Raw genomic sequence first — 72089 nt, 5'->3', positions numbered from 1 at the left:
AGTTCGCTGACTCAGTCCAGTTCAACTGAACTTTGGGGGGCGATGGCCCTTAAAAGTTCCCAGCCAAGGACTTTGAAGTTTCTTTCTCTCGCCTAAAAAGATGTTAATCTCTTGAGAGAAGACAGTGTTTTCTCCCTGCTTCCTGAAGTTTACAGGGAGTCTGTATTAGGCGGCAGTCTCCCTAAAGTTGAAACTGATTTCCAACAAATCACGTAGAATGGTTGAACTCGGAACCTAAGGGGATTTGCCTTTTTAGTCGCCCTGGTGCTCTGCATGGCCAATATGAGGGATGGCTGAATTTCACTTATGGCTTTGGTGGAATGTCTCATTACCGTATTCCGTAATCGGGACTCGTCCATCATCAACGTCCTAGGACTAGTTACTGAAAGTTAGGTGCTGGGTGAAGTGACGCTAATGCGAATGCCCGATATTTATTTTCCTTAGGGCAAAGCCAAACTGTTAAAAAAAAAAAAAAGCAGAAGCTGGGGAGGGGGAGGCCTGGTGCTTGTCCAAGCGGGTGGACAAGTTTACGGCCAGGTATTTAGAACTATTGGCACCGTTGGGGAGACACGTTTTGAAAGCACAGCGCCACAGACCGTAGAGGTAATTTTTAAAAGAAGAAAAAAATTGGCCTCAGAAAAGGGGAGAGAGAACTAGCGTAAAGAAGAAACAGAGAACGGTTTCAGAAAAGGAAGGTTCAAAGAGAAAAGACGAAAATAAAATCGAAGCGAAGAAAGCAACCCAAAAAAACTCCTTTTAAGTGCGAAAGAAAAAAAAATCGCATTAAAGGAAAAGGAGGAATTCTTGCATCCCAAGTCTTCGTTGAGGTCGATTTAACGCTGTCCCTTGGCGAACGCTTCCCTGATCTCAGCAGTGCCAAGCAACTGCTTTCAAAGATTCCGGCGTGTACATAGTTAAGTGCCAATAAAAGAAAGCAGGCTGTGAGAATCCTACTCCTTTCAGCTTGCACTAGACATTAAACTTTGGGAGGACAATTAAGCAGAGTTAACTGTTGCCTATTCTCCCCGAGGTAGCTTCCTTTTTGATCCTGCCGAGGCTGGCGCCTTCCAAAACATAACTTGTCTGCCTTATTAAATGCTTTGACTTATGGTGAAGGATTGCCTGGTGCTTTTCAATTGGGGCCGCAGCAACCTGAAAGGACCGAGACGAGCTCCGCAGCGGAGAGACTGGGGCCCGTGGTAATAAATTAGCAATTACTTTTGATAAGGAAAATAGGAGACTTCGAGGCGCGGCAAAGGTTCAAGGGGAAAAAAAACCGAAGACGAAAAATCGCCCTCAGCCTTAAGATGCGTGATGGTTCGTAATGAATTAAAATAAAGTAAAAGTCCCGGGTGTAGTCAGTGGGGGCCGAAGCTCGGGTTCCCTCAGCAGCCGTGGCTGCTGAGACTCTCAGACCAAATATCCCTTAGCCTTCTTGGGTCCTATTGGGAGAAACAAAAGTGAGAGCTGGGGAAGATCAAAGCCCAAAAGGCCGCTAATTTGTTTGAATACTGAAAGCTTAATATTCTAGAGTGTAGGGGCCCCAGCCCCCGAGCCCAAAAACAGCCCCTCCCCCGTATGCTTTTAATAAGGGTCCCAGGACCAGGGGAGCATCGGCGGTGGCGGCGGCGGCGGCAGCCCTACTGCTTAATTGAGTAGGGTTTGCTCCGCCGCTCCGCGTTCCCCGAAAGATCCCAAGCCCCCACCCATGCCCCCGCCCCCTCCCTACTGTCCGCTTCCACCCGGCCCGAAACTCCTCCAGCCAAGGAGCGGGGGCCGCAGCCAATGGAGGTCGGATCCCTCGCGTCACGGGCTGCAGGGGGGTCCCCGATTGGAGGGCGGCGGCATGAAAGGGCTCACGCCGCCTTTTTATAAGAGGCTTGAGGGCGGGGGGCCGCCCGCAGCCGCCGGAGCCCCGCGAGCCCGCTACAGAGGGAGCCCTTCTCTCCCCTCCCCCCTTTCCCCTCCCCCTGCCCCCGCCCCCGCCCCAGACCCACCCCTCCGTGAGCCCGCTGGAGCCCGGAGCGTGACAGGAGCCCCATGCGCGCGGGCTGAGGCAGCGCCCCTTCTCCGGGCCCCGGCCCTGGCTGCGGGGTGTATGGCCCCCCTCGTCCCTGACCATGAATTCTGGTGGCCAGAGGGGACCCGTCCCGGCGGCCGAAAGCAGCCGAAGCGGCGGCCCTGGCACGGAGGAAGTGGGCCCAGGGGCCGAGCCCTCGCTTTCGCTCTCGCAGTCACCGCGGGGCACTGGGCAGCGTCCAGGTCCCGGTCCGCTGCCCTTCAGCGTGGAATCGCTGCTGGTGCTGGAGCGCAGACCTGCCCGGGTGGCCCGAGCCGCCGAGGTGCGCGCCGGTCCTGGCCACGGCCACAGCCACAGCCACAGCCAGGGCCAGACTAGGGGCGGCCGCTACGCGCTCGATGCAGGACAGGAGCCGGCAGCAGCTGGGGCTGCTGCGGAGCCCGGCGTGGAGGCGGCGGCTGCAGCTTCTGGGGAGAGCCCCCGGGGGGACGCGGAACCCGGCGCCTGGTTTCCCTCCGCCACCTACTCGTCTCCTCCTCGTAAGTCCGCTGCTACGTCCAGACCTCGGCCACAGCCTCTGGTCTCCGCTTCTCCTCCCAACCTCGCTCTGGGCCTGCAGGGCAGGCGGGCGGCGGGGCAGGCAGTCTGCGTTCCGCTTGGCTCGGGATAGCTGCCTTGGTCCTCGCGTCCCTCGGGCCGACCCCAGCTCCAAGGAGGGCAGGTGGAGAGGCCGAACATCCCATAGTTCGTGTCTTGACCGCTCTTACATACATATCGTGGGTCACTCAGCTAGCAGTCCCAAAAAGGCCAAGTGGAAACTGGGATTCAAAGTGCCTCGGTTCCCGACACTTCCCCTCCTGGACCTCAGTTTTCTCCTTTGTAACATGAAGAGGTTGAGCCAAATGGTCCCTAAGAGTCTTTCCAGTTATGCCATTCTGTAAGTCCCTCTACAGAAGGGCTTTTCCACCACTCGCCTTCCCCAACCGTTTCCCCAGGAAAAAAGCCTACTCGCCAATATCCATTCACTTTGAGGAGATGGGGAGGCTGGTGGTGAGGTTTGGCTGTGTGGAGCGACTTCCCTGAAAAAAAAAAAGATCCTTAGCCTTTAAAAGGAGGAATCAGGCTGAGAGTAGTGAGTCCTTTCTGTTGAAAATTTTTCCTACATGGTGCGCCTAAATAACACCCTTTTTGGAGAAAAACAACTTCTCCCCCAAAAGGAGTAGAGCTCGAAGTGATACTTATAACTATTTATATCATCTACCAGGTTATCAGTATGGGCTCAGGCTTTAGGATCTAGAAACACAAGAATCCAAACTGGTTTTCTCCCCTATCCCACCCCCATTGTCTGTTATTTTATAAACTGCAACCACTAAGTTGAAGCCTATTTGATGTGAATATTTTGACTTTCAGAAGTTGCTCACTCCTACACTTACCATCTTGCATTTGCTAGGAATGTTTACAGAGTGAGTGAGGGTGGGGAGAGAAAAAAATGGGATCTTTGGTGTACTGAACCCTTTCAACTTAAGAGACAGGGTATGGTGGGTCTGCAGAGCAGGAGAAATTAATTTAATTTATTTGTTACTGAGATCTTGAAGGAACATGTTCCCTGATAACCTAGGACACCTCTCTAGAGATGTGGACTTAGAGGAACACCATTTCCCATGAAGAGAGAAAATGATGCTCATAGGACATCCAGGCCAGACTAGAGAATTGGGATCCTCTGCACTTGAGCAGTTTCTTGCGCCCCAACTGAAGTCTTTTGGTCTGTCTGTCTCTGTCTCTATCTCTCCCTCTCTCCTTTTTCTCTTCTCCTCTCTTCTTTTCTCTCTCTCTCTCTCTCTCTCTCTCTCTCTCTCTCCTCTCTCTCTCTCTCTCTCTCTCTTTTTCTCTCTCTCTCCCCACTCCTCTCCCTCTCCCTCCCTCCCTCTTGCCAGCTGGGTTACCTCTACATCAGTTTTTTTCCCCTAATTGTATTTTGTTCCAGACAACTCTTCCAAGGACAGGTACAGCTAAGTTAGTCATTACAGTGAAACTTGAGGACAAAATTGTCAGTTGAACCACGCCACCCAGAATCTGCAGGGCCTGGAGCCTCAGTCATTGGACTCCAAGTAGAGTCTTTGTGTTTGTCTCTCTCCCACAGGGCCCCCCAGTCCCCCACCGTGCACCCTCCGAAAACACAAGAACAATCGAAAGCCTCGGACACCCTTTACAACGGCACAGCTGCTGGCCTTAGAACGGAAATTCCGGCAGAAACAGTACCTGTCCATTGCGGAGCGAGCAGAGTTCTCCAGCTCTCTGAGCCTCACGGAGACACAGGTCAAGATTTGGTTTCAGAATCGAAGGGCGAAAGCCAAGAGACTGCAGGAAGCTGAGTTAGAGAAACTGAAGCTAGCGGCCAAGCCCCTTTTGCCTTCTTTTGCCCTGCCCTTCCCGTTGGGGGCCCACCTGCAGGGTTCACCTACTCTGTACGGGGCCTCAAGCACCTTTCCCCGGGGCACCCTACAGCCAGTGCCGGGGCTTTTTACAACCCCAGTCACCTATGGCATGTACTATCTGTCCTAGGGGGCACTAGTCTGCTTATATAACCCCAAAGACTCTGCCAGCCTGGAGTCCTTCAGACAAGCCTTAGGCCTAAACCTGAAATATGGATGCCCTGAAGGGGCTAGAGATGTGGGCTTGATCTGTGTGTCTTGATCTGTGACTGGGAGAAATAACCCCGTAGTGGGTAAAAGTTGTTTGTATGAATTGCTTGAGATTGAAACCATGGCTGGTCTCAGTCTACTGAATAGAGTCCTATCTGGGTATGTGTGGCCTTCATTCTCTCCAGAGACTGGGGAAAGGGGTGGGGGAAAGTTCTAAATCCAAGATTTTAGGTTCCCAGAAGAAGAGTCCTGCCCTGGACTTACTCAGAGAAGTTTATGGAGATATCCTTGGATTTTTTTTTTTACCCCAGCTTCTGAAGCAATCTAAAAATAGAACCAAGGTACAAGTTGGTTAGTAATCTGGAGTGAACACAGTTAAAATCAAGCAGTTAAGGGCCTCTTCCTGATAAAGGAAGGCAGGCCCCTAGCAGCAGCCTATGGAAGTCATAGGTTTGCTCTTCGATGTAAATCTGTGAAAGTAAGATGTCTTAGGATTGTAAATTCAGATCTCTGCCCATCTCCACAGCAAAGTGCCCAGAGCAGCAGGCTTTTGTAACAATCAAGTCTGTCGATTTTCTTTTTCTTGTTTGATTAATATGAGTTGCATTTGAGGTCAGAAATCTGCTTGGCAGTGCCTCTTACAGATATTTAAAAGATGTATTTTTAAAAATCGTGTGCATATCAGAATTAAGGAAACTGTTTACGGAAAGACAATGTACATAGTTTTTGTACAGTGGCCTTGGATGGACTGGAATAAAATTTCCTATTTTGTACAAAGCAGTCAATAAAAATATTCTAAGTTTAATCAATTGGCTTGCTTCTGGCTCATTCCTGCAGAACTTCCCTCTGATCCGGAGAGTCTCAAGGAAGGAATTTCTTCTGTCGCTGATTTGTGCAGCAGGACAAATACCTAAGTTCCTTACAAAAAAATAATAATAATAATTAAAAGGAAACATTTTTGAACCTTATGTAGTAGAGAATTTCTTTTTTCCTAGAGGGTTTTGTAAAAGGTTTTAATTCCTTCGTGTTAATTTTCAAGGTTTCTTAAAGCAGGATTAAGTGAAAGTTTCTCTAAGCCCAACTCCATTTTTTTGGCTCCTCTTTCCTCCACTTCGTTCCTTCAAAAAATGAAATTTGCTAAATAACAGCAGGGCTTTGGGGAGCCCAGATGCCTCCCATGTAGAGATCTAAGCGTGATAAACGTGGGCGTAGGGGCTGAGTCCCGGTCCCCTTCCGGAGCTGAATCCGGTTCTATTTGGGGATGCTCGGCTGTGGAATTTCGATGCCATTGGGCACCATCTGAGGCTCCCGACTCGAGGGATGGAAGGAGTCAGAGCAGCACCCCGGGGCAGAGCTCAGATGGCCCACGCTTTTGCTCAGACCTCTACCTTCACCCGCCCCCATCCTTTCCCCACCCCCCAGTTCTTTTCAGCGCTTTGTCGGTTGCCCCGGAGCCATCCCAGCGCTGCAGAGGCGGTTCCCGCAGCTGCAGATCTGCCTTGAGGAATCGGGGCTGCATGCAAGTCCTGAGGACGAGACGCCCAAGGGAAGCTCACCTGAGGGCAGGGTTAGGGCTGAAGCGCATGGAAAAGGCTTGCTGCCAGCTGAGGATCTCAACCAGGTGAGCTCTCAGCCTATGCACAGACCTGAGCTTCGGTCAGTGGCTGCAGCTCCACGCCATCGGAACCTCTCTTAGCAAACTACGCCATCTACCGGCCCAAAGGCGTTTGGCTGGAGCTGGGGCGTAAAAAGTGATGCTGCGATGCTTATCCTCTGGTCCTGGGTACCACAAGAAGGAATGTCTCAGCTAAGGCTCTCCAGCGTCACTTGGAACGATCAGGTAATGTCTTCAGCTATGTACTCTACACTCACAAAACGCTGGGAGAAGGTGGGGGCGGGGAGGAAGGAGAAGGGAACTGGCCCTGTGGTTCAGTAGATGTCTACTTTCTTTTTCAGTCACTCTAGCAGAGGTGAGGAACCTGCGGCCTCGAGGCCACCTATGGCCCTCTAGGTCCTCAAGTGTGGCCCTTTGAATCTAAAATTTAGTCTGGATTCGATCAAAGGGCCCCACTTGAGGACCTAGAGAGCCCCAGGTGGCTTCCAGACAGTGAGACACTTAACCAGTTCATTCCAAATCATTTTTATTTAGTAATTGCAAAATATCTGGGCAGCTGCAAAGTGTATGTAGTAAATAGAGAGCTGGGCTCAGAATCGGTAAGACCTGGGTTCAAGCTCTGCGTCTGAAACATAACTTTGTAACGCTGGACGAGTCTCCTAACCTCTCCATGGCCTGAGAAACCTTCTAAGACCATATCTTGCAGGATGTGTGCCCATATGCATTGGTAGAGGCAGCTTCCTTGTTAGGAGTTTCCAGTTCCAAGGAAATCACATGTATGGTACCAAAAAAATTGCAAATTAAACAAGAACCTTTTTATTCTTCATCTCCAGTACTTAGCACTTAGTTCCTTTTGATAAGCTTTTGGATAACACTAATTGGAAGTTCTACAGGCTCCCATCACCTTACACCTTGACAAATGCAATAGTCCGCTAGTTGGTCTCCCCGTCTCAGGTTATCTCCCCACTCCAGTGCATCCTCCTCTCAACTGTCAAAGTGATTTTTCCCAAAGTGCAGGTCTGACCATATCACATATACCACCCCTCTGCTCAACAAACTTCAGTGGCTTCCTATCACTTCCAGGATCAAATATATAAAATCTTGTTTGACATTTAAAGCCTTTCACAACGTGGCTTTCATCTGCCTTTCCAGTCTTCTCATATCTTGCTCCCCCTAGTCTCCACACAGGTTACTATCTATCACTGTTATCCAAACAAGACTGTTGACTTCCATGTATTTTCACTAGCTTTCCCTCATGCCTGAAATTCTCTCCCTCCTCACCTTACACTCCTTGGCTTCTCTTTTTTTAAGTTTTTATTTTTTACTTTTTTATTTTTAACATTCTTTTCTTTTTAAATTTTGAATCCCAGATTCTCCCTTTCCCTCCCTCCACCCCTCCTTCACCTACTGTGAAAGCAAACAAAATTATATAAATTAGTTATACATATGAAATCATGCAAAATATTTCCATATTAGCCATATTGCAAAAAATAATAATAAGGCAAGAAAATTATACTTCAATTTGCACTCTGAGTTCATCAGTTCTCTCTCTGGAGGTAGATAGCATTATTATTATATTATTATTATTATTATTATTATTATTATATTATTATTATTATGAGTTATTTGCAATTGTCATGGTTCATTGTATTGATCAGAGTAGTTAAGTCTTTCACAGTTGATCATTATTACAACATTGCAGTTACTGTGCACAATGATCTCCAGGTTCTTATCACTTCACTTTGCATCAATTCATATAGATCTTGCCATGTGTTTTCTGAAACCACCCCCTCCTTACTTCTTATAGCATAATAGTACTGCATCACAATTATATGCCACAACTTGTTCAGCCATTCCCCAAATGATCAGCATCCCTTCAATTTCTGATTCTTTACCAATACAAAAAGAGCTACTATAAGTATCTTCGTACATATAGGTCCTTTTCTTTTTCCTTTGATCTCTTTGGATTACAGACTTAGTAGTGGTATTGCTGGGTCAAATGGTACGCACAGTTTTATAGACCCTTGGGCATAGTTCTAAATGGTTCTCCAGAATGTTTGGACTAGTTCACAACTCCACCAATTATTTATTAGTATACCTGTTTTTCCTCACCCCCTCCAGTGTTTGCCATTTCTGATACGTGTGAGATGGTACCGCAGAATTGTTTTAATTTGCATTTTTCTAATAAATAGTGATTTAGAGCATCTTTTCATATGACTACACATAGCTTTGATTTCTTTTTCTGAAATTTCTGTTCATATCTTTTGACCATTTATCAATTGGGGAATGGCTCTTATTTTTATAAATTCGACTCAGATTCCTACATATTTGAGAAATCATACCTTTATCAGAGAAACTTTTGGTACAATTTTTTTCTATTACTCCATTGTCTAAGTTATCTTTTAGCAAAATAAAATTTCCCTGATTATCTCTTTTAATTAGGTCTACTTTTGTTTTTGCTTTGTGTGAGATCATGATTGCTTTCCTTGCCTTTTTCACTTAAGCTGAAGTATAATAGATCTTGCTCCAGCCCTTTATTTTAACTGTGTGTGGTTTTCTGTTTCAAGTATGTCTCTTTTAAACGAGATAATGTTAGATTCTGATTTCAGATCCATCCTGCTATCTGCTTTTGTTTTATGGGTGAGTTCATCACATTCATATTCACCGTTAATGATTAAGAACTATGTATTTCCTTTCATTCTGTTTTCTTCTGTTTATCCTTCTCTTTCTCTCTCTCTCTTTCTCTCTCTCTCTCTTTTTATCCTGTCCCTCCTCAAAAGTCTGTTTTCCTTCTGACCACTCCCTCCCTTAATTCACCCTCCCTTTTAACATCCCACCCCCCCATATCTCTTATCCTCTTCCCCTCTTATTTCCCTATTCAGTAAAGATAGATTTCTCTACTTGAGTGTGTGTGTACACATATGTATATATACACATATGTATTGTGTATGTATATATACACATATATGCACACATATATGTGTGTGTGCATGTGTGTGCGTGTGCATGTGTGTGTGTGTGTGTGTGGATGTGTGGATGTGTGGAGGTGTTCTTCCTTCTTTGAATTAATTTTGATGAGTGTGAGGTTTTAGGATTGCCTGCCACTATCACCCCATTTCCACCTCCACTATACCAGTGCAGACCTTGCACAACCTCTTTCATGTGAGAAAATTTTCTCCATTCTACCTCTCCCTTCCCCCTTCTCCTAGTGCATCCCTCTTTCTCACCCCTTCATTTTTTTTTGAGATCATCCCAACATAAATGACTCGTACTCATGCCCTCTGTCTATGTAGACTCCTTCTAATTGCTCTAATAATGATAAAGTTACAAGTCTCATTTTCCCATATAGGAATATAAGCAGTTTAACTTTATTAAGTCTCTTATGATTGTCCTTTCATATGTACCTTTTTTTTTTTTGGTGAGGGCATTTGGGGTTAAGTGACTTGCCCAGGGTCACACAGCTAGTAAGTGTCAAGTGTCTGAGGCTGGATTTCAACTCAGGGCCCCCTGACTCCAGGCCAGTACTCTATCCACTGTGCCACCTAGCTGCCCCACATGTACCTTTTTCTTGAGTCTGGTGTTTGAAATGTCAGATTTTTTATTCTGCTCTAGTCTTTTCATCAGGAATGCTTGAAAATCTTCTATTTCATTAAATATCCATTTTTTCTCTTGAAGGATTATACTCAGTTTTGATGAGAAGTTATTTTTTACTGCAATTCTAGCTCCTTTGCTTTCCAGAACATCATATTCCAATTCTCCACTCCTTTAACATGGAAAACTCTATATCTTATGTGATCTTTACTATGCCTCCATGATATTTAAATTGTTTCTTTCTGGCTGAGTGCAATATTTTCTCCTTGATCTGTGAGCTCTGGAATTTGGCTATAATATTCCTGGAAGTTTTCATTTTGTGATCTCTTTCAGGAGATAATCAGTGGATTCTTTTAATTTCTATTTTACCCTTTGGATCTAAGATATGGGGCAATTTTCCTTTTTAATTTCCTGAAATACGATGTCTAGTTTATTTTTTTTTCATGGTTTTCAGGTTGTCCAATAATTCTTAAATTATCTCTTGATCTTTCCCTTTTGTTCTGATTCTTCTTTCATAACACAACTGATGTGGAAATATGTTTAATATGATTATACATGTATAGCCTATATCAGATTGCTTGCCATCTTGGGGAAGGGGAAGGGGAGGGAGGGAAAAAATTGAAACTTAAAATTTTATAAAAATGAATTCTGAAAACTATCTTTACATATAATTGGAAAAAATAAAATACTATTAAGTGGGGGGAGATTGTCTCTCAATCTGTTTTCTAGGTCAGTTGTTTTTCCAATGAGATATTTCACATCGTCTCCTATTTTTTCATTGTTTTGACTTTGTTTTATTATTTCTTGATTTCTTGATGTCTCATGGAGTCATTAGTTTCCAGTTGCCCAATTTTAATTAAGGAAATATTTGCTTTAGTGAGCTTTTGTACCTCTTTCACCAAACTGCTAATTCTCTTGCATTGTTCATTTCTTTTTTCCAATTTTTCCTCCACCACTCATTTCTTTGTTTAACTCTTCTAGGAATTCTTGTTGGGCTTGAAGCCAATTAGCATTTTCCTTTGAGGCTTTGTTTATAGCTATTTTCACATTGTTGCCTTCTTCTGAATTTATATCTTGGTCTTCCCTACCACTGTAGTACCTGCTTATGGTAAAGTTCCTTTTTTGCTGTTTGCTCATTTTTCCAGCCCTTTTCTTGACTTTGAACATATGTTAAGTTTAGGTTCTGCTCACTTGAGGGTGGGAAGGCACTGTCCCAAACTTCAGGCTTTTTCATGTTGCTGTTTTCAGAGCTAGTTCTGAAGATCTGAAAGTTTTTGGTGCTTCCAAAGTGGTCTGATCTGGAGAGAGGTGTGTTCATTGCTCTCTGGTCTTCACTCTGGTTTAGCCAGGAAGGACCCCTGCTCCGCTGCAGCTGTAAGCTCTAGCACTCCTTTTGGCCTTGGAACGTGACCAGGTGGTCCCTGCTGTCCCACCACCACAAATGCTGTTGCTCTTTTTTGCCATGGAACTGTGGGCCCCTGTTCCCTTGTGACCAACCATAAGTGTTTCTCTGCCCTGGAACTGCAAACCAGAACTGCTTATGGGCAATAGAGTGGTCAATCAATGCCAGCTGCACCCACTGCCAGCAGAGGACCCCCTGCAATCTCTTTCTCACCAGTTGTCTGACCCCCTCACTCTCTGGGCTGAAGAACTCCCAAAGCTGCTGCTGCTGCTGCTGCTGCTGTAGCCACCACTATCGTAATATCTCCAGGATCTATTACACCTACCTTGCCACCTAGGTCTCACAGAACTCTCCTGCTAGCCTCCTAAGTTGTCTTAGGCTAGAGAAATATCTCACTCCAACTTTCTGGCTCTGCCACTCCAAAACTTGATTTGAGGAGTTATTTTTATTGTTTGAAGGGGAATGCTGGGAGCATTCAGCTGGCCTGTTGCCTGTTCTTTGTCATCATGGCTCTGCTTCCTCCACCCTTGACTTCTTTCAATTGCTTCAGGAAGATTTTTCTAGTCTTGACCCCCAGATTACATTCCATTTACTCTGTATCTATCTTGCGCGTACATAGTTATTTGCATGTTGTTTCTCCCACTTGAGCAGGAGCTCCTGAAGAGGAGAGACAGGTGTGGTTGGCTGGTTCTGGGTTGGGGTTTACTATTGTTTTTGCTTGGTTTTACCTTTCTTTACATCTCAAGTGTGGGCTAAGTACAGTGCGTAGCACATAGTAAATGTTTATAAATGCTTGTTGACTGATTGACAGTGTTTGGCATACAGTAGGTGCTTAACAAATGAAAATAGAATAGAATTCATTTACAAAAAGATTGAACAAAGGAAAAATAAACTGCCTCTAACACATTTCAAGGTAGCCTAGCCTGCTCAGGAAAGTGTTCTATGATTAGCCTCAGTAAGTCATAACTGTGTTCCTTGAGCCCTCTCCAAAGAACTAAGAGAATTCCCAAGGACCGTATAATTTTGGCTTGAGGCTATTACCCCTTGCAGATAAAGCACTAGACATTGAGAAGGTCCAGTTTCTACCTCACTGGAAAGTGCACGAAGCTGCTTTTATTCTCCACAAACCCCTGCCGGTGAGCTCCATCTGAGAAATGGGCACACTCCAGCTAACCATGGAACCAACCATGAGCTTTGAGCCTTCCATACTCTGCCAACTTATCTTATCCCCTCAAGGGGCATTTAAGTTAGTTAATACAGGGCAGCTAGGTGGCACAGTGGATACAGCACCCATCCTGGATTCAGGAGGACCCGAGTTCAAATCCAGCCTCAGACACATAACACTTAATAGCTGTGTGACCCTGGGCAAGTCATTTAACCCCATTGCCTAGCTAAAAAAAAAAAAGTTAGTTAATACAATAAATATAATACTATCAAAAGAATAAATTCTTGAATTAATTCTTTTTTTATTCTATTGATAACATTTTTTACAACATTATCTTCATTTCCAATTTTCCTTCCCCTTTCTAAGCTATCCCTTATAACAATTTTTTTTAAAAAGGGAAAAAAGCACTTTAGAAAACTAACCAATATGAAGTTTTACAGCATACACAGTCTTCCACACCCATGACCCCCCCACACCTGTGAAAATAAGGAAGCAGGGTATATTTTCTCAACTCTTTCCTGGAGCCAAGTTTAGACCTTGTAATTACAGTCTTAAATTTCAATTGTTTTTTGTTCTTTCTACTTACATTATTGTAACATTTTTGAATTCTGTTTTCTCGGTTATGTGTCTTTTTTGTCTGTCCATTTACTGAAATTGGAAGTCATATCAATGCCTCTCTGAATTCTTCATATTGAATTAATTCAAGCATAATCAATGCAGTTAATACATTACATCATAGGTGCTGCTAGTACTGAAAAAACAGGAGAATAAAGAACTGTATCAGTGAAGAAATGTGGGGTTTTCTAGAGCAATCACTCCCATCTACTGAGTAGTTTGAGGGCTATAAAGCACATACTTGTCTTCCAATAACCTTATGAGATAGGTAGGTAGCACACTTATCATCTCCATCTTACAGATGAGGAAAAGTGAGAGGCTTCAGAGATGTTTAATGCTTTGCCAGGGCACACAAACAGCAGGTGTTAGGAGACACTTAGCTTTGAATCATGCCTCTAAGTCAAATTTTCTTTCTCCATACTCCAAAAGAAATTCCCACATTGAGACATGCAAATAAAGCATGATAATCTTGGATTAAAATTTTTCATGAGGCATCTCAATTCAATGATAACACTAAAACTATGTTGGTGTAAAATATGTTTTTTCCTCTATTTTCCATCCTGGCTTCAACACTTTAAGGATCCATGATTTTTATCTTTGAGGGGTCTCCAGAGACTCCACCCCTACAGGGTGGGAGACCTCTCCACCTTAATGGACAGTCTTCACAACTTGCCCTGGGCAGGAAAGCAAAACAAAAAACAAAATAGAGCAATTCATCACCTGGTGGCCACCCCTCTGCTTATTTATCTCTCCAAATGTGAGCCTGGCTGCCAAGCCCTTGAACTTGAATTCTTTCCAATTGGGTAGGACCTGCCAGATATTGTACTCTGCTGACATCACACTTCAGAGTCCAGGGTCACTGCCATACCAACGCAGGAGGATTTTCAGTGGAACAAGAGGAATCTTCCCTGGTGAAAATAAATAAATCCATAGATGAACAAACAACTTCTGGTTTCAGAAGAGGAAAGGAATGTATGCGTAAGGAAAAAAGTACTTAGGCTATAGACTAGGTGATTGATCAAGTTCCGTGTCTTTTCTGAATTGCTACTTGTAAGTTTTGGCACTAGAATATAAAATACACTCTGCTTCAGAAAATCATGTGCCCTGGAACTACAAACCAATCATCTGATTGACACAAGTAAATAAATGGTTCAGAATTGGTATTTCCCCCCATTTTTTATCTTAAAAGCCAGCTGAAGTCTATCTACAATATGTTAACATCTGAATATAATTGCACAAGATAATCAATACAGAAAACATTGATTTAAAAGTTTACTTATTTGCCTACTTTTAATTTAGTCCAATTCAACATGTATTCATTTTTTTTTAAGTTTTGTTTTGTTTTGTTTTCCATGGCTGGGCCTTTGACATCATTGATATAGGATCTGTCAATGAAGAAATTGTTGCAACTAGTGCAGAGGCCACTCAGGCATTAAGTGACTTGGTCAAAACCACCCAAGTAATTAAGAATCAGAGGTGAGATTTGAACCCAGGCCCTCTTTCTCCAGAGTATTCTTTCCAGCTCCCTCATTTCATTTCACGTTTTCCTAACTCATATTTTACTTAAGCCTTTTTACATGTTGGAATATGTTCCCAATATATCTCCATTGAATCCTCCCTTGTAAAACAAAGGAAGATTTTAACAAAATTGAATAAAACGACAACCTCTGAAAATACATCTATCATTCTGTATCCATCAGCATACATACCAGTGCCTTGCACATGCTGGACACTTAAGATAAGCTGGCCAATGACTCAACATTCCACATACATAATCCACTGTATATATCCCAGAGGTCTTTGACAAAAAGAACGGTCTCATATGCAACAAAACGGTCATATTCACCCTCTCTGTGGTAGCCAAAAGCTGGAAATGAGATATATACCCATTTTGGGGGATAGTAACTGAATGAAGTACATGTCCATAATGGAGTATTAGTGCACCATAAGAAACATGAATAGGTAGATGCTGGAGGATCATGGGAAGACTTACATGACCCAAAGCCGAGTGAAAAGAATACTACCAAGGTAAACATGTTGCACAACAGCTATAATACTATAATGAGAAATACATTCATTTTATGGAAGAAAGGGAGGCAAGAATGTGATAGGACTTGTAAATGCTAGTAAATGTTCTGTTTACTAGACCATATCCCCTCATTTTTTTATAGGCCCTGGACACAGAGGAGCATAAGACATAACCCTATCCAGAAGGAAAAGATTGATCATTCAGCCTGGAAGACTAAATTAGCAATTGGCCTCTAATTCCATGTAAGAGCTAAAAATGTGTGCAATGAAAAGAATTCAGGAAAGAAGAGGATGTGTGTGGGCTAGAAGAGCTGGAAAAGATGGGATCTGAGCTGGTCCTGAAGGATGAAGTTTCACAAAGAAAAGTGAAGCAGATGGAAACAAGACAAGCCTGTACCAGAAACTGTGAAGAGACCGTCTGACTACAGCAGAGTTTATTTAGGGATATGGGAAACAAGGTTCCATGGGAAAAGCGAGGTCATTTTATAAATACTGTTGGACTCAATGCAATGATGGCTTTATGCCAGGTGTCTCAGTTTCGATACCTGCTTCTTTCATGACATGACTAATATAGGAATATGATTTGCATGACTGCACATGTATAACCTATAAAAATTGCTTCCCGTCTCAGGGAGGAGGGAAGGGAAGGGAGGGAGAGAATTTGGAACTTGAAATTTTAAATAATCAGTGTTAACAATTGTTCTTTCATGTAATTGGAAAAAAAATAAAATATTATTTTAAAAAATCTTGATACTTGGCCCAATCCAGTGCATTAAAATTATCAGGTATCTGTAAAGGGTATTTTGAGCTCATTAGAGAAAGGGGAATTAGTGGGGAGTCAGAATTTGTCTCATTTTGTTACCTTTCATAGCACTAGAAACATGAAAGCTCTGCAACATCCACATTCTTATTTACTCTTTATTATTATTATTGAATACTTTTAATAATAATAAATAATTAAAATGAATAATAATAATTTAAATAACACTCGCTTATTATTATTATTTAATACTCTTCATATTCTAGTGATATGAAGAATAACTTCTCTGTGTCCTGTAGAACAGAGTTGGGGGCCTACCTCCCTAGCTTACATTGTAATGAACTCATCTGTCTACATATTTTGTTCCCCAATGCAAGGTAAGATCCTAGAGGGGAGGGCCACCTTGTGTCTTTGCCCTGTGCCCACTGGTGTCTGGACCATGTCGTTCAGTTGTTTTTAGTCATGTCCAACTCTTCGTGACCTCATTTGGGGTTTCTTGAAGGAAATACTGGACTAGTCTGCCATTTCCTTCTCCAGCTCATTTTACAGATAAGGAAACTGAGGCAAACAAGGTTAAGTGACTTGCCCTGGGTCACACAGCTAGTGTCTGGGGCCAGATTTGAACTCAGAAAGATGAGTCTTCCTGACTCCAGCTCTGGCATTCTATCCATTGCACCACCCAACTGCCACGCCTAGCTACATGTATCTGACACACAGTAGGGGCTTAGTAATTGTTGTGTTGAACTGAACTACGAGTCATGTATCCAAGGGAGGCTATTAGTGGCTAATGATAAGGCTTAAATCCTCTGACAATGAGAACCACCTCCCACTTTGGATATCCTTTCAATTTTCAGGGCTGAATGCAAGCCTGCTACCAACAGGCGCCTACTTTCACCAAACTAGCGTGCCCCATTGAGAGGGCAGAAGAGATGGGGCACCCTGGTTGTCGCTCCAAGATCATGAAATGCTTCCTTGGTTAACTGCTGAATTCCTAGGTGCTGTAGACTAACAGAGCTGAAAGGGCCAGCCACAAGCAGAATGTGCAATCCATTCTTGTCACAGCTGTTGTCCAGAGAAGCTATCCACTAAACTGGGATGACTTCTCCATGTTCTCTTTATTTCTTGGAAATATCAGGGTGCCACTCATGGTGCCTGACTATTGCCTTTTTGTATATTAAAAAAAAAAGAAGAAAATGATTCAGCAAAACCATTCATACAATGACCACATCTGACAAAAATTTAAGCAGTCAGTCAAGAAGCCTTTATTAAGTACTCACTACAGGCACCCGGATGGAACAGTGGATAGAGTGCAGATCCTGGAGTCAGGAAGATCTGAGTTCAAATCCAGCCTCGGGCACTTCCTAGCTGTGATCCTGGGCAAGTCACTAACCCCCATCTGCCTCAGTTGCCTCATTTGTAAAATGGGGATAATTATAGCACCTACTCTGCTAGATTGTTGAGGACCAAATGAGATCATTATTTGCAAAAGTGCCTAGCACACAGTAGGTACAATATAAATGCTTATTTGTTTCCCTTCAAATGAGAAATCTGTAAGACCTTTGCAAATTCTAAAGCACTATACAAATGCTAGTTGTTATTATTACTTACTATGGGATAGATATTGTGCTAAGTACCAAAGAAAGACAAAAAACAGTCTGGGCCCTCAAGGAATTCCCATAGTACTGGAGGAGACAATACCCAACCATGGACCAACAAGAAATGTGCAGGGTGGATGGAAGGTCATCTCAGACAACAGGCACCAGCCGTGGAGATCAGGAAAAGCCTCCTGCCAAAGGTGAGATTGACGGGTAGCTAGGTGGCGGAGTGGATAGAGCACCAGCCTTGGAGTCAGGAAAGCCTGAGTTCAAATCCAGCCTCAGACACTTGACATCTAACTAGCTGTGTGACCCTGAACAAGTCACTTAACCCCATTGCCTAGCCAAAAAAAAAACCACCACAAAATTGAGATTGAAAATAAATCTTTGGGACAGCTAGGTGGTACAGTAGATAGAGCACCGGCCCTGGATTCAGGAGGATCTGAGTTCAAATACAGCCTCAGACACATGACACTTACTAGCCATGTGACCCTGGGCAAGTCACTTAATCCCAATTGCCTCACTAAAAAAAAGCAAAAAAAAGAAAGAAAGAAAGAAAGAAAGAAAATAAATCTTTAAATAAACCAGGGAGCAGAGGTGAGGAGGGAGGACATTTAAGGCCTGGGGGACACAGCATCATGTGTGAGGGACAGCAAGAAGTCCAGTGTCCCTGGACTATAGAGTACATGAAAGGGAGGAAACTAAGTGAAGACAGAAACAGGCAGAGTTATGATGGGTTATAAATATCAAACAAAACATTTACTATTTGGGGCGGCTAGGTGGTGCACTGGATAGAGCACCAGTCCTGAAGTCAGGAGGACCTGAGTTCAGATACGGCCTCAGACCAAACACTTGACACTTCCTAGCTGTGTGACCCTGGGCAAGTCACTTAACCCCAATTGCCTTAATAAAAATTTTTTAAAAAATTAAAAAACACTTAATATTTGATCCTGGGGTTAATAGGGAGCCCCTGGAGTTTACAGGAGGCACCCCACCTTCCCGCTCTCCAGAGAGAGCTACGTTTCATTATCTGTTCTCTAGGACCATTACTGGCTTCCTCTTTAGCGATATTTTCATTTACGATGCTGTACTCATTGGGTATAGTACCCTTTTTGGTTCTGCTTATTTCAGTTCATTCAAAATCTCATGTTCCTTTGAATTTCTCATATTTGTCATTTTAAAATAATATTCGCTAACATTAATATAGCACCTGCTATGTGCCAAGCACTTTTACAAATATCATTTGATCCTCACAACAACTCTGGGCAGTAAGTACCATTATTATCCCCATTTTACAGTTAAGGAAACTGAGGCAAATAAAAGTGAAATGACTTGCCCAGGGTCACACAGCTACTAAGAATCTATCATATTTGAACTCAGGTCTTCCTGAGCATTCTTTCCACTGTATTACTCAATTGTCTTCTTAGTACACAATAATAATATATTCAGTTACATTAATATGCCACATGTTTTCCAATGATTCCAAATTGAAGGCATCCATTTTGTCTTCAGTTCTTTACTGGAGAGAAAGAGAGAGGGAGAGAGAGAGAGAGGAGAGAGAGAGAGAGAGAGAGAGAGAGAGAGAGAGAGAGAGAGACTCGTCTGGTATATGTCATTGTTCAGTCGCTTTTCAGTCATGTCCACTCATTGGGAGTTTTCTTGGCAAAGATACTGGAGTGGTTGGCCATTTCCTTCTCCAGCTCATTTTATAGATGAAGAAACTGAGGTAAACCATGTAAAAAGACTTGCCTAAGGTCACACAGCTAGGAAATGTCTCGGGCTGGATTTGAACTCAAGAAGGTGAGTCTTCCTGACTCCAAGGTCAGTACTCTATGCACTACAGCGCCCCCTAGCCACCCCTTTTGGTATATATCGGACTTCCTTTGGGCTCCTGGGGGTCTCTGCTCTGTAGTAATGTCAATAGATCAAACTGTATGAGCTGCTCAGCCACTTTTCTTGCAATAGTGCTGAGGTGTTTTACAGTCCTCAGGTCCAACACAACTCGTATGTTATCATCTGCAAAAAGGAGTGTCTGGATATATAACTACCAACCAGGAATCCTTCTTTCTTTCACTTCGATGTTTGCAGGCTGGCTACCAGGACGCTGGCGAGATATGAAAAAGAAACCTCTGCTTCATGAGCAAGAACGATGAGTGACAACATTGAAAGCAACGCATGGCTTTTTGTGGGAAAGTGTTTTGCAGTCCAGGGCCTGCATACCGTGCTTCTCATTCTCCATGTCATACGGTAGCTTTAGTAGCTGAGAACTGCACCAAGACTTTTGGGACACACTGTCTGCATTATCATGAGAAACACAGCAAAATGTGTGCACACATAAAAACATAGCCCAGAGTATTTGGCTTGCTGGGTATTTCTTTAAGAGAATTTTTCATTTTTAGTGTTTAAGTGAAGGCTAAAAAACCTTACAGTTCTGGAGAAAACATTTAGGTAATTCTTTCCTTAGTTTATCCAATAACAGAGGACAGGATGTACCTAGGAATCACCCTAGGAATACATGTGACTAATGAAAGATCCTAAGTGGGAGAAAGTTCCCCAGGCAAAGTAATTATAGAAGCTGTTTCATTAGGAAGCTGAGATTCTTGCTGGCCTGGTAAGATGGAAAATTGATTTGAATGTGTCCAACAGGATATCACATAGGCCTGTTTATATCACCTTGATCTTCTGCTGTCCCATCATTTATGAGAAGGCAGTCCACAGACTGCATTTTTATGGGGGAAAAATGTTTTTAAAGTTTTCAGGGAGGAAGTGACCTTGTTACCCACCCGTCTTTCCAAAAACTTTTTGCTTCAGAATGCAAAAGAAAAAAATATCAGAAGGGCCAGACTTTTACATTAACACAAGTATACATCAACAATTGCACATATGGCCTTAAAGTAGGACACACAGAAACAGCAAAGAATCAACTGAGACTGTGGATGTGAAAGCGTTTTTTAAATTGAAAAGCCCTGTGCAATGTAAGAATCTTCAAAGTATGGGAGGGTAAGCTTGACTTGTATTGCTGGAAAAATTCTAGAATGTTGTTTCGGGTTGTTTTTTTTTGGGGGGGGAGGCATGAGGCAATTGGGGTTAAGTGACTTGCCCAGAGTCACACAGCTAGTGAGTGTTATGTGTCTGAGGCTGGATTTGAACTTAGGTCCTCCTGACTCGGGTGCTCTATCCACTGAGCCACCTAGATGCCCTGCTAGAATGTTAATTCTAGTTCTTAAACTAATTCTAATTCTTAAAGGAATGGTTTGGAGGTATTTGGAGAGTCCTGAATAATAACAATTGTCATTATTGTGATGATGGAACAAACCAATAGAAACCATATTGAAACATGCTTTAGACTTAAATCATTTTGAGCTTTTTTTGGTTTGACTGACATGTTTAAAACCACCCACGGTATTTTTGCAAATTATTTGCTAAATCTCTTCTTTAACATAAGCTTTGGTTGAGCATTTTTTTCTCAAATACTTTTCAGAGAAACATAAATCACTCATCACACACACACACACACACACACATGTATATCCAATCAGCCGTGAGTTTTGTCCCTTCTACCTCTACAACAGAGCTGCTAGGGGGCGCCATAGTGCATACAGTGCTGGGCCTGAGTCAGGAAGACTCATCTTCCTGAGTTCAAATCTGCCCTCAGACACTTACTAGCTGTGTGACCTCACTTCAACCTGTTTGCCTCAGTTTCTTCATCTATAAAATGAGCAGGAGAAGGAGATGGCGCATCACTCCAATATCTTTGCCGAGAGAACCCTAAATAGGGTCACAAAGAGTCCGATTTGACTAAAAATGACTGAACGACAATCTCTACAACAGTTCTCACATCAATTCCCCACTCATAGTCACTGCTCCATATCTTCATCCTTTCTCACCAAGGATTATTACATCAGACTCCTAATTAATATCCTTACTTCCAGTCATTACCCTCTCCAAACATCCTCCAAGAAGCTGCCAAACTGATATTCCCAAAACAGGGGCCCGATCATGCCCCCCCCTACTCAAAGCCCTTCAGTAGCTCCTTTCTGCCTCAAGATAAATTACAAAAACCTCAGTCCAGCACTCAAAGTTCTCCACAGCATGGATCCTTTTATATCTATAATATCTACATATCTACATATTATATCTACAATATCTACATATCTACAATATGGATCCCACCTGCTTTTCCAGCCAGCTTTCAGATTATTCTCCTTCCCACCTTCCCATGTCCTCCATTTCAGACAAACTATGTATTCTACGAGCTGTTTCCTGAATTCAACAACCTCACCTTGGTGGCTTTGAACAAGTGGTAATCTATGTGTAGAATACATTCCCTCCTCACCTCCACCACTCAAAATCCCTGATTTTCTCTCATTATCAGCTCATGTGTTATTTCCTCCATGAGGCCTTTCTCTGTTCCCCCTAGATGTCAGGAAGTCTCTTCCTCTTTAAATGAATGGGTACATATAAAGGGGGTTCACAGAAAAGATGCCATCTAAGCTGGGCCTTGTAAGAAAAGAGAGACCCCAGAATATGGAGAAGAGGGAGAATGTATGCATTTTAACAATGAAGAACCCCACGAGTAAAAGGCCGAGAGATAGAAGGGCAGAAGAAAAGCCCAGTTTGAGTAGAACTTGGAGTACATGAAGAGGAGGCAGTAGGAAAGAAAGTAAGATGGAGCCATGCTGCAGATAGCCAAATGGAAGATCCGGATTAGAAGCTCATTTTTAAAAAGGTAGGCACTGGGGAGCCTCCAAAGGTAATTTGAGTAGAAGAGTGATAGGAACAGAGAGGTACATCAGGAAAATGACTCGAGCTTCAGTGTGAAGGGTGAAGACAGGAGAGAATGACAGCAAAATGGCCAGCGAGGCTGGACAAGAATCCCACAGGAGAAGGCATGGATGAGCTCCAATTTGCCCCCCAGGAGGGAGGTTCTGCATTAACAGGATCACAGATCCATTGTTGTATTGAAGAATGGTGCCTTTCTTGGTTTTCATTCTAGAAGGTAAGCTCTTTAACTTTGAGAGCTATTATTTTGTTTTCAATTGATTCTGTATTGTGCCTTACACATCCATATAGAGTGCCTTACACACAGTAAATGAAAGTTAGCATGAGTTAAAAAGACTACTGGATTTGCAATTAGGAAACCTGAGTCCCACAAGCAGAAAGAGTGACTCTTTCCTCAATTCTGCCCGCCAGAGGAGAAAGTGAGGCTGGCGACTCTGCACAACCCTCCCTCACTCGAATCCAATTCACTTGCACGTCATGCATCACCTCCCTAATGTAATGGTCCTCTTCAAGAACACAGGACTGATAACAAAATGGCATCTCTTACAGGAAGTCCTCTTGACTCTAATGCTTTCTCTGTCAATTATGTCCTATTTATCCTGTATATATCTTGTTTGCATATATTTGTTTGCTTACTGTCTCCCCAGTTAGAGTGTGAGCTTATTGGGGGCAGAGACTGTCTTTTGTCTCTTTTTGTATCCCCAAGTCTTTAGCACAGTTCTTGGCACACCGTAGGCACTGAATGTTTAATGATTGATTGATGAATTATTTAATAATTGATTAAATATTTAATGATTGAGTCTGAATCCCAGCTTGGTTAAGATGGACAAATGGCAGCCTGTCTGAGCCTCAGTTACCACATCTGTTAAATGGGTATAACATTGCATTACTTCCCTTGCAAGGCTGTTGTGAGGATGGTGTTTCATAAACCTTAAAAATGCTTTAGAAATATTACTTTTTATCGCTTTTGTTCAGTCATTTCAGTCATGTCTGACTCTTCATGACCCCATTTGGGGTTTTCTTGGCAAAGATACTGGAGTGATTTGCCATTTCCTTCTCCAGCTCATGTTACTCATGAGAAAACTGAGGCAACTGAGGTTAAGTGACTGGAGGTGGGATTTAAACTCATGTCTTCCTGACTCTAAGCCTGGCTCTCTATGCACTGTGGCACTCAGCTACCCAGAAATATTACTTACTATTTTTACAGTAAATATTTGCTAATAGGCAGCATCCTAGCAGAAGAGATGGGTGCCTGAATTAAGGAAGTGGCAATGGGAATGGAAATGAGTCAGATGCAGGAGATTTCGTGGCTGTTATGATAGATTAGTGCAGAAGGCATGATGACATGATTAGCATTGCTCCATGGGTGTGGATTTGCTGCATTTTCTTCTTTGCACGGAACATAGAGTTAGAATGACCATATCTGGTGCTCGGAATCTAAATGTTTCCAATTACTATTAGAAACAGACTTTTGCCTCACATTTGCAATCTAATACTCTCTGGCTGCCTAATCTCAAGGTTTTAAGAAGAGAGCTAGGCCAAGGTTAGTCCAGAATCTTACCGTGCACGGAAGGCATAAATAACACTGATAAGGGACTGCTTCTTGACTCACCATCACGGCCCTCGAGGGAGTCACAGCGTCTTAGTCCAGGTGATTTCAAGAAGGTCCCAGGCAACCTACGGCTGCAAAACTGTTAGAAACCACCGAGTCATATTACGAAGCATTATCTGCAGAAATGAATGTGATTTCCCCATGTACTGACCTGCAATCTTCTTATCCTACTAAAGACCTGGGTCAGGATGTTCTGCCCCTTCCTGAAAAATCAGCAATCATTATGAAGGCTGATGATAAAGTCTGTGATTCTTGTGTAGAATCAGAAGAGGCGTGCTCATTCATATACGGTAGGGACATAAGATCACAAAATGTTAATGCTAGGACAGCTAGGTGGTGCAGTGGATAGAGGCACCAGCCCTGGAGTCAGGAGGACCTGCATTCAAATCCAGCCTCAGACACTTACTAGCTATGTGACCCTGGGCAAGTTACTTAACCCCGATTGCCTCAAAAAGAAATGTTAATGCTGACGGGGACTTTATTGATCATCTGTTCTAACCTCTTTATTCTACAGAACATTGCAGCTAGGTATCTCATTGGACTTGGCAGTCAGAAAGTCCGGAGTTCAAAACATGGCTCCACATCCTTACTAGCTGGGTGGCCCTGGGCAAGTTGCTTAACCTTTCTATGCCTCAGTTTCCTCATCTGTAAAATGGGAATGACAGCACCTCCTTCCCAGGGTTGTTGTAAGGATATGATGAGATAATATTTGTAAAGTGCTTTATAAATAGTAAAGTGCTATATAAATGCTATTAGTATTATTATTATTATCATTATCATTATTATTATTATAGATGATGAAACTGAGGCCCAAAGTCATAGAGCTAGTAAATGGTCAAGGTAGGACATAAATTTTGGCCTCCTAACTCTGTTCCCATGTTCTTTGTACAATATCATACAAGCAACATTTTTCAATTTTCTTTGCAGCAACTGTGTTTTCAACATTAGCCAGTTATCTGTGGTGAATAGAAGCATATACCATCCCCTAGAATCACAGAATCTCCCATTTGGAAGGAACCTCAAGGATCACCTAGTCCAAACTATCCCTGTGCCGGGAATCCCTCTACATACCCCAACAAGTGGTTATCCAGCCCCGCCTTCCCCGTCCTGGACTTGTGTAATGGAAATGATTTTTTTCCCTAAATCTAAGTACAGAACTTTCCATCTATTCAAATTCATCTGCTTAGATACAGTGTCTGGTTTCAGCTGGTTGAGACCGTTTTTTGGATTCCCAATTCTATAATCCAATGTCATAGCTCTCCCAAGTCAGTTTCATGCAGACCAGAAACTTACTAAGACTGTCATCTATCCCCTCATCTGAGTCATTGATTAAAATGTTCAATAGAATAGAGTCAAGGAAAGAACCATGGGGCACGCCACCAGATACCACCTTCTAGGCTTACAACATAATCACCACTCTCTGGAGCCAGTCATTCATTCAGTTCAGAATCCTAATCAGTGGACTTTCTATGTGGGTTAAATTGAATTGTACTGATTGTGCTCTTTCCAGTTAGTCTCCTGGCAAACGCCTTGCTGAAATATAGGTTTACTGTGTCTGTGGAGAGAATGGAGTATGGTATGGGGTCAAAACTTTGCTCAGCCAAGCTCAAAATGTGTTTTATGATATTACAATTCCCAGTGGAGCTCAGAGTGTGTTCCAGCTACATTACCCAGCAGAGCTCAGCCCTACCGAGGAAGGTTAGAAAACATAAAACTTTTTAAAAATTTCCACAGCCTTTCTTAGAATGACACACAGACCTTTCGAAGGGCACAGAAATCCCCATTAGAACTAAGAGTGTTCCAAGTGCACCTTTCCAGTTTTGCTCAAACAACATACAGAGATGTTTAACCAGGGGTCTGTTATTTTTTAAAATATTTTGATAATTTTATTGCAATATAATTGGTTTTCTTTATATCCTGATATATTTTATGCATTTTAAAACATTTCTTAGAAGGGATCCAATGGTTTCACCATTTAGAGACTACTGTCTTTTCTTATCAAGTATAACAGGGCCTACCAGAACTTAGGTGTTGCAAAATCTCATCATTTCTAAATAGGGTTAAAAAGGCATTTCAAGGTCATGGTTTTCTCCTATAGGGCTCAGAGACTATTTCAGGGACATAAGTTTCCCTGGTTGTTCTCAAGGGATCTTTTAGGGGTCTGACCTTCCCTAGAAAGGTACAGTTGATTTCAAGGACCCCCAACTTCTTCAGTTTGTATCAGAGAGAATGCTAGGGACACGGTCTTATCAGTAAGGCTGGGGTCACAAGGATAAAACCTTGGGGTCAGTCACTCTCTGAGCCTCATTTGTAAAATATACGTAATAACAATGCCTGTATAGTATTTTCTCTGAGTTGTTGTGAAGACCCTAGGAGATCATATCATAAAGCCCTTTTGCAAACCACCATGTGCTACATAAGCTTCATATGTTTGTCAAGGTGAGGACTTTCCCCAGTGGAGCTCAGAAGCTGTCCCAAGTACATGGCCTTCCCTGGTGGGGCCTGCACCTTCCTTCACCGTGAGGCTCTCACAGAATGTCACACGATGGCCACCTGGAAGGCCGTCAGTCACATCCGCCCCTGAAGAATGTTGTCTCCAATGACCCAAAGTTGTCCCCTAGCTCTTGCATCGAGACTCCTAAGGAGGACGGGTCCAGTAGCTCCCCAGGAAGCCTATTTATTTTTTATGAAACCCTGACTGTTAATCAAGCAAGCATCTATTAAGAACCAACATGGAAGGCTGTTCCTTATGTGGGCCAAATAAGTTCTTGCATTTTGATCCATAGCCCCTGGTTCTGCCTCTGGAGTTAAACAGAACACCACCTCTCTTCCACATGACAGTCTTTCAAATACTTGAAGATACTTACATGATCTTCCCAAGTCTTCTCTAGGCCAAGAAATCTTGTTTTCTCCTATTGACCCTCATACAATGTGACTTGTACTCAAGAGGTCTTCCCCAGGACTACAACATTCATGTTCGTCCCCAAAGGGAGCTCCAGCATCATAGCTTTCTGAATTAGGCTAAGGGTGTTCTGAAGACATAGAATAGGCTAGGTACTTTTTTTTTTTTGGTAGAACTAGCATTCTTGAGTCGGGGTGGAGGTGGGGGAGAACAGATTTTCAGGGTCACTGCCTTTCCCATTGAGTTCTAGAGTTATAGTCTTCTCAAATTTGGCTCACAGGTCACTTCAGGGATACAGCTCCCCTCAGTTGATCCAGGAAGGTCCAATGGAGACATGAGTACACCCAATAGAATGAGGGTGTAGAAGAAAGATTTCCAAATTTATTTGGCCTACCACTTCCCTTTGGAAAGAAAATTACTCAGCACCCCACTGAAAATCTACTCTCTTCAACTTCTTAATTTTTTTTAAATTTGCATCATTTCACAAAAATATAAAATATTTTTTTCAAAATGATGCATCTTAAATTTAATAATTTATTATAAATTTGTGGGGTTTTTCCTGCATTGAAATTTTGATGATGCAATGTTGAGTAATGTAACCCTATAGTATCCTTATTATAAACAAGTCATTACATGCACATATTCCTGCCTACGCATGCTAGACTTCCCAACAATGCACAACATGCTCACCTGCCAACACTTGCTTGTTAAGACCTGCTGGTGGACTTAACCACTGATTGGTGGTTATAACTTGCATTTTGTGTGTTTATCTGGAAAATAATGTAATCACTACCGCTTTAACTCTGTTACACAACAGATGAAACATGCATGTACGGTTTTTCAAAATTTTCTTCTCTTCTCTTCTCTCCTTATTCTTCCACCTTCCCCTTACTTTTATTCAATGCCCTGCAATTGTACTCAAGGCTACTCCCAGCCCCCTGGATCATTCCAGTGCCCCGCAAGGGGTGGTGTCACCCACTTTGGCAACATGTGGTAGATGGCTACACCAAGCAGAGAGTCAAGATAAAGCTGGGCCTACTGAAGATGCAATGAAGGTGTGAGACTTACAGGTACACTAAGGACCCAATGAGGACATGGGAAATCACACACTGAGGTGACAGACAAAATAGACACGTACTTTGAATAAACAGTATGGACAGAGATGGGTACACTCCAAAAACAGTATTCCTTGGAAGGCATTCAGCTGCCAGATCCATTTCTGACTCTCTGGACTTTCTCACCATGTTTAGCTGCCTTCTCTCCCTGGAAGATCCCTCATCTCCTATGACTCCCCTCTCCTCTCTCCTCTCTCTCTCTTTCTGTCACTTCACCCTGTTTGCCTCAGGAAATGGTACACCACTCCAATATCTTTGCCAAGAAAACCCCAGACGGGGTCACGAGGAGTCAGACACGGCTGAAACAACTGAACAACAAATTTTAAAGGTAATTAGAATCTAAGTACAATGATTGCAATGTTACCACAGAACTGCAGAATTGCAGATTTGGAAAGGACCTCAAAAGCCACTTAATCTACTCTATATCTCTCAAAGGAATCCTTATTAAATATATCCGACGAGCAATTATTGGAAGACCTCCAAGAGGAGGGGACTGCACCTGAGAAAGCCCATTGCACTTTTAGACAGCTCTAAGTTGCTAGGAAATTCTTCCCAAGCCTAAAGTTTTCTCTTCAGAGCCATCATCTATCTCTTCATCCTGATTTTATTCTCTGGGGCCAAACAAAAGCTCTCAGAGGGCAGTAACAGGAGCAGTGGGTAGAAGTTACACCTTCCTGACTTAGGCTCAATGTATCTTGGCATATGGGGCAGCTAGGTGGCGCAGTGGCACCAGGCCTGGAGTCAGGAAGACCTGAGTTCAAATTCAGCCTCAGACACTTAGCTGTATGATCCTGGGCAAGTCACTTAAGCCTCTTTGCCTCAGTTTCCTCATCTGTAAAATGAGCTGCAGGAGGAAGTGGCAAACCACTCCAGTCTCCTTGCCAAGAAAACCCCAAAAAGGAGTCACAAAGAGTCAGACACAACTGAAATGACCAAACAACAATTTGGGGGCATATACATATACCTGCACATATATATAAATGTAGGTGTATGCGTATGTGTATATATGGATGTGTGTACACATATATACATATACATGTAAATGTGCATATATAGACACACATACACTTATGTCTTCAACAAACCTTGTTTCTTTACTGAATCCTCCAATTACCTAACACAATGTTCCTGCCAGGTCCTAAGTGTGCCAGCCTGGGTTCTCTTATAGTCCATCTTTATCTCCGGTGTGTCCGGAGAACTCAATTACATTTCCTTCATTGTACCAATTACTGATGTTTTTATGGCTCCTCAGTTTACTACCTCTGATCACTGGGGGCCGCTCACCTTTGTCCTGGGTGTCCGAAGTGTGCTGGCCTCTGTCCTCAAGATCACGGAACTGCAGAATTTCAAACTTCACATACCTCTGATCCAAGCCTGACTTGATGCATGAGTCCACACCACCTCCAAGGGGCATCTTCTTTAATCACTACTACATTCTTTTCTAAGGACTTTTTCAGGCTTTTCTTTCTCAAACACACGCACCTGATTCATTTATACTGCCCTGTGGCTTTAGCCCTGGAAGACCGGGCTGTGTATCTTGGGCATAATCAACAGTGAACTCAGGTCACCTCTTTGTACCTTTGCCAGGTTTACTGACCTGTCTTCAGTGCCTCTGCAGGATGACAGCCTTTGCCCTCAGTGTGTCTGTCTCTAGTGTACCTGGCTGTATCTCTGACTGATTTATCTGTCTTCAGAGTATCCCTCATCCACTGTGCTCTCCATGTACCCAAGTCCTCATTGGCGACAGAGGATGCCTATGTTCTCTACACCTTTTTGGGGGGAAATGATGCACTCAATATCTATGCCCACTCTTTTACGTGCAACTATTTTCAATGAGGATCAACCTGTCACCAAGGTCGACTACCACACTCATGGTAAATTCTTCAACTTGAAAAGGCTACAAGCCAACACCAAAGTGGAGGGAGTGTGAGTGCATGATTTTCTGTTTGCAGATGATTGTGCACTCAGTGCAGCCTCTGAAGCTGAAATGCAACAAAGTATGGATGTTGCTTGTGCTGATTTTGGCTTAACAGTGAACACCAAGAAAACAGAGGTGCTCCATCAGCCACTACCACACCGTCCATATGTGGAACCGTCAGTTACAGCAAATGGAGAAGTTTTGAATGCTGTGGGTAAGTTCTCTTTTTGGTAGTGTATTTTCCAGGGATGTACACATTGATAATGAGGTTGACGCACACATTGCCAGAGCTAGGTCAGTGTTTGGGAGGCTCCAAAGGAAAGTTGGGAGAGAAGAGGTATTAAACTAATTACCAAACTGAAGGTCTACAAAGCTGTTGTTGTAGTATACCTGTGAAACATGGACAGTATACCAGCACCACGCCAGGAAACTGAATCGCTTCCATCTGAATTGTCTCAGGAAGATTCTGAGGATCACCTGGTAGGATAAGGTAACAGGCACTGAGGTCATTTCTCAAACGAAACTGCTGAGCATTCAAACTCTACTGCAGAGAGCACAACTCCAATGGGCTGCCCACCTTGTTAGAATGCCAAATTTACACTTGCCAAAAAGACTACCTTATGGAGAACTCACACAAGACAAGCGCTCACGTGCTGGTCAGAAAAAGCAATACAAGGACACTCTCAAGGTCTCTTGAGATCGTATGACACGAGAGACACTGGCACAGGATCGTTCAGCATGGCGTGCCCTCATCAGACCCTCCATGAGCAAAGCAGAATTGAAACAGCTCAAAAGAAACTCGAGATGCACAAATCAAGAGAATCCACCCCGAACATTCACATGGACTATTTGTGCCCAACCTGTGGTAGAACGTTCTGAGCTAGAATCGGTCTGAACATCCACAGTCCGACACACTGTGATCTGACTAACATAGTGATGTCATTTTGGTCCTCTTCAGAACAAAGGACAGTAACCAAACCAAACTGTACCCACAAAGTGCCCCATGTTCAATTAAGTTCTAGATGCTGGGGGCACAAAGACACAGAAGAAAAAGAGTTCCTGGCCTCAAGAAGATTCCATTCTACTGGGAGGATGCCCACCCACAGAAGCAGATACAAAGCAATGTTGTAGGAAGGAGATAACACCAATACCTGGAGGAGAGGGACAGGAGGGAAAGAGGAAGGTCTGATTAGGGCACAACATGAGCTAAAAAGGAAAGGAGGTAGGGAATGCATGAGGGAGAAGGAGGGATGTAGAGCTTTCTGGGTGTGAGGGAGAGCCTGGGTAAAAGCAGGAAGAGGAAAAGGAACGTCACGTTCAGGACAGTTTGGCTGGAACGCAGAGTACCTGAGGGTGAATGATGTGAAACAAGCCTGCAAAGTTAGACTGGAGCCAGATTAGGAGAGTTCACTGCCCTCCTAGAGCTAATGGGGAACTGCTGAACCTTAGGGCCCTGAGGAGCCATGTGGGCAGATCTGAAAGTTAGGAAGGACAATTCTGGAACTGTGTGGAGGGTGGATTGGAATGAGGAGAGGCCAGAAAACAAGGAGACAAATTAGGAGGCTACCGGAATAGGCAAGAGATAATCAAAGCCTGAACCAGGAGGTGGCTATGTGAGTCAAGAAAAGAACAAAACTTGTCTAGACGGCTTCTGCTGGGGAGGGGAAGAGTGACGGTGTTAAGAATGACTCCAAGACTGCAAACCCAGGTAACCTGAAGGATGATGGTGCCCTAGACTGACGAAGTCAGGGGGAAGGAAAAAATTATGATAGCTTCTTCACTACAATGTGGTTCCCTTTGTAATCCTGGGTATTTTATTTTATGCATTTAAAAATGTTATTCTGATAAGGGATCCTATAAGCTCCACCAGGCTGCCAAAAGGGCACATGATACAAAGAGCTTAAGCTCCTTTGGGTACAAGGAGTTTATCTCCCCTAAGCTGGTTCAATGAGTACACCCCACTTTAGTTTACCAGCATCTGTTAACTTCTACCCTTTTGGGTTCTCACTGTGTTTGCATCTATCCCTCTCACTGTCTGCACCACTCATGGTTATGTCCTAGTGTCCTAGCCTAAGACCACACGCCATCATCCTTGTCCTCACTTGCCCCTCTGTGGAGTCACCTTAGTCAATGGCAAACCATGATCTCAATGGGCTCCCATACGCCTGTGTTCTCACTGTATTGTCCTGCATCTTCAGCATGTCCTGTACATGCACGCGTCATTGCTAAATGCCCAGGGCTCTGTCCATGGGGTGTTCTCAGTGTACCCTCTTAAGTACCTGTACTTCTGCCTCATCGTGCCCTCATATTTTCTCTCCTGTACCTCCAATGGCTGTTTACAGGGTCATTTCTCCAGACTCAGGATAATCTTCCCCTTGGGAGATCTCTTCATGATTAATCATCCCCCTCTGGTCTCCTTGCACCCACTTACCATACCTTCCCACTTTCCTCAAAGAGCCCCAGGATGCCTCCTTGGGCCATCGCCATCTGCCCTTCTGTTAAGCTTCTTAATGTTCCCTTTCTGTCGCCCTCATCTAGACCCAAATCGTGCCCCACTTCTGCTGCAACGCTCAGAGCACGAGCCAACAACCTCCAAAGGGGCATCACAGACACTGGGAGAGTCTAAATCGGCCACCAGAAGGTGTCACTTCTTCAGCCGACCACGAGCTGCCGCAGTCATCCCTCCACTCTGGAGGACGCAGCTGCCAAAGAGATCTCACATTCTCTAGCAGAACTGAGTTTGCTGACTTGACAAGCAAGAACTCAAAGGGCAATTTCTTATTCCAACACAAGAACTTAATTGACTACTGAGACTAAAGATCATTTAATACACAAAACATCATTTAGTTCACATGTAATACAAAAACATTTATCTTCTTTGTACAACCATACTTTCTAAATTTCTGAAATACTGTATGAAATTTATACAATGAAACCTATTAAGACTCTTGAAAATGTCACTGTTTATCCAATGCCATTTGCAGGCCCTGACAAAGCTGATCTCTTGAATTCATAAATTACAGCAGAATATGACATTATTAATGTACATTTTAAACACATATACATGTCAGTGTATACAATACATTACACCACCAGCCACACCCTTTGGAAAGGCTGCCAGCTCTCATGGAGACCAAAGGTATTGTTGGAGGAACAGGAACAAACCCGTGCCCAGCTCACTCTGGTTCAGCACATGTTTCTTCTTACTCCTGTGGCAGTGTCTTTGGTGCCAGCGAGCACGTTAACAACATCTGTATCTCTCTGCCAACACAAATTGGCTCAATTTCCTGGAAAATTATCTGAAGTCAGGAAAAATTAGAAGAGTAAAAGGCCAACGTAAAAAAGAGTCGTGGCTTCACCACCATGGAGCACGTTCACTCTGGTCAAATCCCACATCTACTGGAGCTGAATCGCCCACAGCTGGCACTCAGGGGCCCGAAGACCCCACTCTCAAAAGGAAAGCCAGCTGATGAAGGTCACTGGAAGGCTCTTGTCCCCATGCCCCTTTGTGTTCTTCTCCAGCTCCATAAGTCTCCCCTTAACCTGTATTTCTGTGAAGTAAAAATGCCTGAAGGAGAAGGCAGGTATATAAGCAGGGGGAAAAAAAACCCTAGAATGACAGAGCTTTGAAGCAGCAAAAGGATGGCTCACAGTGCTCCCAAGCAGCTGTACTTGTAAGTGGTACAGTATACATTTTATAAAAAGCCAATGACCCTCAGATCATTTAACACAGGTTAAAATGAATGAAAACCAAATCCCTGTACACATAACCCTAGAGTTGATTCTGGCGACTGTAGGATACACGAGAACAATCAATATCTTCATGGGCTTTGGGACAGTCAGAGGCCATCACTACTTCAGCCAACTCCAATCAAGACTCTAAAGCCAGACATGAAAAAGAACAAAAAAGGAAGAAAAGATGAATAAGGTCAGAAACATCTTTTTCTTTGCACCACAACAGCTTTCAGAAGAATCTGATAATCATCTCCAGCAACTTGCAAATGAAAAGAGGAAATGCAAATAACTAAAACAGAAAGTATTTAGCAGGGAAATTAACTGGAGGCTCAAATGCAGCAATGCTTATGCAGTTAGGTTTTCCACTGGGCTTTCCAAGTTTTATCATCACAGTATTGTTCACACTAACCTAATAGTTGAATACTCTTAATTTGTTAACGTCTACGAACAACGAATGTAATCATATTAATTCAGCACACGGGCAACAATTGTTTTTCAAGTCACAACCCCCCTCCCAAACATAAATGTGCACTGCTGTGTTAGGAGGTATAATTTACCCACCAGAAAGGCCAAAATGAACAAAGAAAAGTGGACAGATGCAAGTAAATGACGCTCCCAGTAATTCCAGGAAAATGCTCCTGTAAAGAATGCTTGAGATTCCCAAGCACCAGACCATGGAGAACTGAGCTACACAGAGCTCCTTCTCGGCTCTCTCCACAACACTGGGCATTTTAAAACGGACTGCTGTAGCCCAGGTGGGGCAAGGAAGAGAAAGCATGAAGACTTACCATTAGACTCTTACCCTGTTCCTCTGTTGCCTCGCGAATAACAGTACTCAAACAGCCAAGATAATTCAGATTTTCCTCTACCATTTGTGTAAAAGTTTCTCTGTAGAATGAAACAGAAAATAATTTAAACTTAGGCTAAGGATCATGATGTTTTCTTCTATTGTTCTGTCTTTGATATCAAATTCCAGACCAGATGTGTGCCAACCAGGTGTCTTTCGTTTTTTCCATAACTTTACAAGGAGGCTGGCAAATCAGTAAAAAGATGGACAGTCATCCCTTGACAGTCGCAGGAGTCAGCAGGGCAGGACTGCTGCAAAAGTGAAAAACTGCAAGTAACTCTAGGCCCCACCCCAAACCTTTATTTTAAATAATTCCAATTTAACACCCAAAACAAGTAAAACAACACAACGCATCCACAAAAAAATGGCAATTTCTACATGAGAGACTGGTATCTCACACACCATGCGGTCTTTGCAGCTGAAGATGTAGTTGCAGTAATTGTTTCAGATATCCTTCTATAAAAAGTGCAAGATACAATGATCACTGCAAGAGAAAGTCACGTGACTGAGTCTGGAGGGGAGAGAGACTAAGAGGAGATGTTCCCAGAGGGCCTTGCCATGCAATTCTTTGGCACACTGAAACTTTTAACAAAATTTAACTTTTTGTAACAAATTTATATATGTATACTTATGGCAGTAAATGATAAAAATGGCCTAATGATATGCAGCATTTATGACTAATTTTTTTTTTTAGTTTTCTTTACATATGTGTGTCATCTGCAATATTCTGCAGTTATGCTGCAAATCTCCAAAAATTCTCATTTAATTATTAGCCAACTTATGAATGTGAAACCCATGAATGTCAAGGGATGACTATGTAAGCAAGATTCTTGCCCATGCCCACTGCCAAAAGGATCAGAACAGATCCTGAGAATAGCTGCTGCATGTATGCTGAGTTAACATGACTGCATCTGGTGTTCATGGATGTTAGTTAACAAGTTAGGACCTTCTCTTGCGTGAGATGTTGAAGAGGAAGGTGACCCTTTCCTACCTTACTGGATCTGAAGGAAAAAATATTAAACTAATATCTGAAATAAAAATGTGGGAAATGAGAAGAAAAGTCCCTGCCAACAGAATGCAAAGGGGAAACAATTATTAGTCTGCAGAGGTACCAGTTCCTTTCACTACATCTGAAGAATGAAATGACCTGACTACACTTCTCCATACAGACAATGGGCCACAGGTGGACTCTGGCTCTTCTCCAGCCTCCTTACCTTACCTCCTTCTCCTGCCACTTACACTGGCATTCCCTTCTATTCAAAGATCACAGACCAAAGCCTTAGGGCTGGGAGGGATCTGAGACCATCCAATCCAACCCTCTCAATTCACAGATAAGGAAAATGAGGCTTAGAGAGATCAGGTGTCTTGTCAGGCAGAATTTAAACCCAGAGCTTCCTGACTCCCACCCAGCATGCTGCCCATCCTCCACTGACCACGTGTTTCTCAAAGTGCTCCGCTTGGCATGAAGCTTGGTAATCAGGCCTCACAGAGAAGACAACAGCATCTACAGCAGAACAGCTCTCAGGGCAACTTCACCTTATCTTCCTTCATAAAACTTTTTCTGATACATTCCACCTGGCTCTGGTCAATTCACAGTTTATCTTTTATGAGGATAATCAAACGGCATTAATCTGGATCCTGTCTCCACTTGCAATGTCAATTCTAACTATGTCTGTCACTATGGCTATTCAAAAATTTTAACTGCCTAAAACACCTCATTTTCCAACCACTGTAGGGAATTGTAGTGCATCCTACTTGTGACTAATAAATTACCCAGCAGAGCTAGCCAAATTCCAAAGAAGTACACTGAACACAAAAATGACCTTAAATTGTCACAAATCTCTGTCCAGTGGCTCAAGAATGCATTTAAGGAAGCCCCTTGAATGCATCTTGAGCTGAGAGCATCGTCATCATGATCCAAGCACCTGAGGCAGTGCTGGGAGTGAAGTGGGAGGTGGCAGAAGGGGTCATTGAGTGTGGTCTCACCCATGAAGTGAATGATCCTCTAAAATGGACCCCAGCAGCCCTGGAGTGAAGCACCAGCTTGGGTGTGTATAGAGAGATGGATATTATGAAAAGATGTTCATGTCTTAGGGAAAAGCAATACCACTTAGTGGTCCGCTTACAGTTCTAACTGGAAGAACAAGTGAAATTAGGACCATTCTTCAATATTTCAAAAGCTTCATCAGTGGAAATAAGTCTCCCCACCCATGCAGACTTCACCCCTTCATGCCCCGGTAGTTACTGTGGTCAAAAGAATAAAAAATCAGCACCTTCTTGGGATGAACTTTTTCTACCTCAATTAGGCTGGGGGGGTCAAGGGACAGACCCCCACCCTCCCTCCATTCATCACCAGGACTAGTATATTATGGACTGAATGAGCAAAGATTTCCTCTGGTAATAAATGACTGGGAAATTCCAATAGACTTGGGAACTTTATATCTGTTAGAATTTATTACAAGTGCTAAGTACTCAGAACCACGGAATCTGAGCAGGACAGACCCCCACAGGCAAGCTAATTCAACTCCCTCTGCTTCTTGAATCTAAAGCATCTCTAATGAAGGCAGAAGAGGCTATTCATCTTTTAAGCACCAAAAGGTTCCTTGTTCCAAACTTTCTGGGTAAACATTTTCTTGTAACAGCTATGATCAACTACTCTAGTCTACTACTACTAATTACTATTCTACTAATTAGCAGTGGGATTTGGGGCTGAATCTTTACTGACTCCAGAATGGACTGTGGAAACTGCTTTCTTTAAAAAAAAAAATCCTATCAGTTTTCTTTCTTGTGATGTGACTCATAAGAGTAAGATGCAAAGCATTCAGCTCTCTGGTTGTGTGTGATGTGGCTTCACCCTTTTCCCTGATTAACTATAGGCTGGGCCCCTAGTCGGTACCATTGAGTCTTTCAGAGTTTGCATTCTGAAAATGGTGGGGGAGGCCTTAGGAAGAAAGGAGAAGGATACAATACACTAAAAGAGACAGCAGAATTCTTGATTTCAAGTGGAGAAGAGCAAATATATTCTTATTTTTCATTTTAACAACTACGTACTGTTAAAAACGGAACCCACCCATCCTGAGCATTTAGTACACCACATGACAGAGAACGGTGTATGGGGGCTGTCAAGGTTGAGGGTAGACCTGCAGGAGTTGGAGTAGTGACTGCACCTTCTAGACTGGTTCCAACAAGGGATCGAGCAGAACTCTGAGTCTGAAAAGATGAAAAAAATGTCAAATATCATCTACTCATACTCTTATCTTTCACTATTTTAACTTCTAAAATCTCTCATGTAGGCAACCTATGGCTATTCATAGGCCTTTATGCACCACCATTTCTTCAACTGTCTTTGGCCCACTGATTCACTGCATCTAAAGCCAAAAATCCGCCCCTCCTAGTACTCTTATGGGCTCTTTGGAGTCATCTTCTTCTGGCTGGAACAGAGAAACCCAACCAGGGAGTATCTAATGGGACAAGTCTTAGCACCAAAAGGAGCAGATTAAACATCTCTCGCTGGGACTTCAGAGCTTTCTCCAAATCCTCCTCCAGATAGAGCCATTCAAATTCACATACTACAGTGGACCTGGGGACAAAATGATTGTCAGCCAAGGATCAAGGAGCAGCATTTCCAGCCTATTAGGAAACAGTTACCTGAAAAAAGGCTTAGGCTCATCACACTCGTACACCACCTTTCTGTAGGGAATAACAACCCTTAAGGACATATGTCACTATAAGCATGACTTACACAAGCAATTTTTAACAGATGCCAAATTTCCCTCTGCCTCTTTCCCTGCATCAACATGACCGTATTGTCAGCTTCTTTGATGCTATTGAGGGCCACTTCAATCTTGGGGAGCAGGTCAATAATCTTCTGCTTACAGCCCAACAGCTTGCTGGAGAGAAAGCCACAGTCAGTGTCAGAAGGAAGGACCAATCCCCTCAAGAATACAAACGAATACAAGCACAGCACCATGCTGCTCCCTGCTGAGCATGTGGACCACAACTGCAGAAAGGTCTGGCCTGGGATTCCTCGGCTTTCACACGGGGAGAAAAAGAGAATTTCTACCTGAGGTGACCAAACAACTCCTTGAGGACGCGGTCCTGGTTCTGCACAGTCAGCACAATGATCTTCACCATCTCCGAGCTATCACTGTAGGAATGATCTGTAAGAAATCACAAACAGCAGGACCAGTCATTCTTCACCAACAGCCCTGAGAAAGAACCCTCCCCTACACCTCGAAAGCATTACCATTTAAATTCAAAATCTGATTTGGTAAATGAATGTCACAACAGGCCAAGCAAAATGTAATAATTATGAGAGTAACTCAAATTAACACAGCACGTTAAGGTTTACAAAATGTTTTCTTCACATCAATCCTGGGGGGTTGGGTAGTACATTTATTATAAGTAGAAACTGAAGAGAGCTTAGGTGACCTACTTGTGGTCAGTTAGTATCATATTTGGGACTAAAACCCAAATTTCTCAATTCCCAAGTCAAATGTCCTTTTCACGACATCACTGCGCTTCAATAGAGATTTGTTGTTTGGTCATTTTTTCAGTCGTGTCCAATTTTTCATGACCCCATTTGGGGTTTTCTTGGCAAAGACACTGGAGTGATCTGCCATTTCCTTCTCCAGATCATTTTTTATGGACGAGGAAAGTGAAGCTAATAGGGTGAAGTGACTTGTCCAGGGTCACACTGCTAATAAGTGTCTGAGGCCAAATTTGAACTCATGAAGATGACTCTTTCTGGCTCCAGGCCCAGCACTCCATCCACTGAGCCACCTAGATATGCCTTCAACAGAGATCAGTTGCCTAAATTTGGAAGCATGCAAGTCCTGGGTGGCACAGACGTGTGGGTACATGGTTCAGGAGACTTGAACTTTTCTTGGCTCTAGATCTGAGAGGCTGCATTCCCTTATTTGGACATGACAGAGAAATGAAGATAAATTACAACAAACATTACTTTAAATGCTTATTATGTGCCAGGCAGTATTACAGGGGCTGGAAATACCAAGACAAAAATACTAATAGTTCCTTTCTTCAAGGAGCTTACATTCAACTTGAGATGGGGACTGTACACAAAAACATACAAGATATATGTATGTAAGTATAAGGGAGGCAATGGAGATGACAGAACATAAGTTTCTTGAGCACAGGTATTGTTTTATTGGGGGGTTGGTTTGTTTGTTTGTTTTTTAGGCAATTGGGGTTAAGTGACTTGCCCAGGGTCACGCAGCTACTAAGTTATCAAGTGTTTGGTCTGAGGCTCGATTTGAACTCAGGTCCTCCTGACTCCAGGGCCAGTGCTCTATCCATCCGCCACCTAGCTGACCCCCAGAAACTGTTTTATTATTCTCTTGTTGGGCCTACAACACAGTAAGTTCTTTAAAAACGTTTGCTAAGTTACTAGCTGTGTGACCCTGGGCAAGTCACTTAACCCCAATTGCCTACAAATAAAAATAAATAAAATTTTTTTAAAAAGTTTGCTAAGGCAGAGGGCACTAAAAGCATTTAAGGAAGGAGGAAACTGCTGGCTCAAGAGCTCGGGAAAGGGGAAACAGGGCAATTCAGCAGGCCAGCTGCTGTTCCCAAGGCAGCAGCCACGGCTCCAACGTGACTGTTCAGGATGTCATCTGTACAATCCAGGATTTTCTAAGTTGGCAGAATCTCATCCAATTTGGTAAACTCATCAAGAGTGCCAGATAGCCTTTCGGTTTCCCACAGCTCCACTATTCTACCATCAAACAAAAAGGACTTTTCAACTCCTCTTATCCTATTTCACCTCAAACATTCCAATCACTTCATGCCCCAAGCTCTTCCTGTTATAGCTGTCATTTCTGGAAATTCTATAGACCAGAGCTTCTTGACTATGTGTTTTACATATATAAATATGGTCATAAATGGTTTCTAGAACAGGTTAAAATCTGGACTATCTGTGGGACCGGGAGAAAAGTGACAGAACACTGGAAGAAATCAGAGAAGCAGCAGATGAATGATGCTTGTTGATTGAAAAAGTGGCAGCAAGAAAATATGAAATACAATCATACCAAATCACGTCTCATGTCAACTTCAACTCAAAAATCTGACCTAGCAAACTAATCAGACCAGAAAGAGGAGCTTCACCAGACTGACTGGTCTGGCCTGGGTGGATGCCTTACAGCAAGGACTGATTTGTCCTGAGGCAGAAGCAGAACAGAATGAGGAAGAGTTCCTGGGAGACCCAAAAGGACCAGCATGGGACGTGATTTCATGACCAAGAGTTCTCTAAGTAAGCTGGACAATCAACTTAGAGCTATACGTACAGTAATTTGTTCTTTTCCATCATAACATGCCACGTGCTATCTATCTTGCTTGAAGTAAATGTTGTCTGACTGGCCAAACAAGTAACCAGTGGTAGATGCAGTCACATAAGTAAGTAGCTTTCAATATGGGTTGCCCTGTCCCTCTTTGAATGTGGATCTTCCCTCTTTAGAGACATTAGGTTTCTGCCAACTTCCCCAGTCAATAGATTTTAGTGCTGTTTTTCTTATCTTGTTCCCATCTTCCTTTTAAGACCTCATTACTTCACATTTCCCATTTGCCTTCCATTCCTAATCTCTTGGGGTCCCCAAGATGGGAAGCTTGTGACAATTTCTCTGTATTGTAAACATTATGTAATCGCTGGGCACCATTGAAAAGATACCGTCTGACAGCCCCAGATTCCCATTCAATCCCCCCCGGACAGCAGGTGACACTGACCACTAGCCTCAGGAAGTTCTTTCCTGTGCTATGACAGGGTCTTACCTGGAGATCTGGGCTTCAGTTGCTTGTAGAGATCAATGGCTTTCTGTTCCCTACAAAAGAAAAACCAAGTTATTTTACAGCAATTCCATGACAAATGACTTCTAATAATCCACAACTGGAAGCAAGTTGACTGGTTTTAGTTATATTTCACATTTTTAAGAAAGCACAGAACTCTACTAGACAATTACAGAGTATTTCTTGGTGTCCACTTCAGAAAATATAGGGCTTCAAAGAGCCAAAGTACAGTGTGCTTAACACACTACTGTATTTTATTCCAAAATGCTGATTTACAACTCCACTGCATTTCTTCATAAGGGCATAAGCTAGAGTCCGTCCAAGAAGATAGATCATGAGCAAATCTGAAGTCTCCTCTAGAGCATCTCAGGCAAGAGGCTGCATGCTCTAGGCATGGGGAGCAATAGAAACACTGAAACTCCCACTTAGAGAACTTCACTTAGGTCAACCTCACAACAACCCTTTGAGGTGGAATATTCAAAATATGATGGTCTCCATTTGATAGATGAGAAAACTGAGACTAAAAGCAGGTAAGTCACACAGTCAGGAAATACTGGACACATGTTCTGGGAAGAGGCCAACATTCTTTTCACTTAGGAGGAAGAAAACCTATCTCAGGCTACAGGGGATAATTTCTGGAAATAGCTAAAAATCATCACCTCTAACAGAAGTAACCTCAACAATACTGACATTTATCACAAGAAAGCCAAGTGGACAGAAAGCAACCCAAGTACTTGGTCATGTCATCATGATCAATCAGCCCCCCCCCAGCTGAAGGCCCCAGGCCAGAAAGACCCAGGAGGTGGGATTCCTTACAGAGAGTCCATGACATCTTCCTGACGCCTTGCAGAAGGGCTCCTCTGCAGCTCCACAATTTCTGTATGCAGGGACATGATCTGCTCATCCAAGTATCCAATATCACCAGCCTAATGCAGACAAAATGGGCGTGTCACTTACAGGCATCTCACCTGTGCCAACGAAGCACAGGAGGGCTAAGAAGAGAGACAGAGGGCTTGCTGCCTGAATGCTGGAAATGAGAAATGTTTGTCTGTGATACAAAAAGGCCTCCTGCCAGACGCACCATCTCATCTGCCACACAAGAAGACGCTTAATGCCCTTCTTAGTTCTTTACCCTCTACTTGCCCATCTCAAAAGTAATCTAATCCACCGGTCTCTTCTCTGGCAAGGCACAAACAGATACCAATCTCCAAACTGAAAGAGGAAAAGGATGTGCAGAAACCGCCAGCGCGGCTTTCATTATGCCGCATTTATGGGTCTTTCCTGCCTGTTGCTCTCATCTGCCTGAACAGGGGACATGAGATGGTACTAGACCCAAGAAACCACAGGATATTCATTCTACAACACCTGCCCTCATTAAGTCAGTGAAGGATCAAGGCAAGGCACAGGAGTGGAAGGAAGAACAACGTCTAGGCTTCTAGAGAGAGTGGAGAGGTATGATAGAGGGCTTTACGCAGTGGTCATCTGAAGAAGTGACCTGTGCCTACATGAACAGAGCACCCATCTAAAGGATCCAGGGCCTCTCCAGTCATCCCGATCTGTATCTTGCCACTAGATTCAGCTGGCTCTGGAGGAGAAAGGGAGGCTGTGACTTTGCACAGCCTTCCCTCACTTCAATCCAATTCACTTCCAAGTCACGGCATCACCTTCCTGATGTCACGGTCCTCTTCAAGACCGAAGGACAAACAACAACCACAGCCCATCTAAAGCCAGTGCAGAACATCAGAGAAGATTGCTGGGCAACCACAAGTGAGGATGCATTAAGTCAACTCTCTTTTACTCACAAGTAAAAGTGATTATGAGGGAAGACATGAGAAATCAATCTCAAAGAAGGGCTTACCTGCGCACACTGGATGGCCTTTTCTTCCATTTCTTTCCAGGCTTTTAGCATTTTTTCTGAGGCTGAAACGAAAGTCAAGATTATCTTAGAAATACCCATGAACAAAAAAAGGAGAGTGGCTTCAATGGCCCCCATATCCCTATTCTCAGTCAGGGTTTTTATCGTGACCACAAACACTTTAATACATTAGGTAACTGTATTTTACTCTTATCCAGAATCACCATATCTCCTAACTGAGTAGCCTCACTGTGAAGAGGTACCTTACAGAGCAGACACTCACTGGTACAAAGCCAGCGCCATATGTTATTTCTGTACAGAGAAGGACTATGGCAGGAGTGCTGGTGACCTCGTCTAGTTTACTCAAACTTTATTAACTCTGCAGTTTCATACTGGATCTGAAGGACACTAAATCCAGGGCAACATGCTATAAAAGACGCTGGCTCTGGAGGGCCACACATAGCAAGGGCGCATTCACTGCCAGTGGTGAAGTCAGAAATATAACCCAAAAGGTGTTTGTGTTGGAGAGGAAGAACCACTCCAGACACTTTGAGACAGACTGTGTCTATTCAGAGTGGAGTTTCAACTCCATAGATTTTTAGATCATTGGCAAACTTACCAAAAATCACACAAATCAAAAAATGTGAGTTCCCCATGGAAAGCATCAAATGGCATTTAGTAAGCAAGAATTAAAAGGTCACAATTTTTTAAAAAGTTCAAAACAAATAAACGCATCTCACAGTAGACAGAAACAGAACCTAAGAAGGGAAGCGACTACCAGTGTATGGATAGAGAGTCCGGGATTCATCCCTCTTTTACTATATTCTCCTAATGATAAATAACAGCAACAATAAGAACTCCATTTGAACAGGCCTTTCCAATTTCAAAGTGCTTTTCACCCTCACTCTCATTAGAGTACATGGAATACTCACATATCCCATAAGTCATCTGGTCACTGTATCTATCCAGGTCAAGCTGGATGCTCTGATGAAAAAACTGCAATTTTGCTTTCAGTTGCTGAGATGCTGAGATCATGGTGTTCTTCATTTTCGTTAAGTTGGCGTTATAGCGAAGAAGACTCAGCCTAGAGCAGTGCAAAGCGACATGACCACATTCAGGCAGGAGGAGTCAAGGGCCGGTGCAAACACCGCCAGCCTCGCCCCTACACGTTGCTATCCAGGGGGAGGGGCAAACGTGGTCAGGACGCAGGTTTCACGCACAACGTTATCTATCAAAATACAGACCTTGTGACAGTGCAGCCAAGCCCCAACTTGAAATGTTTTGCTCAGCAGGTTTCAGAGGACAAGAACAATTCCTATTTAAATTGTGTTTTATGGTTCAGAAAGTACTTTCCTCACAGCATTATACAAATATCAGCACCCCCAACTTAAAGCTGGGAAAGCTGGGTGTTTGTATGACCATCTCAGGGAAGTTACAGGACTTGTTCAGGGTCCTACAACTACTATGTTGCAACCAGAACTCGAACCCAGGTCTTGGACACCAAAATGTTCTCTTTACACCAGCACCCAGCTGCTTCCACGTGGGCCTTACAGCCTGGGAACCTGACACAGGTTCTAAGATCACATCCCAGAGACACTGCCAAGAGCCCCCAAAGCCCAGCATGTGGTGTCTCACTACCGGATGGCCCACTGATCACTGAGGCCTGAGCTCTCCCCACACCCTGAGTCCCCTGGACTGTGGAGCCTCTGTTCAGAGGCCTGCTTACATTGCTGCTCTCTGCCCTTGGAAGAGCCTGCTATAGTCTTCCTTGAGCCCAGACACATAATGCACAGCTTCAGCCCACACTCTACGCAGCTGCATGACTGGTAACTGGATTTTGCTGTCCTTTACTGTGGAGGGAAAAAAAGGCTTGGTATAAACTGAGGCAGAGGAAAGCAAACAGAACCAACGACTACAATCATGTCAATGAAAAGGACACCAAAAGGAAGCTGAAAGACCCAATCGTGGTTCCAAAGAAGACATCACGAGACTCATCTCCCTTCCCTCAGCACCAAGGCCAGAGATCACAGGGACAGACTCCTGCCAACACTGTCAGGCAGGGTCACTGAAATGTGGCAGGATGAGAAAGAGAAGGATGCTCAATTCTAAAACGATTGGGATGCAAACACCAAGAGCTATCAAATAATACTTTGTTTAGAAAGAGTGAAGTGATTTTCCAGTGTTGACTACCAAGAATCCCTCACAGCCTGGCCTACTTCAGAATTAAACATTACCTACTATGTGCAAGGCCCTGTGGAAGACATGCAAGTAACAGTGCCTCCTGAGGGGTGGAGGACCCTACCCTTTACATGCTACAGAAGCAGCAAATGTTTGAGTCTTGCAGAGCCCAGAGAAAGGTCTAAAACTGGGAAACTCATCCTTTAATTTGGCAGTCTAATTGATCCAAAAGCTAACTGCATGCCAAAACGGACAGTATTTTTTTTCCCACTGCACTACATTTTTAAAATTCAATTTTCAGTTCCAAATTCTCTTTCTTCCACCTCTCTAACCCACTGAGAAAGCAAGAAAAATGAAATCCAATACAAATATGTATGGTCAAGCAAACATTAGCCATACATTAGCCATGTCCCTCCCACCTCTCAAATATACGCTTCAATCTGCACCTGAGTATATCACCTCTCTATCTGGAAACGGACTGCATGTTTCATGTGACAGTATTTCCTAAAGAATCTTTGCTCTTAAAAGAATTTCAAAGCTCCCCACCCTCCAATCAGCACAACTCAGCCCTAGATCAGAGTGATAAAGTTCAATAGATTAATGCCACTGGGGGAAGTCGGTCTGGAGGATAGCCTGTAGCTGTCCACTCAGGATATGTACTGTTCCCATAGGGACAAATGGGTCGGTGGCAAGTCAGGTGACTGGACAGGAATTGATATATGATCTGAGGTAGCTACAGTGGGTGAGATGAATGTAATCGATGTGTACAGTACATTTATGTTGAATGTATACAACACAGACAATAATTTTATTATTTTTGTGCACCTCTAAGATTAGGGTTTTTTCCTATCTTTGCTTTTCGGCACACTGTCAATCATATCTATGGTTTGTTTGTTGACAAATCAAGGAGTAGTATGATGAAAAGAACACAACCTTTAGAATAAAAAAGACCAGTATTCAAATCAAATTCAGGACTCTCCAAATACCTCCAAAGCATTCCTTTAGGAATATATTCTAGGGGGCGCTAGGTGGCAGTGGATAGAGCACCAGCCCTGGAGTCAGGAGGACTTGAGTTCAAATCCAAAGCCAGACACTTGACTCTTACTAGCTGTGTGACTCTGGGAAAGTCACTTAACCCCATTACTTAGCCAAAAAAAACCCAAAAACCAATCTACTTTACAATAATCTATTTTATTGACACAATTTTGAGGGAATTATTTCAGGAAATGTGGGCTGCCTCTATTCTTATGAAAGGTATCTCTTTTTTTTTTCCCCCCAAACAGCTTTACATATTGACAAAGAACATGGGAAACTATTCCTTTAAAAGATTTGTTCTTCTGACAGACTACTCAGTGAGTTCCTACTACTGCTATCTCTGTTTTTTTTTTAAGTCATTAGTATATCTAGAGCTATACCCAAAGAGATCATACAAATGGGAAAAGGACCCACACGTACAAAAATATTTACAGCAGCTCTTTTTGTGAGTGGCAAAGAATTGGAAATTATGGAGATGTCCATCAACTGGGGAATGGCTGAACAAGTTGTGGTATATGAATGTAATGGAATACTATTCTGCTATAAGAAATGATGAGCAATTGGATTTCAGAAAAAACCTAGAAAGACTGTCATGAACTGATGCTGAGTGAAATGAGCAGAATCAGGAAAACACTGCACACAGTTATAGCAACACTGTGTGATGACCAACTTTGATAGACTTAACTCTTTCTCAGCAATACAATGATCTAAGACAGTCTCAAAAGACTCACGATGGAAACTGTTATCCACTTCCAGAGTAAGAACTGTAGAGTTTAAAAGCATATCAAAGCATGCTATTTTCTCTTTTCTTCCCCTTTCTTGTGGTTTTTCCCTTTTGTTCTGATTCTTCTTTCACAATAGGACTAACGGGGAAATATGTTCAATATGATCGTACATGTATAGCCTATATCAGATTGCATGCCATCTTGGAGAGAGGGGAGGGGAAGGAGAAAAAAATTTGGAACTCAAAATCTTATAAAAGTGAATGCTGAAAACTAATTAATTCTTATTAATTTTTAATTTTAATTTAAAAAAAAGAATCCCAATTCAATTTCCTACTCCATTACTTAACAGGTGACAGTCACCTGGCCTGTTTCAGTGATAAGAAGCTTAAAGAGACAGCCTGGACTAGTGGATGACAGACTCCAAGTCAGGTAAACCTGGGTTCAAGTCCTGCCTCAAACACTTACTAGCTCTATGTCCAAAAGCAAGTCACTTAACCTGTCAGCCTACATTTCTTCACCTGTAAAATGGAAATAATAACAACACCTAACCTGCTGTGAGGATCAACTGAAATAATGCATATTAAATGCTTTCAAATCCTCAACCACTATATAAATGTCAACTGTTATTATTATCACCCTCCGGAGCCCACTTCATTTTGGAAAAGCTCTAAAATTCTTCCCTATACTGAGCTGAAACTGGCCTCACTTTAATTTCTACTATTAATCTCAATTTGGGGATCAAGCAGCATAAGTGCACCTGTTTTCATACTATATGACAATCCCACAAATATTTAAAGAGAGCAATCATCATCTATTAAAGTCAATAAGCATTGGCTATGCTATCTACCCACAGTATCCTCAAACAAACATATGGCATGGAAGCTTGCTTATTACCCTGGCCATCCTCCTCTGAATATGGTTTAGTTCATCAACCTCTTCCAAAGTGCAAAACACCATCAACGAGCGAGATGTGATCTCACGGGCACAGAAAACAGAAGGCTGGTTCTCTCCCTTCTTCTGGCCTACGCACTTACATTACAAGCTACGGTCAAGAGATGAGACAATGTACACCCCCTCCTTCCTCTGCAAAGGTGGAGGGTTGTGGGTGAGGACCACTGCCTACCATGTTGGGAACAGAGGGTATGCTTGTTAGTTTTGCTGTTTTCCTTTTATTCATTATAAGGGGTGTCTCTCTCTCCGGGAAGGGGAGGAACATATTAGGAAATTCCCCTTTAGAAGGTAAGAAGAGGCTGTTTCATTCTTTGTCACCCCACAGTCTGGCACAGTCCCTGGCATATTGCCAAAGTTTAATAAATGCCTACTGATCAACTGAGATATGGAAGTGATATAAACAAACAAAGGTTAAGACCACATTACCTTTGGGGGCAGCATCATCACACTGTGTATTCATATTGAGGTTACAGCAACTACAATCCCAGTTTTCTTCCTACGAACTGCTCTTCATGCATCAGCAAGTATTAAGCTCCCACTTAATTCATCAAACATGACTCCCCGAGAGATGACTATTCAATAATCATTTGGTTAATATCAAATAGAACATAAAAGAGGTGCTCTCTTCCAATGTTCGGTGCAGACTGAACATGAAATATTCTACATACAGCCCCTCATGAGCCCAGCCTAACAACCTGCACAGGAAAACCTAATGGACAGAGAAAGATATTCAGTCCATCCATCAGTCCATCAATCCTAGGCCCTGAAGACAGACAGAGAGCTAAACCCAGAAGTAAGTGGGAAGGGAGCAGGTTAGACTGCGTTTGTGAAATTGTGGAGCACTCAACGATTCCAAGCTGCTCCCAGGCACAAAGCTCATCCTTGTTACACCAATCTTGTTCCAGTGATGGCTCTGCATCACAGGACACACAATCTAAGAAGACTCAAAATTCAAGGTGACCAAAAGGGCAACAGAGAGATGCATGGTGGGCATAAACAAGATGTAGCATGTAACCAATGATCATTTACACACAAATAGTAGGAAAAAACATATCAGCTGGGAAATGTATGACCAAAAAAAGAGGATGGACCAGTCTGATGCCAAGAACAAGAAATAACAGACAGACAGCTTGAGTGCGCCACTGGTAGCCAAGGAAAATTCATGGACAAGACTTAAATGTGTTAAGAAGTCACGGATAGGTAATTACCTGCACAAGTGGAAGAATATCCATACTGATGACACTGGACAGTTCCACCGAAGCGTCAAAGTACAAAAGAAATCTATTCAGTTCCAGACTGAATGAAATATAAACTTTCAAAACGCCTTGCTTGGCCCAACCCGATTCCCAAAAGCTCAGGTTAGCTCACCTCCTCATATTCAGAATATTCCCAATTTGGGTTCACCAACCCAGATTCTGGGCGTCTCAGAGCCTCCGGGATTCATTCTTTCATTCCCAGGCTCAGTCTCAGCCAAAGCAGGAGGCTTCTTAACGACATGGCACGTGGGTGGTGCTTAGTCCCGTTATTTACTATCACTCAGCTAACTTCTCTCACCTTTCACATCTTATAACAGCAGCTATTATTATCCCATTTTTATGGAAGAAAAAGCTGAGGTGGACTGGACTCCATCATGACCCTAGGAAACCTCATCAACAGAAGACTCACCACTCTCTGAGACCGTATCAGCCTTAACACTCACGCCTCATCAGGTCCCTCAGTCCCCTCTGCCCTTCAGCTAGAGGGCAGAGCAAAGCACTCCTTCCCAAGCCTCCAATTAGAGAGGGCTCTGAGGCCAGCCATCTCTTCACTTCCCACCAGGTGCACTCTTCAGGATAGAACCCATCATGCCCACATGAGAGTACCTTCCCCACCCAAGAATAACTTGTTCTTTTCCTCCCCCATCCCCTTTGCAGCTTACTTTTGCATATGTTGCCTTCCTCCATTAGACTCTAAGCTCCTGGAGGGCAAGGACTGAATTTCTTTCTTCTATTTGTAACCCTAACACTTAGCACACTGCCTGACACATAGCAGGCACTTAATAAATGTTTACTGACTGACTGACAATGAGGCTAAGTGATTTATTTGCCCAAGGTAACACAGCTAGTAAGTATCTGAGTCTGGATTTGAACTCAGAAATTCCTGACTCCAAATCTACTGTTCTGTATGCTGCATCACCTTAGCTGCCTGAGAAAGTCAAGGGAATACAAATCAAATACAGTGTTCCATCACCTCAAAAAAAAAAATCAGAATATAACTCTACACATGAGCCATCCCCTTCCAGTTCACAAGAGATCAACTCTTTCTTTACAAGAGTTCAGACCAATTAACACTAAAGGACCATTCTGCCTGAAACTATGTTAGGTCTCAGGTCAGTTAACAAACGACACATTACTTACCAATATAATTTACACATTCAGATAAACTTCTGGAAGCAAAAGGCCCCTCATAGATGATCTTGCTTTTATCAAACAAATATACCATGTAGCTGTCACAGCCTCGCTGGAAGAGAAACAAATTCCATGAGTAGCCATTCCAAGAGGCCTGATATCCCAGATTCTCTCTTCCCAGATACCCTGAAGGCACTAATGTCAACATACTATTTTAATATACACATGAGAAGTTTTAGCTTAAATTGCTTAGCACAGTCACATCTTCCACATAGATGTGGCACATGCTATATGTACAATCAACAGTCAATAATTTAAAAAACATAATTATAAAAATGTCATTGTAGGAATTAATAATCAGAGATAAATATAATCAAAAAGTCTTAATTAGTTTCAGGCCTTGTCATCAATGTTACCTAAAGTATGGACTACTCAATTTCAAGGAAAAGCAGGGGGCAGAAAGAAGACAATAAAGTGGAGGTGGTGGGGTAGGAAATGCAGATCTAAATAAGGAAGGTAACTCAGACAAAATATAAAACATTCATCATTCTATTTTATCTCATTGAGCAACTCAGAGAGTCAAAAAGACAAAGCTAAGAGGAATTACAGTGAGTATGCAAACCCTGGACACAATCAGGCTCACACACTTTCTAGGGATATCAGAAATCTCTTACTACTCCATCTAGAACACACTGAGAGGCAGGCTTCCGAGGGTCCAGGGAAATTCCCATCTCTAAGAGCAGTTCTTGAGAAGCCGTATTTATTCCGGTTTCATGCTCAATCCGAGATTGTAGTGAATGAAGACTCTCCTCAGGCAACAACAGGAAGGAAATTATCTTGGCAGAAGTCATATTTAATATATGTGCTATCTGTATAAATGAGAAGATAATGATTAATTATTGTTTATCAGTTGTCTAATGTGTGTAAGGGACTATGGGGCATACAAAATAAAAGATATGGAAACTATTTTGTCCAATTAAATGCCAATAAAACTGCCAGTTTCTCTGTTAATGATCTTATTTCTAAGATATATAGGGAGCTGATGCAAATTAATAAGAATAAGAGTCATTCCCCAATCAATACATATGAACTGGCAGTTTTCAGAGGATGAATTCCAAGCTATCCAAAGCAACATGAAAAACTCACTAGAGAAAGCAAATTACAGCAACTCTGAGGCTCCACCTGACACCCATCAGATTGAGAAAGTTGACAAAAAAAGGAAAATGACAAATTATGGAGAAGTTATGGAAAACAGGTACTCATATTAACTCAATCTTGGTAGAACTGTGAAGTAGTCTAACCATTACTAATGTGGAACTGTGCCCCAAAAGTCACCAAACTGTGCATGTCCTTTGACCCAGCAATACCACTACTAGGCCTATATGTCAAAGAGATCAAAGAAAAATATGTACAAAAATACTGTAGCAGCCTTTTTTTTTGTGACAGCAAAGAACTAGAAACTAAAGGAATGTCAATCAACTGGGGAATGGCTGAACAAATTCTGCTGTAGGAAATGATGACGGTTACAATTTCACAGAAACCTGGGAAGACTTGTATGAATTAATAAAGAGTGAAATGAGCTGAGATCAGAAGAATAATTTCTAGAAAAACAACAGCATTAAATAATCAAACAACTTTGAAAGCCTTAAGAATTCTGATCCAAGCCATAACTACATGTGATTCCAGAGGACTCATGATAAGATATGCTACCCTACCCACCTCCTATCAGAGAAGTGACAGGCTCAGGGTGCGTAATGAGACAGATTTTTTCGGACAGTTCAATTTGTTTTGCTTGACTGTATGTTTGTTATAAGGGTTTAGGTTTTCCTTTCTCTTTCAATTAGGGTCAAGGGAGTAGATGGAGAGAAAGGTGAATTTTCATTAATTGGGGAAAAAAACTAAACCCCAAAGCTAAAAGACATACTGAGTATTCATAAATGTAAAAAAAAAAAGTTTCTGTTCTGCAAAGATGACTTTTTAGTCTTCTGGGTAAATTCTCCAAGGTGCTATTACAATCACTATTAAAAATCAAATGCAAAGGGCTCTCTTAGGAGACTGATATAAAAGATTTTCTTTATTATTTCTACATAAACGTTTAAAAGTAAAAACAATCTTCTTCAAAACTGGGGTTAATCTCTAACCTAGGTATCCTGTTGGAAATTCCCCAAGACTTGTCTTGTGTCTTGTTTCAGCAGCAATGAAAGTAAATACTAAGTGTCCTAAGACAGACACTCCAGGGCTCCTCACAAAGGCACCAAAGTCAAGAATGCAAATTCACAATATATTTATAGAATCCCTACCAAGTGCTAGGTGCTGGAGGGAAAAGAAAAGTAAAACATATCTTACTGAGAGATAATAAGGGTCTAAACCGTAGCTATTGGCAGTGAAAATGTAAAGGAGATGTAAGAAACCCTGAGGCACTGGATCCAACAGGACACAGAAACTGATTGAATGTGACGGGCAGGGCAGAAGAATCAAGGGCAACTCAGGCTTTTTAACCCTGAGTAAATGGGCAATTGTCGGCACCCTCCATAGGAATGAGGAAACCAGGAGAAGGGATGAGGCCATGTAGTATCCGAAGCAGCACGAGGCAGTGGGAAGTGTCCTGATTTCACATCATGCCTCTATAGACTCCCAGTGTGACCTTAAATCAGCCTCAGTTTCCCTTTTTAAAAATGAGAAGCTTAGGCTACAGTATCCCTACTATGTCTTCCAGCTCTCTGTCTGATGAACCCCCAGCCAGGTTAGGCAGCCTTATTAAGAAAGCCTTTTCAAAATGGAAGGAAGAGGAAAAAGTAAAAATAAAGGAGGATCAGATCAACGTAAGGTCCTTGGGTTGCCAGCAGTTACCTCGGAGAAGTCTTAAGCTAGGATGTGTGCCTAGGCTAGGTAAGGAATAAAGTATTCTCATCTATCCCATCCCACAGAAAATTGCAGGGGAAGGGGATAAGAGAAGGGGGAGAGAGACAGAAAGGAGGGCAGATTAGGGGAAGGGGAACTCAGAATGCACACCACCTTAGGGTGAGGGGAGGGACGAGATGGGGAGAAAATTTGGAACTCAAAATCTTGTGGAAGTGAATGCTGAAAACTGAAAATAAATAATAATTTTTTTTTTAAAAAAGAAGTAAAGTATTCTCCTATTCAAAGGCTCCAGAATCTACCACTGGGCTGGAAGGTAAGCTTTTATTGGAATACTCTCAGGGTCCAATAGGAATCCCTGCTAAAGAAACCCTCCCATCCCCAGACACATAAGTGGTCATCTAGTCTCTGCATAAAGTCTTCCATGCATGATTCATTCCACATTTAGACAGCTTTTATCAGGCACCTTTCCCTTCAGTCTGGCCCAAATCAGGTTCCTAAGACTGCTAACCACTGCTTCTAATGCAGACCTCTGGGGCCAAGCAGAACAGGTTGATTTTAATCCCTTTCCCATATAACAGCCTTTCAAATACTTGAAAACCACTACCCACCCTCCCACCCCCATCCTTCCTCCAAGCTACATGTTCCCAGTTGAGTCAACTGACCTTCATTATGGAATGGTCTCACTGCCCCAGTCCTGCTTCTGAGTAAGTCCCAACCTGTCTATGTTCTGCTTAAAATGTTACCCCCAGGGAGGAGCAAGGTGACACAGTGAATGGAGCTCTGGCCTTGGAGTCAGGAGGACCTGAGTTCAAATCTGGTCTCAGACACATAACACTTACTAGCTGTGTAACCCTAGGCAAGTCGCTTAACCTCGAATGTTGCACCAAAAAAAGCAAAAAAAAAAATGCTGCCCCTAGAAACATATATACCACACTCCTGACGTGACGCTGCTATGGAGGAGGGCCCAGGGACTATCACTCCAGCTTATTCTGGACCCTACACCTTCCATACTGCAGCCCAAGATTTTACTGGCTTTTCTTTTGCCTCCTCATAGTACTGACCCATTACGAATAGGGAATTGGGCCTCCAGTCCTCAGAAACACCCAGGTCTCTTTCTCTTGGAGTGATACAGAACTGTACTTTCTCCTTGGCTTCATAACCCAAGGCAGTGTGGTGCAACGAATGGAGTACTAAGAACCTGAGCTCAAATCCTGGTTCTACCACTTATATCTGTGTGACCTTGGACAAGTAACCTCTCTGGGTTTTCGTTTTCTCATCCTCATATATTTTTTAAAAGTTTTAAAATCATATTTTCACAAATGTAATCATTTCAGATGTACTAAGGTGCTAAGAGGATTAAAAGGAATTGTTTGGTGAATTTTTTTAAGATGAAGAATTTCACTAAAATGCAAATAATACCCCCCCATGTATGTTTTATAAATTAAGATTACTGAATGTAGGCATTCTTAAAGTAGGACACATCTATGTGCAGTCATGCTTAAGAATGTACAATGTATTAGTACAGACAGGACTGAAGTGTTCTGTGACTACAACCAGTGCTAGGAGGCGTCAGACAAACAGAGCCAAAAGCCATCACAGCCAACCCTATGAGCCAATCCTGCTTTGCCAGCATGTCTTTCAATCACCTGCTAACCAAATGAAACAAAGCAGAAGAAACCAAAGGCCTTCTGGGAATACAGAAAAGCACGATATCCACAGGCTATCTATTTCTAAATCAAAAAAGGTTACCAAGTAGTAACGTCCAACCTAGCGTGAGTGCTATTTTCTGCAATTCTGGCTGGTGACCTGCAAACAGTGGGCACTTGAGCGTAGAATGGCTGTGGAGGGAAGGAATTAGCGAGCTGTGTAAAGGGAATGGCTTCTACATCAATTAACTGACAGTAAACATTTGGTAAGTGTTTATAATGTAACTGGCCTGGTGCTGGACACTGTGGGGCATACAATAAGAGCATAAGACACTGCCCTTACCTCAACCAATCAAGAAACAGCAATTCTGCAAAAATTAAGTGCTAAATTATGGGTCACATTGACAAAAGAGACCCAGGCGGCTAGGTCATACACCAGCACATGTGCTCATTATATACTTTGTTTTTATGTCAACAAATTATAACAGGGTTAAAAAAAGTTGTGGTCTACACCGTTCATAAAAAGAATACTTCCACATGCACTGGAGAGGGGGGAGACATTATAACGTGGAAGAACTGAGACTTGAAGAAGAGGTCAGATTTGGATAGGCAGAAGAGGAAGGAGGTCAATGGGGGAAGGGGGTGATGAGCAAAGAAAGGCACAGAGGCAGGAATGAACAACATGTGTTGGGGGAGCAATGACAAAAAAAATGGTCCTTCCCTGAAACGGAGGCTACGCCCGTGAAGGAGTGGGGAAGAAGGCTGAGTGACAGGGTGGGGATGGACAACAGATGGCCCTGAAAGCTCAGCCTTCACTTGGTTCACAACGAGAAGCCTCAGCAACTTCCTAAGCAGCTAATCAAGGGAGCTGAACTACAGGACAGAGGGCCTGGAGCCAGGGAGGCAGGGAGGAGACTGCGGGAAACCAGACGTGACGTGATGATGCCCTGGTCTAGGCGAGTGGCCCCCAGAATGGAAAAGAAGTCCTGTGATGAGGCATTCTGAAGACCAAATCAATAGGGACCTCTTCGTGGTTCCACAAAATCTAAGTACTGAAAAGTTGCTGTTGTTTTTCTGTTGTGTCTGACTCCTCATGGCCCCATCTGGGGTTTTCCTGGCAAAGATACTGGAGTGGTTTGCCGTTTCCTTCTCCGGCTCATTTTACAGATAAGGAAACTGAGGCAAACAGGGTGAAGTGACTTGCCCAATGTCACACAGCTAGTATCTGAGACCAGATTTGAACTTGGATCTCTTCCTAACTCTAGGCCCAGCTCTATCCACTGCACCACCTAGATGCCCAAGTACCAGAAATACTGTTATTAGTAATAATAATTCACATATATAGCACTTTAAATGTTAACTCAATTGATCCTCACAAGAACCCTACAAAGCATGTGCCATTGTTATCTCCATTTTTAAAAAAATTTTTTTATTATTTAGTTAGGCAGTGGGGTTAAGTGACTTGCCTGGGATCACATAGCTAGTAAGTGTTATATGCCTGAGGCCAGATTTGAATTCAAGTCCTCCTGAATCCAGGGCCAGTGCTCTATCCACTGTGCCACCTAGCTGCCCACGTTATCTCCATTTTACTGATGCAGAAACTAAGGCTGAGGGAGGTCAAGTGACATGCCATAGGTCACAAAGCTATGAGTGTCTGAGGCAGGATTTGAACTCAGGTCCACCTGACTCCAAGTCCAACACTATGGTTGTTGTGCCACCAAGCGGCCATAAGAAGAAAGCACAAGAATACTGCCAGGCAAACAGGTGAATGGAATTAGTCTTCGTGCTATTATATCCATTTAAAAATAAAAAGATGACTTCTCATAGCCATTTTCTAAAGAAGCTTTAACTGGACTTTGATGCTTTCCAGGGAGAATGTCACAAAACTCACCTTCAAGTTCAGTATGTGGTCCATGAGCACAAAGCATCCCGGCTGCTTCAGCGTGACGTCCAGACTTCCCCCTCTCTGCTGAGGATCCCAAGTCAGCATCAACTGTAACCACTGCTCCATGGGCTCTACTACGAAACTAAAGCATAAATAGCACGGCTCTGTGACAAAGGGAGGCTTCCTCGGCCTGCTTGCGCACTTCCTGTCTCACTATGCGGCTTTGCCATCATATACTGTAACTTCTGACTGATACTGAAGTGGAAAGGGGCTCAACTACACCTAAGTCAGAGAAACAAGAGCCTCTCAAGCCATGCACGAAGTGCGTTCTGTAGTTGCTGGCAACTCACACAGGAGATCTGGGCTCTTTTCTGCAATGAAACCACTGAAGCTGTCATCCTGATAATTCTCAGAGAGCTGGGAGGGAGGATCTGGCTGGGGAACTGACCTCCTATGCCCTATGCTGAGGAAGTCTCTGCCTGGCCAGTTGTATTTCTTTATGGCATTCTTAACAAACCCTGGTAAAATCTGAGGCAAATTATCTCAGTTACAACCCACTTACCTAGAGAGGCTATTTGGTTGAGGTAAGTGGCTACTAAATCTAACCTCTCCAGTCATCTCTTCAAATGCAAATATGTGCTTGGGATCTTTCTTTTTAATCTTTTCGTGCCTAGAAAATAATAAGGGATAACAACCTCATTATATACAAACACTTTAAGACATAATGGATGTCTTATGTTTCAATTTAATTTTATGTTTATAAAAAAGTAAATTACTGCTTCCCACTCTCAGAAAGCCCAACAAAATTTTTTCCTCCATTTCTTACCAGGTAAATGGCTGCAGATGATGTAAGAAAGGTCTATATCCCACAATACATTCAAACACCATTGTCCCAAAGCTCCAATAATCAACAGTAGCAGTATATGGCTTGTTCTCAAAGAGCTCTGGGGCCTTTGAAAGACACAATGTTTTAAACGTCAAAAAAATGAGGAAGGAAAGAACATTTTGTATTATTTATATACTCATGTCACTCATGGCCTTCAGGAATGCATAAGAAAGAAGAATCAAAGTCCTTTATTCTCTAAGTGAAAGAAAAGGAACAGGCCTCACCAGATATTGCAGCGTTCCCACAAAAGACGTGCACAGACTTCCCTGATCAAGGTCTTTAGCATATCCCAAATCAATGATCTTATGAATTATCTGTAAATTAATCAGATAAATTATGTTTAATAGTGGGGGAAAAAATGTTAAATATACTAACACTGGAGAATAAGGCCAAGCATAAATTTTAAACTTTAAAAAAACTACCACCTGAAAGCATAACTATGTGAGTGACCTAGAGCGTGCAAACAAGAAGGGGACAGGGACTAAAGGCTCCCTTTAAGGGAAGCACAACCAAAGTCCCAAATGCCCCGATCCCCGTTCTTTTTCCCTAGCTACTGATTCAGCACGGAATAACCTAACCTAAAGTTCAAGACCTTCATTCTAAAGACCTTCGATAATGTTATTTCCTGGATTCCAGAGAAATGGCAACCGTTTTTGCCTCTGGCAAATGCCTGTATTTGATTAGATGCTGCTGCTCTGCCATTCACCACCTCTCTCAACCCCCTGAAATTGCTGAGTACATCTCCACTTGATTGACACTGCTTGATCCAAAGTCACCACTGTTTTCCTGGTCTATAAACTTTGGTAGTGTCTTCTAACCCTCCTCCTTTTTCCCCATTCAGTCACCCAGTCCCACTCTAGTATAAATTCTCTGCTGACAGAGACTATGTCTTATCAAGGGAACCAAGAGTGTGCAAATAACACTGCTCAGTTGTCCATCTAAGCCTAAGACAATCAATCAGGACAATCAATAAGAGATGACAGGCTACCTGCTAAGAAAGTTCAAGCATTAGTGATCTAAAAAGAAAGACTTCTCTTTCCAGAATGGACCTCTATTCTTTTTAGTATCTAATCAGCATTCTCTGCACGTGCTTATCTTCACCAAAATGTTCTATTATATCCACCCTACAACTGGTCCAAGATCACTCCTTAAAACACATATTATTATCTGATGTGTCACCTGGCATTGGGCTATTTAATTCTCTGCCACAAGGTAAAAGCACTGAAGATGCCACGTGAGAACAGGGCGGTCCAATGAGGTCCACTCAACCCGATGCCCATGGCAGAAAGCAGCAGCGTGTAGCCACTCAGCATTACAACTGCCTGCCATTGTATAATCTTCAAAAGAGGAAAGAGGCTACCAAATATCTCTCCACTTTCCTTTGAACACACCCGTCTCATAACATTCTCTCCTCTAAGTAAACCTTTCTTAACCTATCTCTAGCTTCAGCTGGCACCACGTTACCTCAGAGGGCCATGAGCTCCTTAGACTGAATCTCCTGTACAGAATAAAAAGAAGGCTTACCTTCGTTTAAGATACACAGATGCCCATCCAGTTCTAGAACCCTGCTCTGGGAGCCATAAAATGAGAAATGACCTCAAAGACCATATCAGACTAAGAATGTCTTCCAGAATACCCCAACAAGTGAGCAGTCATGTCGCCCCACCTAAAAGACCTCTTATGAGGGGGACCCTCTCATCAACCCCCCAAAGTAGCTTAGCCTGGTTTGGGCTCACTTAATTGTGACAAAGTTTTTCCTCATATCAAGCAAAAATGAGCCTCTCTGAAGTGCCCTCCATTGCTCGTGGTTCTGTCCTGGGCCTAGACAGGACAAGTAGAATCCCTTTTCCCCAGAAGTCTTCTCTCCAGGATAAATGTTCTCACATGACATAGATCTGAGACCCTTCCCCACTCTTCTGGACGCCCGCCAGCTTATTCATGTCTTATGTAAAAGATGGTGCCCTGAGCCTTAAGGTCAAGAGCTGTTTTGCCTTCTTGGCTTGTTACAGCGTCTGGCACGACAGATGCTTTTATTTAGATAAAAGCTTGCTGATTTCATGATGCGGTCTGGCCAAGGCAGAGTATACCAGAATCCAGCAGGACGATCAGCAGCCATGTTCTGGACGCCCAAAGACGGCAGCTATTTTCTAGATGCCACATCATAACTGCTCTCTCTCATTTTTACCACACAGCCCACTAAATTCAAGAGCAGGACTTGACATTTAGGCCCATTACATTCCATTTTATTCAATACGGCCCAACGAGCCAGCCTGCTAAGATCTTTCTGGTTCCAGACTATCATTCCACTGTATCCCAATTAGGCTTCACACAATTCACATTCATTAAGCACCTACTATAGATACAAGGCACTGGGCTGGGCACTAGGGAAACATAAACAGAAGTGAAAACCCCTGCCTTGAGGGAGCTGATGCTCTACTGGAGGGAACCCACGCAGACACAGAAGAAAATACAAAGTAATTTCAAAAGGAAGAGATTCCTAAATAGCAGAGATTAAAAAAACCTCAGGTAGGGGGCATAACCAAGTTGTGATCTGAAGGGAACTAGAGATCTTACAAGGAATAAGAGAAGACGGGATGCGTTCCATACACAAGGAGCTACTTATACAAAGACATGAAGGCAGAAAACAGAACATTATGTATGGGGAAGAACTAGCAGGCCTGTGTGACTGTAACAGGAAATGTATGGAAGGAGAGCAGTACATCAGACTTGAAAGGGAGGTTGAAGCCAGACAGTGGAGGGCTTTATATGTCAAGCTGAGAATTTTATATTTTATCCTAGAGGCAACAAAAAACCACTGAAAATTTCAATACTGAAATGACACGATCAGATCTTTGTTAGGTGTTAACTGTATCTCCTTGTTTTAGTCATCATCTGTAAATTTGATTAATTAATGAGTGATACCTTCATCCAAATCATTGATATCAGGGCCAAATTCAAAGCCCAGGGGCGTGTCAAATTGCCATCCCTCATTAATGCCTATTTTAGGGGTCCTGTCAATCAACCTGTTTCAAAGTCACTTAAATATACTATCATCTAGCATTCTAGCACGTATCTCTCTTTGTCCATAAGAGCAGCACTAAAGACTTTTTCAAATGTTTTGCTGAAATCTAGGTGAATAACCTACTGTAATCTCCTGGTCTAATTAACTTTTCAAAAAAAAAGGAAAATGAAGATAGCCTGGAATAACCTGTTCTATGTACACCAAATTCATATTCTTAATAATTTTAAGAAATCCCATCATATCCCTTCTATCACTTAGTCTTTCCTAAGTGAAAAGGCCTCATCTTTTCAGTCTCTCTCCACATCACAGCCTCTCATCCATCCTCCTCATTTCCCTCATTCATTCTAACCTTTTGACAATTCTCAAATTTTTTTTTAGATGGGGTACCTAGAACTGCAACTGAAATTCCTACTATGTACACATTGTGTGTTTATAAAAGAGAAAGAAATGCATATTTTAAAATGTTCCTTCCAATGCCCTTTCTGACAAAGCCCAGAAGAACACGTTAGGCTGATGTCTTTAAAAGTCTAGAATGACTGACAAAACAACTGAACCCAGGACAATTACAGGCCTACCACTTTACATTAGCTGTTGTGCTGCTCTGTACCAATTCCAAAAATGTGTTCAGACTTGCAGCATGAAAACAAGGAAGAATACTGTCTTTCTATCTCTACCCTGCTCCACACTAAGTCCACCTCTACGAAGAGCTCGTGGGATATCACACCATGCCAAAGACAGTTGAATAAAAGTTTTATGCATTGGGGAAAAGAAAAGAAAGTTTCCAAATGCAGAGATGACAACAGAGATAGCTTTACTCAGAAAAAAGGTTTTTTCCTTAAAATGTACCCAGAAAATGACTCAAATTCAGTTAATATTCATGAATACTATATGCATTTATTTAAAATCTACATATTTTTTCAAAGTCACTTGTTAGGAAAATAGAGAATCAAAATTCCAAATTTAACACCGAGCCAAATTAAAGAGTATTTGGACCACAACTAGAATTTATAGAGTATTCAAACTTTTCTTAAATTAAAGCTAGTATAAAAATGCATCAGTTGTGCTTCATTTTTCCCCCAGAGCAAAAGTCCAAAACTTTAAAATACTTGATCCTTCTCTAAGCCCAATGAACTAGGTGTGCTACACTTAGCAGGCATGTAAAGGTCCTTCAGCATTTTACCTACCTTCCCACCAACATCCTGAAGAACTATATTTTCAGGTTTTAGATCTCTGTGAATAATTCTATTTTCATGCAAATATTGAATCCCCGACCCTAAATGAATATAAAAAATATATTTTGAGGGACTAACAACAACTCACTTTTATACAGCTATTTCAGGCTTTCCTCACAACATCCCTGTGAGGTAGGCAGTGCGAGCATTATGATTCCCATTTTATAGACGAGGACACTGACAAAGATCAAGTATTAAGTGTCAGAGCCTGGACTGGAACCCAAGTTCTCCTGACTTGAAACTCCAGGCACATCATCTCAGGAAGGAGCTCTCCTGGTTCACACGCGTCCATGAAGTTTCATGGCCAGACACAAAAATTCAAAATTGTGTTCGTCAAGTCAAACGCATGACCCTGCTATCTTAACTGGAAAAGGGGCCTTCTCATTACTAAAGCTATAAAAGAGATTGACCCTGAGTAGTTCTCAGTTAAATAAGTTAGAACATTTCCTCTATTAAGCCGGAGATGTCTTCTAGCAAGAAAACAACACTTTATCAAGAGCTCAGCATTCAATTTTGTTTCGACAGTCACAGAGATTTTTAAATTCCAATTCATGATTCAGGGAGGCAGACTGACACTTCCTCAGTGCGTCTGCAGTGTTAACACTGTACACAGATCTCTCCCCTCAGCAAAACCCCACCATCAGTAACAATCGAATGGCGGTAATCTGATCAACCACGTACCAATATCACTAAGCAGAGAAAGAACTTGGCTCTCTTTAAGTCCACAGCAATTTTCTGGTTTGTTGAGTAACTAGAGGAAGAAAACACAGTTTAAAAAATACGTACTCTCTAAATAAATGTGCTATATCAATAACCATAGTCATATTCACCGGTAACCTTGCCCTGAAGTAATGCTTACTCATAAGAGAAAGCAAATTATGACCAAAAAAAGACATCAGGAAAAAAATGACAAAAACCTATACTGAGACTATACAAATTCCATCCTAGTAGACAGAAGAGAAAGAAGAAAGAGAACAGAATATGTGAATTTCAAAAAAGTTTAAAAACCTCAAAGATCCCAGTCCTATAGCCACATGGGCAGGCATCAACGGCAGATCTGAAACGGAGGAAGGAGGCGGGTTGGAAATATGTCAGAAAAAGAAAGGAGAGGTGCTACTCATCAATTCCACTACTATATGGCTAACACTCCCGACAAGTTTATTCTGGGTAAGCACCACAAATAAACCCTGGGGTTTTGATCATACTTTTCCATCACAAAAACACTATCATAAATCTATTAAACTATCAGCCCATCACTGCATGGTTATAAAGAATGTGAATTCTCCTACCAAATCTGAATCAACTAAGTAAGTCAGTGACCAGAGTAATCCCACTCCCAATCCAGACCAGCCCCAGCTACCTTCCGAAGATCTCCCCCTGAACAGTACTCCATGGCTAGAAGAGGGACGTCATTAATCAAGAAATTCATCTCCTCAGGAACATCACAGGCCTTTACAACACTGGGATGATTCAACCTAAACAGAAAAGGCAAAATGCTAATAAAAAATTTCCCCTCACGCGGCACCACCTCGTGGTGTTTCACCACAGGGGCCTACAAGTTTCCTGTAAACATGCCCGTGAGGGAGGAGACAACACAGTGTAGTAAAAAGAGCATAAGATTTGGAATCAGAAGAACTGACCCCCCCATCCTGCTCTCCCACTCCCTACCCATGTGACCTTGAGCTAATTACTTTCCCTCAGAGGACCTCAGGTGGACATCTGTGATGGGGGAGTTAGACAAGGCTAGCCCAACGGTCCCTTCCAGCTGAGAGAGTCTGTCCTTAAATATGAGGCAAACCTGCAGCCCAAAGAAGCAGGACTTTCAGAGAAAACATACTTAAAACTGCTGTCAATAATGGGGATGAGTTACAGAATGCCCTCTGGAATTACCCTTGTGACCAGCAGCACGCCCTTACCAGAAGGCTGGCCAAAGTTAGTGTCCAGATGTGAAATGGAATTTTTCTCTGTTCAAAATTACTTGGCTAGTATGGGCACTGGACCTATCACCCTGGCCTCATCGGCACTGTGCACTCGCCAGCCACTTCTTCACTCAAAGTATGCTGTCTGTCCCAATCTATAAGGGAAGGGATATTTAACATATATGACTCCTTCTTCAAAAGCCACATTAAACAGAACTAAGAGGGATCTTAAAATTACTGAGTCCAACTCTTCTGACCAATTACAATGATGTTAAAAATAATAATAATAATAATAATAATATAAACTATACTGAAATACACCATAATAATTGGTGGCATTGTCCATTCTATCCACCTATTATAAAGTTTCATTAACTGGAATGAATAGGAAAAAAAGGAGGATTGAGAGAGTGGTTCTGGGTGACAATTTTCCATTAGTTAACGAGAAGATTCTTCTAATGTTGCAAATCTTTCTAAAATACATTATTTTCCTGCAGTTATAAGAATATAGTACAAATAAAGGAATCTTCATGCTTAAGAATACTGGATGGCCAAGCCATCATTTCTGATACCAAACTGACATTATTTCCCCTCAAGTGGCAGACCATATGACATAGTAAAAAACACAGTGAACCAGGAATCAAGGACCTGGGTTCAAATCACTCCATGATTTATTAATTGTACGACCTTGGGAAAAGTCACTCAATCTCTCTAAGCCTTCTTCCCAGGATTGTTATAAGATCCTAGGAAAAGAGATATATAAGCACTCTAAAAACCATCAAAAAATATATAATAACAAGACAAACTCCTATCAGGGACCATCCCAAAACAAAGTACTCACAACATGAGGGCAAAGTGCATAAATTAGAACAGGCCTGCACAACATACAGCCCACCAAAGGATTGTGGGCAGCCTGCAAAAAATATAGAGGATGTAAAACAGGCCTGCACAGGAAGGTATGACTGCGCCCTCAGAGTGCAGACAATTTATACACACAAACACACACTACACTCAGATACAGTTTCTATGCCTATACTGGGTCTACTGACTTTTTTAATGGAAAATATATATTTTATAATGCAAAAAAAAAAAACCCTCAAGGCTAAGAGAGTTCTCAGACCTTCACTGCCAAGCTTTGGCCTGAGCATATATTCGTATAAGCTGTAAAATACACTTACTTCTTCATGATCTGGATTTCATGGCACCATCGGTCTTTATTTTTTGCACTTAGCTCCAGGCGGCAAGATTTAATAGCTATTTTGTTACCAAGTTCCTGAAAAAAAGAAAAGAAGGATTGAAAGGAAGAAGGTACATTCTTGCACAGAACAGTTCCAGAGTTTTAGACAACCAACTCTTGCCACTCTACCATTTAACCCAAACCTAAGGCTGATTCTCTCTGGCTGGATACAAACATCTATGGGAAGTATATCAAATCTATCTCATCTTCAAAACTGGCCTCCAAATATATATCAGAGTTCAGGCACCCATTCACTTAAATCACTGCACTGATCCTCTACCTAGCTCCCATCACAATGTTCTTTCACAAACAATACCAGAGGGGCAGCTAGGTAGCGCAGTGAGCACCAGCCCTGATGTCAGGAGGAACTGAGTTCAAATCCAATCTCAGACCAAATGCTTGACACTTACTAGCTGTGTGACCCTGGGCAAGTCACTTAACCCCAATTACCTAAAAATTAAAAAAAAATTAAAACAAACAATACCAGAAAACAGATGGATCTTTTTTTTTTCTCCATCCCTTTTCATTTATTAATACCTAAGGTTCAAGACTGTCAGGGAGCTTGAGACTCACCCACAAATGGAACATAGGGTACATACCAGCATAACTTGGTCTCAATAAAAATAAACATTCCAATCCTGCATTTCTAATGCCACACCTGTCTATGATAATTCTACAAGGTCAAGTAGCAACTATCCTCAACAAAGAATCAAGATAGCCGACCATAAATGTGGTCCATGTGACAGATGAGATGAGGTCTTCAAGAATATCACATGAAATCAAAAAAAAAAAGTAGAAGACAAGTATATGATATGATTGGCAAATCTAAATGCAATATAAAGCAATTCTGGGGCTCCGATATTAGATCGAAAATCTCTTTATTGTATAATTTAAATTCCGCACAGGCAAAAACTGCTTCACTTTTTTTGTCTTTGTATTCTCCAGAACTTAGCACCGTATCTTTTGCATAAAACAGTTAATATTTGCTGAGCTAAACTGAAATACAAAGTAACATCATTTGTAATAATAAGAAGCTGAAAACAAAACACTTCCAACAACTTGAGAATGGCTGAAAAAACAATACCATATGAATGTAATGGACTATTATTACATTGCAAGTAACAATGAAAAAAATTTCAGAGAAACACAAGAAGACTGTGAAGTGATACAACCTGAAGAAAAAAAGACAAAAGAACAATATATACAATGATTACAATAATGCAAAAGATGACCTCAAGTCAAAAACAATAGATAAATAAAGTTAAAGAACACATTCTTTCTGTTAAGCACAGTTAAACTATAAAACTGGAAAGTGATCGGTACTATCAGTCAATCATTCTCTTAGTTTTGCTTTCACTTTTCAGGGAATGAATTTTGTAGAAGATTTGAGGGTTGGGGTAGGGTAGTCTTATATCAAAACAAAATGAATCAATAAAAAATTTGTGTTAAGTGAATTTAATTACTGATATTTGTTAAGCAACATCATCATGTATACCATAATGAATAAAAACAAACTATTTCTTAAATAAAATACCTGATTTTATTTTTAGTGGTTGAAATTTTTTTAAATACTATATTAGTATATATTGTTTCATGGGTTGAAACAGGGTTTCAATATGACCCAACAAAAATTTTGCAGAATGCAAAAATAACCTTGATTTACACCATATTAAGTTCAGAGCTATAATCACACAAAAAAGAGCTACCAATTCTCATCACTTATTACTTGAAATAACATAATTATTTAACTTCTTAGAAAAGTTTTATAGATGTGTCAAAGCAAAAAAAAACTTATCCTGATCGCTTAGCACAATGCCTGGTACGTAATAAACACTTGATAAATGCTTAATGACTTGACTAGACAATATAAGGGACGAAACTGTATATATCGGTTAATCTTCATCTCTCCTCTGTCTGGAGACGGTACACTGAAGGAATACTTAAGGTCAATGCTTAGGGCAGTATCAGAACACAGGTATTAGCTGAAATTTTAGGAGTCCACAAAAATCACCAAAAGGATGTAAGAAGAAAATAGGGCCACAAACAAAACTGAAGGAAATACGATGCAGGTTCCTAAAGAAAAAGAACTAGATTTGGAGCAAAAGGGGTTGTGTTCCAATCCCAGCCCTGTTATTTACTATGTTAACTTTGGGCAAATAACCTGAGTCTCAGTTTCCTTATCTGTAAAAGGGGAGTGGGAGTAGGGAGGGGCTTCCTTCCAGCTCTAAATTAATGATCCCATAAAAGAGGACTCAGAAAACTCAACAGGCAGAAAAGTAGAAAGAAAACCCGGAAATCTAGTGTCACAGAAAGCACGAAAATGCAACTGCTTAATCCCCTCCTCTTCCACTGACCTCTTCAGTATCTTTCTCCATCAACTACAGTATCTGGCCCCATCCTCACTGATTCGTTTCAGTCTATAAACATGCTCAAGACTCCTTTACTCTAGAAATACCTCTCATGCTCCCAAGAACTTCCACCTACTTGAATCATCTCCCTCTACTCTTTCACTTTCAAACTTCTTGAAAGAGAAGTCTATAGTACTGAGTTTCCATTCCAACAATAATTAGTACGTCTTCGACCCTTTCCAATCTCATCATCTCCAATCCTGAAATTGTCCAATCTTTCTCCTTCCCCATTCATCACTCAACTAAGTAATCTACTTCAAAGTCTGTCAGAGCTTGGGAGCAAGTAGTGAGCTATGGAAAGGAAAGAAAGGTTTGGACAATAGCTTCAGGGAACAATGAGAGAGAATACAGGAGAGAAGAAGAGTAGATTTTGGAAGTTCAGGATCTTGGTGACAGTACTGTTCTGTGACATAGTGAGGTCTGAAGCGGGACCATCATGGTTTGTTGTTAAAGTTGGGATAGAAAGGTCATAAATATCGAAGGTGGATGATGAGATGAGCTAATATTTATATAGTGCTTTACAGTTTGTAAAAGTGCTTTACATGTTAACTCATTTGATCCTCACAATAACCCTGTTATGTGTTATTATTATCACCATTTTACTGCTAAGTTAAGTGACTTGCTTAGAGTCACACAGTCTAAGGCAGCATTCAAAGTCAGGTCTTCTTAACTCCAAGTACCACACTCCTTCCACTACGCTACCTCTATGTCTCTGTAGTCTAGTGTCTTACCGGGTTCTGACTTTGTTCTGTCAAGCCCCTGGACCATAAATCATTGCCTCTTTCTTTCCTCTCCTCTGATACTCAGCACAGGATCTTATACACTGTAAGAGCCAACAAAGCCCATAACACAGCTTGTTCAATCTTCTCTTCTTCTTCACACCTCCCCCTCAAATCAACTAGTATTATCAAAAGGCGACCAAGGGCCAGGCACTGGGCTAAGCACGGGGGATAAAAAGAAGGCGAAAGACAGTCCTTGCTGTCAAGGAGCTCTAATGATGGTGGGAAGAACGTGCTACCAGTCTAACAACAGATTCCTCTCTAAGAACTTGCAAACCACCATGCACGACAGGAACACAAATGCTTGCACTCTAACACAAACACAAATACATACATACACACACACACACACACACACACACACACACACACACACACACTCTCTCTCTCTCTCACTCTCTCTCTAACCAAAGTCCCACCCAACTAGGCATTACCCCTGATCTCCCAGACACAACCTCTTCACTGACTGTCAATCAGGACAGCAATGTGGTACCGGATGGGGCCATGTCACTCGTACAGAATCACAGCCAGTATCACACCAAGTGTGTCACGCGTGATCCCCCAGGCATCAGTCACCTCCAGGGTCCCAGGGCGAGTCGCGCACTCCCGAAGACAGGGCCACACCCACGAGGCACACCCGGCACGGCACCCACAGTGTCCCACCAACACGATCACGACCCGTGGACCACACTCAGGAGCGCGCGCGCACACAGATACACACAAGCGCGCACCCAGAAAGCTGCCCCCCCACCAAACTTGCACACACGCCACCCCTCGCCTCACCGCCGCCTCACCCGGTGCTGATAGAGACAGACGTTCCCGAAGCCGCCCGTGCCCAGCCGCTCCCGCATCTCCCAGGGCCCACCCGCGCCGGGCCGCAGCCCCGGGGGCCGGTCCATGGGCGGGAGCGGGGTCGGCCGCACACTCGGCCGCCGCTTCCAGGCCGGCTCACGGCCCCACCGCCGCTCCCACCAACACGCTCTTCTCGCGAGAGCTGACGTCACATCCGGGCGTGGAAAGAACAGGAAATAGCTCATTTCCCTTGGCCTGAGACTCAACGTTCTACGGCCCCGCCCACCTGCGGCCTCACCTCGGGCTCCACCGACCTGGAGCCCTTGCGCCCCCTGCCTTTTGACCTTGGCTCCTGCAAGGGCCCCCGGGAGGCGAGTTTTGGAGGGAGGGAGCGGGGACCATAATTGGACAGTAGAGGGGCAGCGGGAGGTGTCGGGATGCAGAGCAGGTCACCCCGCCAGCCTCTCAGGCCTCCATCCAACCAGAAGCTCGGTAAAACTGTAATGGAGCGTCCAGCCTGATGAAGCTGCAGCTCTGGACCCCCAAATCAAACAGTCAGCAAGCATTTATACTACTTAGGGGCCAGATACTTACTGTCCAGCCCTGGAGGTAGACAGGAAAAAATGAGGGTGCCAGCTCTAAAAGAACATGCCTTCTGCTTGAGCAAAGGTGCCTGATCTTTCCAGGGTCATGGACCCCTTTCTCATTTTAATGTTTTTAAATAATCTAAGGAAATGCTATATTTCAATTAGAGGTTAGTGAAGATGAAGTTGTTTTGGTTTTCTTTTTACCCAACCCAGGTTTATAGGTAGGCCCCCTAAAATGTATCCAGAGTCAGAGTTTATGTCCACAGACCTAGACCTCAGATTAAAAATCCCTTATATTAGGGGATACAGTTTCACAGACAAGCAAAAAAAAAAGGATGTAATTTTTTTTTATGTTAGCAATGGAGGAAGAGAGACACCAACAACAGGAAGAATCAGGAAAAGCCTCAACCTAGAGTGAAAGAAAGGGGAAGAAAGAGGCATTGGAGGCATGGGGAGTAGCTTTTGCAAAGACAGAGATGGGGGATGGATAGTGCACAAAAGGAACAGTAAATGGGCCAGTTTAACTGGAGCGGCATGTGTGTGAGGGGGAGGAATGTGGAATCCAGAAAACTAAGGAGTTTGTATTTTATCCTAAAGGAAGTGGAGATCCACTGAAGTTTCTTGAACACAGATCTGACATAGCCCACACTTGACTAAAAGAAATTTGGCAGGTATATAAAGGGTGAATTTAAGAGGGGAATGAATTGATGTAAATAGGCTAAATAAGGTGACTGTTAAAGTGATGAGATCTTGAACTAGGATCTAGGGGTATGAGTTGAGAGAAGGGGATGGATGTGAGATGTTAAAGAATCCTGGTGGAATTGGCAAGACCTTGCAACTGACTGGTTATGGAGAGTGAGTCAGAGTCAGGTCAAACATGACTCCTAGGTTATAAATCCAGCCAACTGGAAGAAGGGTGGCACCCTTAACAAAGAGAAGGAAATTGAGGACATAACCATTCTCCCAGTCACTAAAGTTCATAATCTCCAACACATCCATACTTTTCCTTTATCCTCCCAGACATCTAATCAGTTGCCATATCTTATCAATTCCACCTCCATACTTTTCACATTAGTCTCCTGCTCTCCATTCATGTTGGCTCTAGTATAGCAAATGGAGTGCAGGACTTAGAATCAGGAAGACCTGGGTTCAAATCTCATTTCATACACTAAGCAGCTTTAATGAGATTGTCACTAAACTTCTCTGGGCTTCAGTTTCCTCCTATATAAAATGAGGAAGTGTAAACTGGTCTCCATGCCCATACATTTCCCTTCTAGTTTAATCTTTGATCTACAATTATATATTGCTCTCCTGCTTCCATTGTGAAACTCTAAGGCACACAAATCTGACCACTGTCTGCTCAAAAACCTTTAGTGCTCCCTTTTCCTACTAAGATAAAATACCAATTCCTCCGCAAAGCATTTAAAACCCTCCATAATCTGGCTCCAATCTGCCTTTCTAGCCTTTTAGTGAAATTAGACTTTCCTAAACTCAATATTTTATCTCCATCTCCATAAATTGGCACAGGCTTGGAACGTGCTCTATCCTCAATCACTCAGAATTCTAATTCACCTTCAAAGTTCAGCTCAGGTGCCATATTTTCGATGATGGCTTCCTTGATCTTATCAGTAATTAATGTTTTTCCCCAACTCAAACTCTCTTTATTTACTTACCTGTATACATATTATGCTCCTCAGTAAGCTTAAGAGTAAAAATTGTTGTTGTTTTCTTTGCCTGGCACCTTTTCTTGGTCAGGACTAGTAATTTCTCCCATTCTAGCAACTGATAGGCAATGGCTAGTCTTAGATTTGCCTGAGGGCATTGAAAGGCTGACTGGCCCCGAGTCACAATGCCAGTACTTTGGCAGGGGCTAGATTTAACTCAGGTCTTTCTAAAGCAGGCCCTTTTTCACTATGTTACTCTCCCTGGAAGGTAGTAGGTGCTTAACAGATATTTACTGAATTGTTAGAATCTCAGTTTTGCTACACATGCGAGACATTGGGAGCATATGCAACCTTTCTGGGCTTCGATTTTCTCATCTATAAAATGAAGGAATTGGACCAAATGCTTTCTAAGGTCTATTTTCGGTTCTAAATCCTAGGATTCCTCCTCTGACCTTCGAGCTTGGCCCTTGCCTACATCCTATGATCTACTCCCTTCTTAAGCTAGTCTTCATGAAGATCAAATGAGATCATAACTGTAAAGCACTTAGCACATGCATAGCAAGTAGTAATCATTACATAAACGTTAGTTGTCATCATTATCTCTTTGCCTTCAAGATCTGGATCCAACCTAGCCCAGTCTTACCCTGCCCATCTCACCCATCTTTCAATGGATAGGGGCATGTAAGAGCACTGAGACAGGGAGAGTATACAGACAAATGAGCAGAGGAATGGGCTGGAATCCACCCACCAGAAACATGGAAAATGATCTAGCTAAGAAGACCGAGAAGGTTAGGCTGCTTGCTTCACGTCTCCTACCAGTTACCCTCAGGGCTTTGGCTTTCTCCCAGATGACCTCCAATTTACCGTCTACAACTACTTTGTCAAGTTGTTTGCATG

At 42.5% G+C, this 72089-nt stretch overlaps 2 protein-coding genes across 4 annotated transcripts; one reads left to right on the top strand and one right to left on the bottom strand.

Annotated features, from left to right (window-relative positions):
• Positions 1 to 1831: 1831 nt before the first annotated feature.
• Positions 1832 to 5471, top strand: LOC110214077 (homeobox protein MSX-1-like). The gene is given in 3 exon segments (XM_020994726.2): positions 1832 to 2104; positions 2106 to 2559; positions 4161 to 5471. Coding segments are annotated over 3 exon segments (1134 nt in total). The 5' UTR covers positions 1832 to 1846; the 3' UTR covers positions 4583 to 5471.
• A 27099-nt stretch (positions 5472 to 32570) lies between these two features.
• On the bottom strand, positions 32571 to 69135 carry CHUK (component of inhibitor of nuclear factor kappa B kinase complex). Of its 3 annotated transcripts, none has more exons than XM_020994484.2 (21): positions 68944 to 69135; positions 64904 to 64998; positions 63167 to 63281; positions 62488 to 62557; positions 61759 to 61847; positions 57777 to 57866; positions 57493 to 57617; positions 57229 to 57336; positions 56673 to 56808; positions 50948 to 51142; positions 50283 to 50385; positions 44724 to 44847; positions 43930 to 44081; positions 43001 to 43062; positions 41959 to 42068; positions 41128 to 41177; positions 38408 to 38504; positions 38087 to 38234; positions 37415 to 37554; positions 34286 to 34385; positions 32571 to 33641 (listed from the first exon to the last, which is right to left on the bottom strand). In XM_020994484.2, exons 1-21 carry the CDS (start codon positions 69046 to 69048, stop codon positions 33615 to 33617), a joined length of 2241 nt encoding a protein of 746 aa, XP_020850143.1. In that variant the 5' UTR covers positions 69049 to 69135; the 3' UTR covers positions 32571 to 33614. The 3 variants fall into 3 exon arrangements, with proteins under 3 accessions (XP_020850143.1, XP_020850144.1, XP_020850145.1); XM_020994485.2 differs by having other exon boundaries at positions 34300 to 34385; XM_020994486.2 differs by lacking the exon at positions 68944 to 69135 and adding an exon at positions 63723 to 63880 and having other exon boundaries at positions 64904 to 64994.
• Positions 69136 to 72089: the final 2954 nt, after the last annotated feature.

This window comes from Phascolarctos cinereus, unplaced genomic scaffold (assembly GCF_003287225.1).
Source record: "Phascolarctos cinereus isolate Bilbo 61053 unplaced genomic scaffold, phaCin_HiC Scaffold_3;HRSCAF=262, whole genome shotgun sequence".
In the NCBI taxonomy this organism is placed as follows: domain Eukaryota; kingdom Metazoa; phylum Chordata; class Mammalia; order Diprotodontia; family Phascolarctidae; genus Phascolarctos; species Phascolarctos cinereus.
The sequence above is the reverse complement of the archived record's forward strand: the minus strand, read 5'-3'. Positions and strand labels throughout refer to the sequence as shown.

Excerpts from the sequence above, each read along its gene's own strand:
- CHUK (XM_020994484.2), bottom strand. The coding sequence starts at position 69,048 with ATGGACCGGCCCCCGGGGCTGCGGCCCGGCGCGGGTGGGCCCTGGGAG. Across the intron at positions 42,069-43,000 it reads AGGCCATCCAGTGTGCGCAG|GCTGGTGATATTGGATACTT; the intron begins GTAAGCCCTTCT and ends TGTCTGCATTAG. Across the intron at positions 38,505-41,127 it reads ACTGAAGCCCAGATCTCCAG|ATCATTCCTACAGTGATAGC; the intron begins GTAAGACCCTGT and ends GATTTCTTACAG.